Below are 71,468 nucleotides of genomic sequence, written 5' to 3'. Positions count from 1 at the left end.
ATCTTAGGTTAAATTCAATGAATCATCCCTCAAACATTCCTTTTAAACTCGGACAAAACAGAGTTGCTAGTTCTAGGTCCCAAGAAACAAAGAGATCTGCTGTTGAATCTGCCAATTTATCTTGATGGTTGTACAGTCGTCTCAAATAAAACTGTGAAGGACCTCGGCGTTACTCTGGAATCTGGTCTCTCTTTTTTCCATCTTCGTAATATTGCAAAAATCTGAAACGTTTTGTCACAAAATTTTGCAGAAAAGCTCATTGATGCTTCTGTCACTTCTAGATTAGACTACTACAATGCTTTACTCTCCAGCTACCCAGATAAACACTAAATAAACTTCAGTTAGTGCTAAACACGGCTGCTAGGATCTTGAATAGAACCCAAAAATGTGATCATATTATTCCAGTGCTAGCCTCTCTACTGTACAATGACTTCCTGTTAAGGCTAGGGCTGATTTCAAGGTTTTACTGCTAACCTACAAAGCATTACATGGACTTGCTCCTACCTATCTCTCCGATTTGGTCCAGCCGTACATACCTATTCGTATACTATGGTCACAAGACGCAGGCCTCCTTATTATCCCTAGAATTTCTAAGAAAACAGCTGGAGGCAGGGCTTTCTCCTATAGAGCTCAATTTTTAAGGATAGTCTGCCTATCCATGTGAGAGACGCAGACTCGTTCTCGACCTTTAAGTCTCTACTGAAGACTCATCTCTTCAGTAGGTCCTATGATTGAGTGTAGTCTGGCACAGCGGTGCGAAGGTGAACGGCAAGGCACTGAAGCGACGGACCGCCATTGCTGTCTCCCCTCTTTCCACTGGGATTCTCTGCCGCTGAACATATTACGGGGGCTGAGTCACTGGCTTACTAGTGCTCTTCCATGCCGTCCTTAGGAGGGGTGCGTCACTTGAGTGGGTTGAGTTACTGACGTGATCTTCCTGTCCGGTATCTTCGTGGGCTATACTCAGCCTTGTCTCAGGAAAGTAAGTCGGTGGTCTGTTGATATCCCTCGAGTGGTGTGGGGGCTGTGCTTTGGCAAAGTGGGTAGGATTATATCCTGCCTACGGGAGGGGTCGAGGGACACTGTGGCCCCGTCCGACGATACCCCCGGACAGGGCCACAGTGTCCCTCGACCCCTCCCGTCTCAGCTTCCTGTATCTATGCTGCAATGGCCTATGTGAGGGGGGCAAGGGTCAGTCTGTTATATCTGGTGTAATTATCCTGTCTAATCTGGTGTCCTTTGTAAATTGAAGTATGCTCCCTCTAATTCTCTCCCTCACTCTCCCTTTCTCCCTCTCCTCCCGGAGGACTTGAGCCCTAGGACCATGCCTCAGGACTACCTGGCCTGATGACTCCTGGCTGTCCCCAGTTAACCTGGTCGTGCTGCTGCTCCAGTTTCAATTGTTCTGACTGTGGCTCTGGAACCCTGACCTGTTCACCGGACGTGCTACCTGCTGTTTTCGACTCTCCATCTCTCGCTCTCTCTCGCTCTCTCTACCGCACATGCTGTCTTGACCTCTGAATGCTCGGCTATGAAAAGCCAACTGACATTTATTCCTGAGGTACTGACCTATTGCACTCTCAACAACCACTGTGATTATTACTTGACCCTGCTGGTGATCTATGAACGTTTCAACATCTTGAAGAACAAGCTGGCCTAAATGGTCATATACTCTTATAATCTCCACTCGGCACAGCCAGAATTTTTAAAACATTTTTATTGAACCTTTATTTAACAAGGCCAGTCAGTTAAGAATAAATTCTTATTTACAATGCCGGCCTACACCGGCCAAACCCAGACAACGCTGGGCCAAATTTCCACCGTCCTATGGGACTTCCAATCACAGCCAGTTGTGATACAGCCTGGATTTGAACCAGGGTGTCTGTAGTGACGCCTCTAGCACTGAGATGTAGTGCATTAGACCATTGCGCCACTTAGGAGCCCAAGAAGAGGACTGGCCACCCCTCAGAGCCTGGTTCCTCTCTAGGTGCCTTCCTAGGTTCCTGCATTTCTAGGGAGTTTTTCCTAGCCATCATGCTTCTACATCTGCATTGCTTGCTGTTTAGGGTTTTAGGCTGGTTATGACATCTGCTGATGTAAAAAGGGCTTTATAAATACATTTGATTTGATTTGAAACACACACCGAGGATAGAAGAGGTAGGTAGGAAGAGGTGTCTAGAGTGCATTCGGAAAGTATTCAGACCCCTTGATTTTTTCCACATTTTGTTACGTTACAGCCTTATTTTGAAATGTTTTTTTTCCTTCATCAATCTACACACAATACCCTATTACAAAGCAAAAACAGGTTTTGAAATTTTTGCAAATGTATAAAAAATACAAAACTGAAATATCACATTTACATAAGTATTCAGACCCTTTACTCAGTACTATGTTGAAGCACCTTTGGCAGCGATTGCAGCCTCAAGTCTTCTTGGGTATGACGCTACAAGCTTGGCACTTGGGCCACTCAAGGACATTCAGAGACTTGTCCTGAAGCCATTGCTGCGTTGTCTTGGCTGTGGGCTTAGGGTTGTTGTCCTGTTGGAAGGTGAACCTTCGCCCCAGTCTGAGGTCCTGAGCGCTCTGGAGCAGGTTTTCATCAAGGATCGCTCTGTACTTTGCTCCATTCATCTTTACCTCGTTCCTGACTAGTCTACCAGTCCCTACCACTGAAAAACATTCCCACAGCATGATGCTACCCCCAGGCTTCACCATAGGGATGGTGCTAGGTGTCCTCCAGAAGTGACGTTTGGCATTCAGGCCAAAGAATTCAATATTGGTTTCATCAGAGATGGTTGTTCTTCTGGAAGGTCCTCCTATCTCCACAGAGCAACTCTCGAGCTCTGTCAGTGACCATTGGGTTCTTGGTTACCTACCTGACCAAGGCACTTCTCCCCCGATTGCTCCGTTTGGCCGGGCGGCCAGCTCTAGTAAGAGTATTGGTGGTTCCAAACTTCGTCCATTTAAGAATGATGGAGGCAACTGTGTTCTTGGAGAACTTCAAAGCTGGAGACAATTTTTGGTACCCTTCCCCAGATCTGTACCTCGACACAATCCTGTCTCAGAGCTCTACGGACAATTCCTTTGACCTTATGTCTTGGTTTTTGCTCTGACATGCACTGTCAACTGTGGGACCTTATATCGACAGGTGTGGGCCTTTCCAAATCATGTCTAGTCAATTGAATTTACCACAGGTGGACTCCAATCACGTTATAGAAACATCACAAGGATGATCAATGGAAACAGAATAAACCTGAGCTCAATTACGAGTCTCATAGCAAAGGGTCTGAATACTTATGTATTGTGTGTAAATTGATGAAGAAAAACATTTATTTAATAAATTTTAGAATAAGGCTGTAACGTAACAAAATATGGAAAAAGTCAAGTTGTCTGAATACTTTCCGAATACACTGTATATCCCTGTAATAGTTTGTCCCCATAGTTCTTACTGTTTACCCACTGAAGCCAAGTAAGTTACAGTCTTCAATTGCCATTTAACCTGAATGGTATTCAAATGTAATTTTAACTATGTATAGTCATTGCTAGAATACAAAACCCATTTCACATGTAGGCAAGTAGGAATCATGTATGTAGAGCACATGCCATTAGGTGTGACTCAACAGTAAGAATGAAATTATTATGCAACCTTACTATCAATTGTCCCTATAGTTATCCAATATGGCATTTAATTTCACGAAGTATTGCTTTTGTCCCACTTGAGAGACCCAAGCTGGCGCTGTAAAAGTTTTGTGCAGCACCCCCACCAACTGGAAATATAGTAGAATTACACCTATTTCCCTGAGTCAAATAATACTTTAAATTATTTTTCTATACTGAACAAAAATATCAACGCAACATGCAACAGTATCTAATATTTTACCTAGTTACAGTTCATATGAGGAAATCAGTCAATTGAAATAAATAAATTTGGCCCCAATCTATAGATTTCACATGACTGGGAATACACATATGCATCTATTGGTCACAGATATCTTTAAAAAATGTGTCCTAACAATGGGCCTCAGGATCTCATCACGGTATTTCTGTGCATTCAAATTGCCATTGATAAAATGAAATTGTGTTCGTTGTCCTTAGCTTATGCCTTTGTCAGCAAACCACTCATCCACACGACGCCATACACATGGTATGCGGTTGTGAGACCGGTTGGATACACTGCCAAATTCTCTAAAATGACGTTGGAGACTTTGGAGGCTTATGGTAGAGAAATGAACATTCAGTTCTCTGGCAACAGCTCTGGTGGACTTTCCTGCACAAATTTGTTTACATCCCTATTAGTGAGCATTTATCTTTTTCCAAGATAATCTATCCACCTGACTGGTGTGGCATATCAAGAGGCCGATTAAACCGCATGATCATTACACAGGTGCACCTTGTGCTGGGGACAATAAAAGGCCACTCTAAAATGTGCAGTTTTGTCACACAACACAATGCCACAGATGTCTAAATTTTGAGGGACGTGCAATTGGCATGCTGACTGCAGGAATGTCCACCAGAGCTGTTCATTTCTCTAAAATAACGTTGTTTTTGAGAATGTGGTAGTATGTCCAACAGGCCTCACAACCACAGACCACGTGTAACCACACCAGCCCAGGACCCCTTCATCCGGCTTCTTCACCAACGTGATCATCTGAGACCAGCCACCCGGATAGCTGATGAAACTATGAGTTTGCACAACCAAAGAATTTCTGCACAAACCATCAGAAACCGTTTCAGGGAAGCTCATCTGCATGCTCGTTGTCCTCACCAGGGTCTAGACCTGACTGCAGTTTGGCGTCGTAACCGACTTCAATGGGCAAATGCTCACCTTCGATGGCCACTGGAACGCTGGAGAAGTGTGTTCTTCACGGATGAATTGCGGTTTCAACTGTACCGGGCAGATGGCAGACAGCCTGTGTGGCGTTGTGTTGTCGAGCGGTTTGCTGCTGTCAGTGTTGCATAAACTACGGACAATGAACACAATTGCATTTTATCAATGGCAATTTGAATGTACAGAGATATTGTGACGTGTTTCAGCAGGATAATGCACGGCCCCGTGTCGCAAGGATCTGTACACAATTCCTGGAAGTTGAAAATGTCCCACTTCTTTCATGGCCTGCATACTCACCAGACATGTCACCCTTTAAGCATGTTTGGGATGCTCTGGATCGACGTGTACGACAGAGTGCTCCAGTTCCCGCCAATATCCAGCAACTTCGCACAGCCATTGAAGAGGAATGGGACAACATTCCAAAGGCCATAACCAACAGCCTGATGAACTCTATGTGAAGGAGATGTGTTGAGCAGCATGAGACAAATGGTGGTCACACCAGATACTGACAGTTTGTTTTCATCCACGCCCCTAACTTTTTTTTAGATGCATATCTGTATTCCCAGTTATGTGAAATCCATGGATTAGGGCCTAATGAATTTATTTCAATTTCCTTATATGAACTGTAATTCAGTCAAATCTATGAAATTGTTGCATGCTGTGTTTATATTTTTGTTCAGTGTATTTGTATGATGAAAAATACCATTATGTAGTAGCTCTATTCACGGGTGCCATTTGAGTTCTTGCATTGGAATTATAATGAATTCTGCTATTATCACGCAATACCACAATAAACATAAAATATCAAACAATTATTTTGACCAAGAAGTGACAGGTTCAATGCCACGAAATCTCGCTGCGCTCTATCAGCCCCATGGACAGCGCCCTACACACCAAAGCAAGATTTTGATAAAAAACCAACCAGCTAGATTTGGTTTCAATCTTACCTTTTCAAAAGAGTTGCAGCTTCCTGGATGCTATGTGGTACTTCCTGAGTAATCAATCATTCCATTCTCTCCAAAATATTCTTGTAAGATCCCCCTCAAATGCCAGTTGGATTAATTGAGCTTTCCTCAGGTGTAGCATGCTTCTTCTGTGCTGGCTGAACACGTTTATAAAAGTGGAAAATTAGTTTTACGGGCTACTAACCAACTGTGCTATTTCACATTGTTTGTAACTTATTTTGTACATAATGTTGCTGCTACCATCTCTTACGACTGAAAGGAGCTTCTTGATATCAGAAGAGCGATTACTCACCTCGAACTGGATGAAGATTTTTTCTTTACTGAGTCCGACGCGAAGGATATACTACTTCTCCGAGACCAGGCCCAAACCCCCATCATTCGCGTGAGGAAAAGATGGAAATACAGGGGGCAGAGATCAGGGTGCCTTGTGAGAATTAGTTGGTGAGTGTGTAACCCGCCTCTACCATCCGTTCTATTGGCCAACGTGCAATCACTGGAAAATAAACTGGATGTTATCCGCTCGAGACTATCCCACCAACGGGACATTAAAAACTGTAATATCTTATGTTTCACATAGTCAAGGCTGAACGACGACATGGATAATATTCAGTAGGCTGGGTTTTCGTGCATCAGCAGGACAGAACAGCTACGTCTGGTAAGGTGAGGGGTGGGGGGGTGTGTCAGCTGGTGCGCAATGTCTAATATGAAGGAGGTCTTGAGGTATTGCTCGCCTGATGTAGAATACCTCTTGATAAAATGTAGACCACACTATATACCAAGAGAGTTTTCATCTATATTTTTCGTAACCGTCTATTTACCACCACAAACCGATGCTGGCACTAAGACCGCACACAACGAGCTGTATAAGGCCATAAGCAAACAAGAAAATGCTCATCCAGAAGCAGCGCTCCTAGTGGCCGGGGACTTTAATGCAGGCAAACTTCAATCCGTTTTACCTCATTTCTAGGAATGGTACTTTAAAATCATATTTCAACAGGATTCTACTTTATCAGGTACATTTTGATGATATTAATACAATAGTGAAAATATGTTTGTCCTGGCTAGTATATCTTGGGGATCCGTGTTATCAAAGAGTTTCTAAACCTTGCGAAACAGACCAAACCAAGCAAGCCGGGATTTGGGATATGAGAAGTCAATGAGAAAAGTGAAAAATTCTTCCTTAGTTGTTAATTTTATCGAAATCTAAAGGCACAACCTAGATTTGAGACAATATCTTAAATAGTTGATTATGTTATTACTCCAATATCGTGAAAATGACAAACGGAAGTTTTCATTTTTGTCAAAAACAACTTGAAATCGAAGAAGTGCCTTTGATTTGTCGTCCTGCACATGCGCAGTTTGGTGCGAGACGACCGTTAGACTTAATGATATATTTCTGCGCATGAGCTTAGCTAGCCAACGCCACCATGACACTGCCTACAAGTGTGATCAGGGATTTCTATTGGAGAAGCAGTCAAATTTGGTGCGGTCTTGATTTCAACGTTCACGGACATAGATTTTTGGTCTGGTCCGTCTATGATTGGTTCAGATTTGGCTCGGACCAGACCAAAAATCTATGTCCGTGAATGTTGAAATCAACACCGCACCAAATTTGAACCAAACATAGAAGTCTATGTTTGGGTCAAATCAAGGCTGGTCCAGACCGGACCAAAAACCAACATCAGTGGACGTGGAAATCAAGGCCGGTCTGGACTGCACCAAAAAAAGACTGCTGGTCTGGACAGGCTACCGTATAGCCTACCGTGTCGGCCTGCAATGGAATTTGATGACTGCCCATCCATGTGTTAGGCCCACCATTTGTAAAACAGGCCGTTGCATTGGCTTTACTAGTCCTTATTCCTGTGACTAATCAATTTGGCAATTGAAGCTCTGAATATTAGGCCGCTTAGATGGTGACAGACAGGGGCACTGGTGTGCATCGTGGTGCTGAATGAAATTGCTGGCTTGGAGGCGCTAGTTAGCTAACGTTAGTTAGCAATGTCAGCTACAATGTTGCTCAGTAACGTTAGCAAGCAAAAGTGCCCTGATGAAGATTAATCATAGAATACTTATAGATTCTCACAACACAGCTTAGATACAATCGACAACAAAAGGCATAACTACAGCAGCCAACAAACAGAAAATGAACTATACACTTTCTTTGTTTAGCTACCATCATGAACAAACAGTAACTGGTGGCTTCTGTATTCGAGAAGGGTGCAACTGCAGCCTGCAATTCGGGGCGTTCCTGCATGTGGGTATTTCTGCATCTCCAGGAACCCCTCTTTATACTTCTATTAGTACATTTTTAAGTTATGACTCCGGTACATAGGCGAGAGGCAGGTGCGCTCCAGTACTGTAGTTGGTGGTAATGAACCATAACGTTGGATGCCAACTGCCGATAAACCCCACAGAAGACGAGGCGGGGTTGACAACGGTAGCCGGCTATAGCTACAACACACCGGTAGACAGTGTCCTTCGCCCCACCTGTTGGGCACTTTCCCCCCGCAGTTCTGTAACAGCGGTACACTATTGCTGCATTCAGCTGGCAGTCGGCGTGGTCACCGTAGATATACAGTGCCTTCAGAAAGTATATGTGCATTTTCAAAGGATAAAGCTAAGAACATTAACAACTTCATAATTAAAAACACTACAACAATATGGAAGAAAATTAAACGTATTCTACAAGAACCAATATCAGTGCCTAAAAACACAACCTCATGGAACAATCCTTGGACAGCTTTTCAGAATTCACAGATAAATAGGTCCACATGGAAAACTAAAGGCATAGAAACCGTAAATGACTTGGTAACAGGTAATACATTTATTTCCATGATAGAATTAAAAAGTAATTTTGGACTGACCAATGTAGATAGTTTAAAATACTGTACATGCAACTTAAAAGTTACATATCACAAAATGTCATTTTTAAATGTTTTGGACATCAGAGCAACCTTGAGGGAATCTTACTTGAGTGAGAAAATGATATTGTCACACCCTAATCTGTTTCACCTGTTCCTGTGATTGTCTTTACCCCCTCCAGGTGTCGCTTATTTTCCCCAGTGTATTTATCCCTGTGTTTCCTGTCTCTCTGTGCCAGTTCGTCTTGTATGTTTAGTCAAATCAACCAGTGTGTTTTTCCCCGTACTCCTTTTGCTATTCTCCTTTTTCTAGTCCTCCTGGTTTTGACCCTTGCTTGTTTCTGGACTCTGTACCCACCTGCCTGACCATTCTGCCTGCCTTGACCATGAGCCTGTCTGGCACTCTGTACCTCCTGGACTCTGATCTGGTTTTGACCTTTTTCCCTGTCCACGACCATTCTCTTGCCTACCCCTTTGGATTATTAAACATTGTAAGACTCCAACTGGGAGTCTTGTCTACATCTGGGTCTTGCCTTGTGCCTTGATAGATATGATATAAAAAATATATAAACTATTGGAACCAAGACTTCAAAAGAACTGATGTTGGCACAATATGGAGGAGAAGTTGAAGCTTAACTAATGAAATTACAGTTAATAAAAATGTACACTTAATCCAGTATAAACTAATGTATAGAATTTATTATACAAGAGACAAAAGCCAAAAATTCTACAACACAACGGCAGAGTTATATCTTAAGTATCAAAATAATAATGACTCAATAATCCATGCTTTCTGGGAATGCTAGAAAGTCCAGAAGTTGTGGGTGGAGCTAGAAAGTTGCCTGTCAGAATATTACAATGTAAATGTACTTTTAATCTGTCTCTCTGCATATTTCAAGACATGGTGTCACGAACTTCTATGGGAGAGAGAGAGGACCAAGGCGCAGCGTGTGAAAAATACATCTTCTCTTTATTAGAAGAAGAACGAAACAAAACAACAAACGTGAAGCTAATCAAAGACTAAGTGCAAACATGCAACATAGACACAGACAATTACCCACGAAACCCCAATGCCTATGACTGCCTTAAATATGGCTCTCAATCAGAGACAATGAACCACAGCTGCCTCTAATTGAGAACCAATCTAGGCAGCCATAGACATAACTAGACAACTACACTAGACACTACAAAAACACATACATTCCCCATGTCACACCCTGACCTAACTAAAAAACATAAAGAAAACAAAGAACACTAAGGCCAGGGCGTGACACATGGCATATGGAGGTGTAGTGAGATACCCAATGGGCTGGACGATTCTCTTCTCATCACTCAACTTGAAAAAAACGTGTACTAAAAACATGGAACTCAATCAATCCGCAATCACTAACACAATGGAAAAATCGCATGGGCGACCGAGAAAAACAAATGTATACAATTAAGGCCAAGTGGCAAACAATAATGTACTTACTAAGGATGGGGGTGTGAGCATGTGGGTCTGGACAGATGAGATGTAGTCATTGTTTATGTGCGTCTGTAAGTTGTTGTTTATATGTATAAGTTTGTATATGGAGATTTTTAAAAACCGTATTCATACCCCTTGACTTATTCCACATTTTGTTGAGCTACAGCCTGAATTCAAAATTGATTAAAAAAAAATATCTTACCCAGCTACACACAATAACCCATAATGACAAAGTGAAAACATGTTTTTAGAAATGTTTGCACATTTATTGAAAATGAAATACATAAATATGCATTTACATAAGTATTCACACAATAAATGTTAGAATCAACTTTGGCAGTAATTACAGCTGTGAGTCTTTCTGGCTAAGTCTCTAAGAGCTTTGCACACCTGGATTGTACTATATTTGCCCATTATTCTTTAAAAAGTTATTCAAGATCAAATTGGTTGTTGATCATAGATACAACCATTTTTAAGTATTGCCATTGATTATCAAGCAGATTTTAATCAAAACTGTAACCACTCAGGAAAATTCATTGTCTTCTTGGTAAGCAACTCCAGTGTAGATTTGGCCTTGTGTTTTAGGTTAATGTCCTGCTGAAAGGTGAATTAATATCCTAGTGTCTGGTGGAAAGCACACTGAAACAGGTTATCCTCTAGGATTTTGCCTGTGCTTAGCTCCATTCCGTTTCCTTTTTATCCTGAAGTCCTTAATGATTACAAGCATACTCATAACATGATGAAGCCACCATATGCTTGAAAATATGGAGAGTGGTACTCAGTAATGTGTTGTATTGGATTTGCCCCACATATAACAATTTATTTTCACATATGCCACATTTTTTGCAGTATTACTTTAGTGCCTTGTTGCAAACATGTTTGAATATTTGTATTCTGTATAGGGGTCCTTTTTTTTCCAGTCTGTCATTTATGTTAGTATTGTGGAGTAACTACAATATTGTTGATCCATCCACATTTCTCTACTATCACAGGAATTAAACTCTGTAACTATTTTAAAGTCTCAATTGGTGAAATTCCTGAGCGGTTTCCTTCCTCTCTGGTAGGAAGGGTGCCTGTACCTTTGTATCTTTGTAGTGACTGGGTGCATTGATACACCATCCAAAGTGTATTTAGTAACTTCAACATGCTCAAAGGGATATATATATATATTTTTTACCCATCTACCAATAGGTGCCCTTCTTTGAGAGGCATTGGAAAACCTTCCTGGTCTTTGGGGTTGAATCTGTGTTTGAAATTCACTGCTATACTGAGGGACCTTACAGATAATTGTATGTGTGGGGTACAGAGATGAAGTAGTCATTCAAAAATCATGTTAAACACTATTATTGCACAGAGTCCATGCAACTTATTATGTGACGTGTTAAGCAAATGTTCACTCCTGAACTTATTTAGGCTTGCCATGACAAAGGGGTTGAATACTTATTGACTCAAGACATTTTAGCTTTTCATATTTAATTCATTTGTACAAATTTTGAAAACATATTTTCACTTCGACATTATGGGGTATTGTGTGTAGGCCACTGACAAAAAAATATATATTTTAATCCATGTAACACAAATGTGGAAAAGGTCAAGGGTAGGGTGACCACATTTAAAATACCCAACAGAATGATTTTGTGGGACATTCGCGGGACAGTGTAGCCTACATGAATACAACATGTTGGCAGCATCGTATGCCAATCATTTCATCTCAATAATTTTCATGGGAATATGCATTTAGTCTAATATGGCCATTTACTTAGGCTACTTTTGTAGCTCTTCATCAGAAGCACACATTTTGTAAGTAGTTACACCTAACTGCCGTCTCCAAGTTTAGCTGGAATTTAGCTCGAAAGGATTTTGATAAAAATTGGTTGCTTATGATATTGGCCTATGTCTCCTCTTGCGCTGCGCAGAATATAAGATCTAAAAAAAAATTTGAGAAGTGTTTAACGTCACCAGTAGATATATTTTCATAAGCGCAACGTGACTATAATAGACCAGACTGAAATACGGGACAAATCGACCTTGTTTTCCTAAATTAGTGGTGCTTGAATTTGTTGATAAAATGCGGGACATTATTGTTAAGTTACGGGACCCGGAACTAAGGGCCAAAATGCGGGACTGTCACGGACATGTGGTCACCCTAGCACTCAAGGTCTGTAAATACTTTCTGAAGGCACTGTATGTATGGTGGTCAGAATCTGCATAGATAGACCAACATAGAAGTTCAAAGTACAGTATGCTGATTGACATTTACAATGTTCATTCTATTGCAAGTTGTTATCTCTAGTTATCTAGGCGCTATCTTTGGTAATTTGATTTTGGCCCTAATAAACTCATGAAACCAACTGGCGAATGTTTTTTTCCCTCCAGCTCAGCAGGTGGCGGTGTGTACTATTTTGTACAGGAAATCCACGCGCCTAGCAGTAGAGGAAACTCTCAACCCAAACAAATCATCGTGTGACGTGGCTAGTCGCAAAAGCCCTTGCAAGATAAAGAATAAAATCAAGATTATGACTTTTGGGATACAATTGCTAGGTTTGTAACGTCAATAGTTTGTAGCCTTTATTTAAACAATGTAACTTATTTCGTAGACTTTTATCTGTCACCTTTCTAGAAGAAATTATAGCAATATTGGATTAAAAACAAGCTAGTAAGCTAACTAGCTAGAATAAAGTGCAGTGTCTAGCGGAACTGACAGCGTTTTAACTACTTAAGTCAGTTAAGAACACATTCTTATTTACAACGATGGGGCAAGAGGGACAGATCTTTACCTTGTCAGGTCGGGGATTCGATCTAACAACCTTTCGGTTACTGGCCCAATGCGCTAACCACTAGGCTACCTGCCTACCTGTACTTTTCAGTGCAACTGCAGTTACATTGAAGTATAACTGCAGTTCAACTGTAGTACTTTGCAGTTATTCTGCAATTACTGCGTCCAAAATACCACAGTCAACAACTACTTTTATTGCAGATTCAAAACTGCCATTCATTTTTTGTAAGGGCTCTGGATGGAGGGTGTGACGCGATTGCGAAGCCTCGCAGAGGACAAATTGCACTCCATACCGCATCGCTTTGCGCCTCCAAAATGTTGTAACAACGCGGAGGGCTCCATATAGCTCCTTATTGACATGATTGATTGACTGTAGGTGGGGGCGGAAGGTCCTGTATAAACACAAACTCACTTCCTTGACAACGGGACAAGCGGGTTATTATTCCCCATCGGTTATCAGTGCACTTTTGACGGCCAACTAGCTGAAAAAGTTTGAGAGGGATAAACCCTCATTAGATTTTTAGCTAATCTCGCTCTGCTAGCGTTAGTTGTTGATCTTGTTGTTTTTGATGTGCATGGGCAACTGAGGGAAAGAGCCTTCCTTTTAATGGTTGTTTGGACTGTGATGTTCCCAAATGTAAGAGGACTCCCGTGGTATTTACACCGAACAAAAATATAAATGCAACATGCAATAATTTCTAAGATTTTACTGAATTATAGTTCATATCAGGAAATTAGACAACTGAAATAAATACATTAGGCCCTAATCTATTGATTTCACATTACTGGGAATACGGATAGGCATCTGTTGGTCACAGGTACCTTAAAAAAAAGGTAAAAGTGTAACGGATGTGAAATGGCTAGCTAGTTAGCGGGTACGCGCTAATAGCATTTCAATCGGTTACGTCACTTGCTCTGAGACCTGAAGTAGGGTTTCCCCTTGCAGCCGTGGCTTTGTGGAGCGATGGGTAACGACGCTTCGTGGGCGACCGTTGTTGATGTGTGCAGAAGGTCCCTGGTTCGCGCCCGTGTCGGGGCGAGGGGACGGTTTAAAGTTATACTGTTACATTGATGCTGTTGACCCGGATCACTGGTTGCTGCGGAAAAGGAGGAGGTTGAAAGGGGGGTGAGTGTAACGGATGTGAAATGGCTAGCTAGTTAGCGGGTACGCGCTAATAGCATTTCAATCGGTTACGTCACTTCAGCTCTGAGACCTGAAGTAGGTTTTCCCCTTGCTCTGCAAGGGCTGTGGCTTTTGTGGAGCGATGGGTAACGATGCTTCGTGGGTGACTGTTGTTGATGTGTGCAGAGGGTCCCTGGTTCGCGCGAGGGGACGGTTTAAAGTTATACTGTTACAAAGGCGTGGATCAGAAAACCAGTCAGTATCTGGTGACCACCATTTGCCTCATGTAGCGCTAGATCTCCTTGGCGTAGAGTTGATCAGGCTTTTAATTGTGGCTTGTGGAATGTTGTCCCACTCCTCTTCAATGGCTGTGCGAAATTGCTGGATATTGGCGGAATTTGGAACATGCTATCGTACTGGTCGATCCAGAGCATCCCAAACATTGTCAATGGGTGACATGTCTGGTGAGTATGCAGGCTAGGGAGGAATTGGGACATTTTCAGATTCCAGGAATTGTGTACAGATCCTTGCGACTATCATGCTGAAACATGAGGTGATGGAGGCAGATGAATGGCACGGCAATGGGCCTGAGGATCTTGTCACTGTATCTTTGTGCATTCAAATTGCCATCTGCCTGGTACAGTTGAAACCGGGATTCATTCGTGAAGATCACACTTCTCCAGCGTGCCAGTGGCCATCGAAGGTGAGCATTTTCCCACTGAAGTCAGTTATGACGCCGAACTGCGGTCAGGTCAAGACCCTGGTGAAGACGACGAGCATGCAGATGAGCTTCGCTGAGATGGTTTCTGACAGTTTGTGCAGAAATTCTTTGGTTGTGCAAACCCACAGTTTATTCAGCTGTCCGGGTGGCTGGGCTCAGACGATCCCGCAGGGGAAGAAGCCGCATATGGAGGTCCTGGGCTGGGTTGTCTGTAGTTGTGAGGCCGGTTTGACATGCTGACAAATTCTCTAAAACGATGTTGGAGGCGGCATATGGTAGACAAATGAACATTACATTTTCTGGCAACAGCTTGACATTCCTGCAGGCAGCATACCAATTGCTCATTCCTCAAAACTTGAGACATCTGTGGCATTGTGTTGTGTGACAAAACTGAAAATGTAAGAGTGGCTTTTTATTGTCCCCAGCACAAGGTGCACTTGTGTAATGACCATGCAGTTTAATCAGTTTATTGATATGTCACTCCTGTCAGGTTGATTGATTATTTTGGCAAAGGACATATGCTCACTAACAGGGATGTAAACAAATATGTGCACAACATTTGAGAGAAATAAGCTTTTTTTGTTGTTGAGAGAAATAAGCTTTAAACATTTCTGGGATCTTTTATGTCAGGTCATAGAACATGGGACCAACACTTTAAGTGTTGCATTTATATTTTTGTTCATTCTACATATTTAAAAAATTTGTTCAGGTGTATTTTGTCACTTTTGGCGAACGTGTTCTAATGCTCTAAAGTCACGCTGTTGCTACTGCCTGTAAACACACAGTCCAGTTCAAAGTGAATGATGGCAGGCCCGTGTGGCAAATTGCTTTTTTGCATATAGGCCAACTGTAGCCACGCTCAAGGTCCTAAACGATATCATAACCGCCATCGATAAAAGACAATACTGTTCAGCCGTCTTCATCGACCTGGCCAAGGCTTTCGACTATGTCAATCACCGCATTCTTATCGGCAGACTCAACAGCCTTGGTTTCTTAAATGACTGCCTCGTCTGATTCACCAACTACTTCTCAGATAGAGTTCAGTGTGTCAAATCGGAGGGCCTGTTGTCCGGACCTCTGGCAGTCTCTATGGGGGTGCCACAGGGTTCAACTCTCGGGGCGACTCTTTTCTCTGTATACATCAATGATGTCGCTCTTGCTGCTGGTGATTCTCTGATCCACCTCTACACAGACGACACCATTCGGTATACTTCTGGCTCTTCTTTGGACACTGTGTTAACAAACCTCCAGACGAGCTTCAATGCCATACAACACTCCTTCCGTGGCCTCCAACTGCTCTTAAATGCAAGTAAAACTAATGCATGCTCTTCAACCGATTGCCGCCCGCCCGTCTAGCATCACTACTCTGGACTGTTCTGACTTAGAATATGTGGACAACTACAAATAGCTAGGTGTCTGGTTAGACTGTAAGCTCTCCTTCCAGACTCACATTAAGCATCTGCAGGCCAAAATTAAATCTAGAATCGGCTTCCTATTTCGCAACAAAGCATCCTTCACTCATGCTGCCAAACATATCCTCATAAAACTGACTATCCTACCGATCCTTGACTTCGGCGATGTCATTTACAAAATAGCCTCCAACACTCTACTCAGCAAATTGGATGTAGTCTATCACATTGCCATCCGTTTTGTCACCAAAGCCCCATATACTACCCACCACTGCGACCTGTACGCTCTCGTTGGCTGGCCCTTGCTTCATATTCGTCGCCAAACCCACTGTCTCCAGGTCATCTATAAGTCTTTGCTAGGTAAAGCCCCACCTTATCTCAGCTCACCGGTCACCATAGCAGCACCCACTCGTAGCACGCGCTCCAGCAGGTATATTTCACTGGTCATCCCCAAAGCCAACTCCTCCTTTGGCCGCCTTTCCTTCCAGTTCTCTGCTGCCAATGACTTGAACGAATTGCAAAAATCACTGAAGCTGGAGTCTTATATCTCCCTCACTAACTTTAAACATCATCAGCTGTCAGAGCAGCTCACAGATCACTGCACCTATACATAGCCCATCTGTAAATAGCCCACCCAACTATCTCATTCCCATATTGTTATTTATTTTTTGCTCCTTTGCACCTCACTATCTCTACTTGCACATTCATCTTCTGCACATCTATCACGCCAGTGTTTAATTGCTAAATTGTAATTATTTCACCACTATGGCCTATTTATTGCCTTACCTCCCTAATCTTACTACATTTGCACACCTGTATGTAGACTTTTCTATTGTGTTATTGACTGTACGTTTGTTTATCCTATGTGTAATTCTGTGTTGTTTGTGTCGCACTGCTTTGCTTTATCTTGGCCAGGTCGCAGTTGTAAATGAGAACTTGTTGTCAACTGGCCTAAATAAAGGTGAAATAAAAAATAAATATTTTAAAAAAACTCTGATTGGCTATGCAGCACCGGTCTGCGTGGACTCTGGTCCTGGACAGGACAGATGTTTTTAATTTTATTAGGTTTTATATACTGCAGTGTCTATTAATTGTCCAAACGCACGGCTGCTTTCCCACTCTATATTGCTATATAATTTTCACAAATGCCTTACTATAGTAATTACCAAACATTCTATGAATTTATGAGAACGTGAAAATTACCACATCTAAGTGCTCGCTTGTCAGAAAATGTAAAAAAAAAAAATACAAGTAATATTCCTCCAGGGAATGTATAATTACTTCCACTTGAATGTGTTTTATGTAACACTGCCTACCTTGCCAGCTTACGTTTGGCTCAGACAACTGTTATCTTAGTTTCTGAGTATCAGTCCCTAATCTGTCATTTAGCTAATCTAGCTAGCTAGGTAGACTAAATCTGCAAGAAAAGCCTATGCCTTGTCAATATTGCACGAGACCTCTACCTCCAGCTTAATGATTGGAAAGAATGTCCTTTTTAAACCTGTTTTTAGTTGCCATTGTACATTGCACATGAAGTTCTTATTTTATTTTCATCAAATAACAACAGGTATGTGTTAATATGTCGGACAGCGAAGCCCCAGGTGACACTGCTGGGAGTTCTGAGTTCGCAGAGCCATTCGCAGAGACAGAGGCCCCACTGCAGCAACCCATGCCTGTGACATTAACAGACAGTGCTCAACAGACACCAGACAGCTCTCCACAGATACCACCTGGAGACAGCACAGATAACTCCACAGATGTCGCCCCGACCAGGAAGGAAAGGAAGACCAGGAAAAGACCAGAGCCAAAACCTCCAGTTGAAGTCCAGGAGACTCAGGAGGAGAAACCCAAAGTAGAAGAAGAGCCAGCCATGGTAAGACATGATGTGATACAGCTGGGTGAAAGATTCAATAAGCTTAACTTCTAACCTTAAAAGACCAATCAGCAGTTGAAACAATAACAAAGCGTGCTCCCGCCACTGTTTTGGTAAAAAGCTGAGGGATGGGTCTGGAGAAATTTTTACTCTCAAATTCATAGACAGAGCTATGGATGCAGGGACGGACCATCCATGATATCAAAATTATAGTTTTAACCATGTTTTGAGGCTATATAGTGTTTGTTAATATTTACTACCGTTCAAAAGTGTGGGGTCACTTAGAAATGTCCTTGTTTTTGAAAGAAATGCCAATTTTTTGTCCATTAAAATAACCTCAAATTGGTCAGAAATACAGTGTAGACATTGTTAATGTTGTAAATGACTATTGTTGCTGGAAACGACTGATTGTTAATGGAATATCTACATAGCCGTACAGAGGCCCATTATCAGCAACCATCACTCCTGTGTTCCAATGGCACGTAGTGTTAGCTAATCCAAGTTTATCATTTTAAAAGGCTAATTGATCATTTGTGGGTTCAATTACAGGCTCAAAATGGCCAGAAACAAAGTGACCCCAAACTTTTGAATGGTAGTGTATATCTAAAAAAACTGATGTAGCAACTGCTGATTGTCCCTTTTAAGGTCTGGATATGGTTTAGGTTTTATTATAGCCGTATAGGCTAGAAACGGTAGAGTCCGGTACAAACATTTTCTTTCTCCATCTCTCGCTCTCCTCCAGGCACCCAGTGAGTTGACAGTAGCCCGGGGAGGATGGGGCTACTGGGGGAGCTGGGGAAAGTCCATCATGTCAACGGCCTCGGCCACTGTGGCCACTGTAGGTGAGGAGATCCAAAAAATGGATGTACATATTTTAATGTCAGAGTTTTTGGTTTGTCTCTGTCTGAGTAATAGTCAGTTTGTTTTATCATTATGGTGTCATGTTAAACAATATGTCTGCTCTTTCAGTCAGCATAGGTAAACTTTCAAAGATCTAAAAATACATTTATTCCTTTCTTTTCATTCTGAGGCCAAGGGATCACCCAGGCTATTGAGAAGGCAGAGACTTCACTGGGAATCCCCAGCTCCACAGAGCTGTCTGCACCAATTAGAGAGGAGGACAAACAAGAAGGTAATGATAGCACACGCTGGTCATCAACATTATCAACACGCGTCATCACTCTGGATTTAGCATCAGCCGTGATAAGCCTTAGTATATTTAGGATGCGTTTGTTGTGGAGATGTAGAGTGCTTCACTGTTGTAACTGCACATTAGGTTGATGTCTGACATGTATATTACTTCTAGGTGAACCCAGTAATGAGACTGATAAAGGGGAAGGAGATGGAGCATCAGCCATGGGAAGCGCCATGGGAATGTTCTCAACCCTCAGCAGTGTTGTTCAAAGCACTGTAAGAAACAATGCTTCTCTGATTTTTTTACGATATCTCTCATAATATGTTGTTTATGGGCAAAAGTGACTTGGTTACTGACTTAAATATCTATATTCCAGGGGAAAACAGTCCTAACAGGGGGTTTGGATGCCTTGGAGTTCATAGGCAAGAAGACCATGGATGTCATAGCAGAGGGAGATCCAGGTTTCAAGAAAACAAAGGGTCTGATGATCAAGACTAACACTCTTTCTCAGGTGAATGGATGTAGAGAAGCCACCTCCAGTGTTGTGCTTACACTTTATTTGCGTTCGAAAGCTTTCTGACCAAGATTGAATAAGGTTTTTGCTTTTGCTGAAGGTCTTACGGGAGGCCAAGGAGCGTGAGGAGCATCAAACAGCCGAGGAGGTTTCCTCAGACACGGAAAAGAAGGCCCATTACGGAATGCTGTTCGATGAATTCCAGGGCCTAGCCCACTTGGAAGCTCTGGAGATTCTCTCCAGGGAGAGTGAGTCAAAGGTAATACTGAGCAAGTTCCACATTTTGTACCTTGTACAAAGAAACAAGTAAACAGCCTCTCTAAACATTATTGATTGATCACAGCACACAGCCTTCCGTTGAAATGAATACAACATGTTATTTAGCTGTATTTTTGCTCACTTGTAAATGGAGAACCTACAGCCATTGCAACCTCTTGAAATATAAAAACAGGTCCATGGCACTTTAAAATCCTCCTGGCTCCTTTTAGTACAGGGGCTAGCAACAGGCGGCCGGCAGGCAAGTGATTTTCTTTGAGAGGGTAGATAAAAAAAAGACTAAAATCACCAAGAATTCAGCTAAAAATGAGTTTAATTTAGGAAATCTGTTCCCAAGTATTCCCACAAATAAAGTAAAAATATACATATGTGATCATGTCTCATTGTGTCTGTCTCAAGGTATGAAATTATTGTTAGTTTTTAAATACAATCTCTTTTTGGGCCTAGTTGTAGTCAATTTTCAGTGTACCAATTAGTATATTATTTTCCGGCCCCCCGACCATTCGGCCCGACAAAAATCAGCCCACGGGCTGAATCTAGTTGCCTACCCGTTTTAGTAGATGTTATTTATGACTGAATCAGTTGTATGTTGTGTGGTGTAGGTGAAGTCTGTTCTAACCACTCTGTCTGGAGAGGAGCTGGCCCAACTCAAAGAGGACCTGAAGCTCATCAAGGAACCCTTCTCTCTGGTAGAGTTTGACGACGAGGAGGTGGAAGAAAAGAAAGGTAGCCTACCGTCACAGAACAGTCACATAAAGTCTATTATCACAATGTTACATTTACAGTCTTTTAGTACTCAAACTGACAATTTTAGCAAGTAAATCTTGCTGGGGCAAACTCAACCAATTTTTTTTTAGATGCATGCCAACAAAGCCACTACACAACATTAAACAATACATTAAACAGCACTATAACAGTGACAAACAGTGCCCACAAACTGTTAGGGGCTACATAAAGCTGTCACAACAGCAGAGCTTTCCTTTCAGCACCATAGAGTGAATCCATACCACCGCTACACCTGGCTTTCAGTGGAGCCTAGTCTGGCAGGAAAACAGTTCCATCATCCTCATTTACTGTCTTTATAAACCATAGCTGATATGGCTGACTTGCTTAAATAAATATGGTTTCCACTGACTCTTTGTGGATTTGTGTAACTCAATAAGAACCGCATTTTCCTTCAATAATAACAAATGTTTTTACTTTTGAACCATACACAAACATTATCCAATGTATGTTCAGTAAATTCATAATGTTTGTTCTTCTATTATTAACACTTAGCTCTAAGTATAAGCAAGTGCAAGCAAACGAGGTAGGCCTTCATTCTGCAGTTTCGAAATGGACACAGACAGAAATTCAGATGTTAGTTTAGATAAATTCAGCAAGATGTTCAGGCCTTAACTCTACTCTTCTTTAAGTCACCACACACAGAGAGAGAGAGAGAGCAACACGGTAAGCCTAACATTTGATGTATTTTATTAGGCCTATGTCAAAATCAAATCAAATCAAATTTTATTTGTCACATACACATGGTTAGCAGATGTTAATGTGAGTGTAGCGAAATGCTTGTGCTTCTAGTTCCGACAATGCAGTAATAACCAACAAGTAATCTAACCTAACAATTCCACAACTACTACCTTATACACACAAGTGTAAAGGGATAAAGAATATGTACATAAAGATATGTGTGGTCTAAAAAGGAAGGAAAATACAATCACGAGGATCCACTTACCACTATACCGACGCACAGACAGCGCATTGCGCAAACAAAACAACCCTCGCAATATCAACTGGAATTACATGGGTCTATTACTGAACTTTTTGTTGAAAATAAATATATATTTGAATGGGAAGAAACTGTCACTGGCAAACATGATTACAGACCACAACATAATTGCATAATTTCAACATTGCCTGAAAATTATGAATAAGATACTAATGAGATATACCTATATAAGCAATATAACAGTTGAGATGTACAAACTATGGCATAAGGGAACGATGAGCTGATAAGAGGCAAGCCGTAATTTCGATAAAGACATTAATGAGCGAGCGAGCTGTCCTTCTTCTGGGCAAACTTTGCCATCAAAGTCTGGCATTCTCTGGATTTATGGTGCTTTCAAGACAACTGGGAACTCAGGGAAAAAAACTAGAACAAATCATGACGCCAGTGATCTTTAGGTTGGAGCTCTAGAAAGAGAACCGAGTGTCCGACTTGGAATTCCAAGTAGGATGACCATTATAAATGTATTTTTATCAGTCAGAGCTTGTTTTTTTCAAAGTTCCCAGTTGTCTTGAACGCTCGGGAGTCTGAAATTTCCAGGTTCCCAGTTGTTTTGAACGCGGCAGAAGTTATGCTGGATTGAGTGTATAGCCAATGTATTCAACCTTTTCTGGGACATGGTGTTGCGCGTGAATATTTATCCTTTTAAAACTTCTTGTCAATAGGGGGAGCTGTTAGCACTATTCTTTTCTTGGTGTTCCCAAATTAAACTGCCTCGTACTCAATTCTTGCTCGTACAATATGCATATTATTATTACTATTGGATAGAAAACACTCTCTAGTTTCTAAAACCGTTTGAATTATATCTGTGGGTGAAACAGAACTCGACTTAGAGCAATTTTCCTATGTGTATGTCAGAATGCAGAATTTTGCTGGCTGTTCTGAGACCTGTGTATTAATTTGCCTGTCCTCTATTGGTTGAGATGCACTGCATACGCCTTCCCTGGTTGTTAGCGAATAGGGAGACTTGAAATGGAGTTTCTACGCAGAGCCGAAAGTCTATAAATTGATTGGAATCGATGTGTCCACCCTTTTGGATCTTCGCGCTGACGCAGAGAGGGTCTTGGCATGTCGTTTTAGAAGCTCTGGTTTTAACTCCTAGATATATCCGGCTCTGTTTTTATTCGATATAGGCTTTAAAGACATCATAATCTTGTTATTTTAAACCGATTTATATCAGTTTATGTCAGTATATTGCGATTTTCGGGCATTTCATTTTCTGACGTTGTATTGAGTTGGGTATCTCTCTCTCGCATGCCATTGTGTACTGCTAATTGCAACGTGGAAGGAAACATTCTCCAACCCAGCAACGATTCTTTTGGACAAAGGACACCTTTCCCAAGATTCTGATGGGAGTTCAGCTAATAGTAAGAACTATTTATGCTGATAATTCGTTGTTCTGTTGAAAAAGTAAAATGCATAAGACGCCATTATTTGCCGTGTAGCCTTGCGTTATCGCACCCTGTATTGCACCCTGTATTGCACAGTAAGGTTAATTTTAAAAATGTAATTCAGCGATTGCATTAAGAACTAATTTGTCTTTCAATTGCTGTCCAACCTGTGTTTTTTTAGTCAAGTTTATGAATAGTTTTCGATAAGAATAGGTGTCTTTCCAAGATGGCGCCGGACAGATTGCTTGAGTATTTGGACACTATTTTCATTGTATAAGCACGATTTGTGCCGCTAAATATGCACATTTTCGAACAAACTCTATATGCATTGTGTAATATGATGTTACAGGACTGTCATCTGAAGAATTCTGAGAAGGTTAGTGAAAATTAATATATTTTGGTGGTGAATACGTTATCGCTATGTTTGGCTGGAATCAATGCTGTTGTGTGGTTTGCTACTGTGCTAAGCTAATATAACGCTATATTGTGTTTTCGCTGTAAAACACTTAGAAAATCTGAAATATTGTCTGGATTCACAAGATCTGTGTCTTTCAATTGCTGTACGCTGTGTATTTTTAAGAAATGTTTTATGATGAGTAATTAGGTAATACACGTTGCTCTCTGTAGTTATTCTAGTCGAGTTGTGATGGTGGCTGCAATGGTAAACTATGATTTATACCTGAAATATGCACATTTTTCTAACAAAACATATGCTATACAATAAATATGTTATCAGACTGTCATCTGATGAATTTGTTTCTTGGTTAGTGGCTATTTATATCTTTATTTGGTCGAATTTGTGATAGCTACTGATGGAGTAAAAAACTGGTGGAGTAAAAAAAATGGTGTCTTTTGCTAACGTGGTTAGCTAATAGATTTACATATTGTGTCTTCCCTGTAAAACATTTTAAAAATCAGAAATGATGGCTTGATTACCAAGATGTGTATCTTTCATCTGGTGTCTTGGACTTGTGATTTAATGATATTTAGATGCTACTATTTACTTGTGACGCTATGCTAGCCTATGCTAGTCAGCTTTTTTACTGGTGGGGGTGCTCCCGGACCCGGGTTTCTGAGGAAGTAGAGGTTTTAAGCTCGGAAAAGAGACCCTTTCAGACAGATGTTTTAAATCCTTAAACACAGACTTGGACCACACACTCTCTCCACCAAATAGCAGGCAGGGGAAACAAAATAGTGATTGCTTAGCAACGCTTGCAGTTAGCCACTGATTTCTTCGAAACTACTCATTGTTGAATTTGCGATTTCCGACTTGTTGTGTAATGTTTATGGCCGATGAGCACCGATACGTTTTATCTATAATTTCTCTTCACATGACATAAATTGAAAAGGATTTGTCAGTAGATTGTTTACATGATTCATGATGACTGCTTATCTAGCTAGCTAGCTAAGATTTTGAAGGTATGATGTTAACATGATCAGTCCAATCAAAGCTATGGTGGATATAATGTGATTTGAAGTCATTTTATCTGTGGCCAATGACCTTGAGCCTTCTTGGAAGGGAACCTCTATTGTACATCTGTCACGTTCCTGACCTGTTTTCTCTTGTTTTGTAGTTGTTTATTGGTCAGGGCGTGAGTTTTGGGTGGGCAGTCTATGTTTTCTATTTCTATGTTGGGATTTTGTGTTCGGCCTGGTATGATTCTCAATCAGAGACAGGTGTCTATCGTTGTCCCTGATTGAGAATCATACTAAGGCAGCCTGGGTTTCACTTGTGTTTTGTGGGTGTTTGTTCCTGTGTCAGCGTTTGGGCCACACAGGACTGTTTCGGGTTTGTCACGTTTGTTGTTTTGTATGTTGAAGTGTTTTGTTGTTTTGTCATTAAATAATGAACACTTATCCCTCCGCATCTTGGTCCGATCCATGCTCCTCCTCGTCCGAGGAGGAGAACGACATTGACAGCCGTTACAACATCTATGGCAGCACCCAAGGGGGCTTGAACTGCCAAGCTCTCCCTGTAGATTCTGCAGTGTCCCCATGAGTGACCAAACACTAAGCCAATCACAGTGCAACTAGAGAACATTACCAATGCCTTCGCTCTGTGCTTTCGCTGGCTGCCCCTCCACCACTGAAAGCACTGAGTTAGTCTGAAACACCTGCTTTTGGAGCTGCCTTACTCAAGAAAGAGAGTATGTGGCTTTATTAACTCAATTATTATAGTTGTTTACATTGTTTGAAAACTGATATGTAACACGAATGAATGCCAAAATAGCATGCAAAACAGGCAATATACAGTACCAGTCAAAAGTTTGGACACACCTACTCATTCCAGGGTTTTTCTTTATTTTGACTATTTTCTACATTGTAGAATAATAGTGAAGACATCAAAACTATGAAATAACACATATGGAATAATGTAGTAACCAAAAAAGTGTTAAACAAATCAAAATATATGTTTTATTTGAGATTCTTCAAAGCAGCCACCCTTTGCCTTGATGATAGCTTTGCACACTCTTGGCATTCTCTCAACCAGCTTCATGAGGTAGTCACCTGGAATGCATTTCAATTAACAGCTGAGCCTTGTTAAAAGTTAATTTGTGGAATTTATTTCCTTAATACATTTGAATCAGTTGTGTTGTGACAAGGTAGGTGTAACGATCTTCGTTGGGAGAAAGAGAGGAGGACCAATGCGCAGCGTGGTACGTGTTCATTTTCTTTAATAACGAACGAACACAGAAACAAAACAATAAACGATACGTGAAATACAAACCGAAACAGTTCCGTGTGGAACAAACACTGACACGGAAAATAACCACCCACACAACCCAGGTGGAAAAAGGCTACCTAAGTATGATTCTCAATCAGAGACAACTAACGACACCTGCCTCTGATTGAGAATCATACCAGGCCAAACCAAAAAAACAACATAGAAAAACGCACATAGATAATCCACCCAACTCACGCCCTGACCACACTAAAACAAAGAAATAACAAAAGAACTAGGGTCAGAACGTGACAGTAGGGGTGGTATACAGGAGATAGCCCTATTTAGTAAAAGACTAAGTCCATATTATGGAAAGAACAGCTCAAATTAGCAAAGAGAAACGACAATCCATCATTACTTTAAGACAGGAAGGTCAGTCAATCTGGAACATTTCAAGAACTTTGAAAGCTTCTTCAAGTGCAGTCGCAAAAACCATCAAGTACTATGATGAAACTGGCTTTCATGAGGACCGCCACAGGAAAGGAAGACCCAGAGTTACCTCTGCTGCAGAGGACAAGTTCATTAGATTGCAGCCCAAATAAATGCTTCACAGTTTAGAAAATAGTAAAAATAAAGAAAAACCCTTGAATGAGTAGATGTGTCCAAACGTTTGACTAGTACTGTATATATTTTGCTAAACAGGTAGGGCTCAAAACAGGTGGGTCTCTGCCCTACCTGCCCAGAATAATGGGTCGCCACTGTACTCACAACAGAAACAAAATACTTTTGATCTATGATTTTTTTTCTTCTGTGGGTGATAATTCAACTGATAAACATCAGAATTTTTATCTTGTTTTAGGGAAAGATGGCAGTATGTTTTTGTGATAAATACAATGAGCAAAAGCAATACATTTTGTTTATTCATATTTATTTTCAGATGAAGATGGCGCTGAGTTTCTGAGGGAATTAACAGAGGCCCTTGATGGACTACACATACCCACAACAGCTGACAAACTTGGCAAGGTTGGCACAATACATTTCTGTTTTGATTGAATTTCAGTGATCCAGTGATCTTACGGTCTCATGCTAGCAGTACAATAATATAGCAGTGTTTGTTGCCATCTTCCGAGTTTTGGCAGGATTGCGTTTTGAAAGGACTGAGCACTACTCGACTTTGCTTTTTCGGCATGGTAGATCACTAATCTCTAACCTATTTTTTCTCTGCAAACACTCATCAGGTGAGTAAGAATGCATGTGACCAGATTGCCCAAATGACCAAACCCATAAAGGAAGAAGAAAGGAATGAAGAGGAAGTGGCAAAAACCTATACTGTTGAGGTATGGAAAATTATTATCTGACATCGTGACTATTGGAATGGAGCTTCTGTTGTAACTACTGATGTGAGTGTTGTTGATTCCTCTCAGAATGTCCACTCGTCAGCCATCAAAAGCCTGGCTGAGCTAACAGCCAGATCCATAGAGCAGTTCCACAAAGTGGCCGAGATGATCCTACTCTGTACCAGCCAGAAGGTCACCACTTTGGAGCAGGCCAAAATCCTCTCGCAGTAAGTTCCTACACACCATCAGCCATCTACAGAGTGTTATATTACTAGTCATAGATATAGCTCTGGTTCACACATCCCTAACCTTCAGACATAACATGTGTGTATTGATACCCTTATTGTTGTCATATTCCAGAATGTGATTGTGCTCTAACTCAACATTTTGTTCTCCCCTTACAGAATAACAATTGTTTTGTGTAAAGAGATATCACTACTTTCCAAGAAGTTCACCTCCTGTTTAACTACAATAGGGGTAAGATAGTGATTCTATACAAACTATATCACAAATTATATTTAGCCTGTCACTAAGCTTACACTCTTGGAAGCCACATTCACAGAACTCAGCTTCAGATGTTAGTATTCATGGTCTTGCACAACAACTTTTCATCATGAAACTTAATTGTACTGCCTCACTATGAAAATGTATAAACTGTCTTTTGAGTTTCACAAATACTGCTTTCGCATAGGATTTAAGGTATTTTGCCTGTAAACAAAACAGATAGGGCAATGTTTATATGACTCTTATGCATACGCCTTTTATGCCGGCATGCCGGGGACAAGTGGTAGTTGTGGTGGGTAGGCGTCTATTTTAATAGCGTATTTTGAGTTTAATTAGGCCTATGGTACGGGTCTGTGAAGCCATGACTGCGCCATTCAAATGAAATCAATAATTTGTTATTTTGTTGATTAAACAGACAAGACAAACCTACCCGATTACAGTCAACAAACATATACACTGAGTATAAAAAACATTAAGAACACCTGCTCTTTCCATTACATAGACTGATCAGGTGAAGGCTATGATTCCTTATTGTTGTCACTTGTTAAATCCACTTCAGTCCGTGTAGATGGGGGGGCCTTGAGACAATTGAGATGTGGATTGTGTATGTGTGCCATTCAGAGGGTGAATGGGAAAGACAAAATATTTAAGTGCCTTTGAACAGTAGTAGGTGCCAGGCGCAACGGTTTGTGTCAAGAACTGCAACCAAAGGACATCCAGCCAACTTGTGGGAAGCATTGGAGTCAACATGGGCCAGCCTCCCTGTGGAACGCTTTTGACACCTTGTAGAGCCCATGCCCCAACGAATTGAGGCTGTTCTTAGGGCAAAAGTGGGAGGGGGGGAGACAACTCAATATTAGGAAGGTGTTCCTAATGTTAGGTATACTCAGTGTATACTATAGTAAGAATATAACAGAATAAAAAACAAATAATATCTTTCCCACACAACTTGTCACAGAAAATGTTTCTGATCAGTGATAGATTCATTTTTTATTTAACTAGGCAAGTCAGTTAAGAACAAATTCTTATTTTCAATGACGGCCTAGGAACAGTGGATTAACTGCCTTGTTCAGGGGCAGAACGACAGATTTTTACCTTGTCAGCTCGGGGATTCAGTCTTGCAACCTTTCGGTTACTAGTCCAACGCTCTAACCACTAGGTTACCTGCCGCCCCAAGATGAGCAAACTAATAGATAGATGAGCTATACCGCCTCCAAATAGCCTGTACAGATGGAAATTCAGTGAAATAAAATCACATTGATTGATTATCAGACATAATTTTTACATTTACATTTTAGTAATTTAGTATACACTCTTATTCAGAGCAATTTTCAGGAACAATTAGGGATGAGAAGTCAGTGAAGTCACAGGTTTTTGGCCGGGAGTAGGCCTAGGCTACTAAGCGACTGCTAGCAAAATAATCCACTTGTTAAACTACATAACATGGCAACATTTTCTAATAAATAAGCCAACTTGACAAGATGATCATGAGCAGCACTCACAGCAATTTAGCTAACATTTTCCCAGACTAATTGTAGCTTAACCAATATCCAAACGGTGATTCAGTGAAAACAAAAATCTTACACTGATAAATGTATCAAGATGATTCGCTTGTCTCAAAGCAGTGCGATGTCGCTGTCCCAATCAAAATCATGCTGAAATGATAATCTAGTTGACCACACACAACGGGGTCTCAGATAATTACAAATTATTCACACTCCATTTAGTATGATATGGTATGTATTAATTTGTGGATGTCGTCACCCATTTTGTTTGATATATTACGAATTACAATGTGTATTATATGTTACAAATTTGCTAAACGTACAGTATGTTACAAATTCTAGCTAGGTGGCTTGGTGGCTAACATTAGCTAGCTGGCTAACGTTAGCTAGGCTGAGGGTTAAGGTTAGGATTAAGTTTAGGAGTTAGGTTAAAGGGTTAAGGGGAGGGTTAGCTAACCTGCTAAGTAGTTGCAAAGTAGCTTAAAGTAGTATGTAGTTGAAAAGTTGCTAATTAGCTAAAATGCTAAAGTTGTCCGTGATGAGATTTGAACTCGCAACCTTTGGGTTGCAAGATGTTCACATTATACTCACACCCATCCACCCTGACCACCACCGTACTTTTGTTTTTGCCTTAAGTAACCTTCTTTCTAATGTAACCATACCAAATGTAACATCAATCAAATTTATTTATAAAGCCCTGTTTACATCAATCGATGTCACAAAGTGCAATACAGAAACCCAGCCTAAAACTCCAAACAGCAAGCAATGCAGATGTAGAAGCAAGGTGGCTAGGAAAAACTCCCTAGAAAGGCAGGAACCTAGTAAGAAACCTAGAAAGGAATCAGGCTCCGAGGGGTGGCCAGTCCTGTTCTGGCTGTGCATATCATACTAATCTAAGCACCATCACACCTCCTCCTCCATGCTTCACGGTTGGAACCACACATGCGGAGATCATCCATTACCTGCTCTGCGTCTCACAAAGAAAAGCTGGTTGGAACCAAAAATGTCAAATTTGGACTCATCAGACCAAAGGACTTATTTCCACCGGTCTAATGTCCATTGCTCGTGTTTCTTGTCCCAAGCAAGTCTCTTCTTATTATTGGTGTCCTTTAGTAGTGGTTTCTTTGCAGAAATTCGACCATGAAGGCCTGATTCACACAGTCTACCCTGAACAGTTGATGTTGAGATGTGTCTGTTACTTTAACTCTTTGAAGCATTTATTTGGGCTGAAATCTGAGGCTGGTAACTCTAATGAACTTATCCTCTGCAGCAGAGGTAACTCTGGGTCTTCCTTTCCTGTGGTGGTCCCCATGAAAGCCAGATTCATCATAACACTTGATGGTTTTTGCGACTGCACTTGAAGAAACTTTCAAAGTTCTTGAGATTTTCCAAATTGACTGACCTTCATGTCTTGAAGTAATGATGGACTGTCATTTATCTTTGCTTATTTGAGCTGTTCTTGCCATAAAATGGACTTGGTCTTTTACCAAATAGGGATATCTCCTGTATACCACCCCTACCTTGTCACAACACAACTGATTGGCTCAAAAGAATTAAGAAGGAAAGAAATTCCACACTTTTAACAAGGCACACCTATTAATTGAAATGCATTCCAGGTGACTACCTAATGAAGCTGGTTGAGAGAATGCCAAGACTGTGCAAAGCTGTCATCAAGGCTAAATGTGTCTTCTTTGAAGAATCTCAAATATAAAATATATTTTGATTTGTTTAACACCTTCTTTTGGTTACTACATGATTCCATATGTGTTATTTCATAGTTTTGATGTCTTCACTATTATTCTACAATGTAGAAAATAGTCAAAATAAAGAAAAACCCTGGAATGAGTAGGTGTGTCCAAACTTTTGACTGGTATTGTATGTATTTATGTTAAAAAAATGACCACAATGGAAATAAGTCCCAGACTTTATTGTCCAAACAATATTTTTGTATATATGTACTATTTTAACTGACAAATAAGTCAATCAATGAATCAATCCAAACTGTGCAGCGGCCAATTGATGAACGGAAAGAGACATCTGTTACAAAACACCAAAAAGGTTTAATGACATTCTGAGATGTCTTCATACTGGGTAAGCCTGCTGGGTAGTGAGGGATGTATTTTCTCTTTGTTGAGATTGACAGTCTATTTATTTTGGTGTTGAAAACACAAACCATGATTTTGAAGTGCCCAAAGTCTGTATGCTTTGTTTATTGGTTGTGTAGTGCATTGGCACAGAAACCTGTTTGTGGAAAATAAGTTTCAAATATTTTATACAGTGCATTTGGAAAGTTTTCAGACCCCTTGACTTTTTTCACATTTTGTTACGTTACATTCTTATTCTAAAATTCCCCTCATCAATCTACAGACAATACTCCATAATGATAAAGAAAAAACAGGTTTTTCAAAATGTTTGCTAATTTATTATTAATAAAAAAAACTTTACTCAGTACTTTGTTGAAGCACCTTTGGCAGCAATTACAGTCTCGAGTCTTCTTGGGTATGACGCTACAAGCTTGTCACACCTGTATTTGGAGAGTTTCTCCCATTCTTCTCTGCAGGTCCTCTCAAGCTCTGTCAGGTTGGATGGGGAGCGTCGCGGCACAACTATTTTCAGGTCTCTCCAGAGATATTTGATTAGGTTCAAGTCCGGTCTCAGGCTGGGTCACTCAAGGACATTCAGAGACTTGTCCCGAAGCCACTCCTGCGTTGTCTTGGCTGTGTTCTTAGGGTTGTTGTTCTGTTCGAAGATGAACCTTCGCCCCAGTCTTTGGTCTTGAGCTCTCTGGAGCAGGTTTTCATCAAGGATCTCTCTGTACTTTACTCTGTTCATCTTTGCCTCGATCCTGACTAATCTCCCTGTCCCTGCTGCAGAAAAACATCCCCACAGCATGATGCTGTCACCACCATGCTTCACCGTAGGGATGGTGCCAGGTTTCCTCCAGACGTGACGCTTGGCATTCAGGCCAAAGAGTCTTTAGGTGCCTTTTGGCAAACTCCAAGCAGGCGTCATGTGCCTCATACTGAGGAGTGGCTTCTGTCTGGCCACTCTACCATAAAGGCCTGGCGGTGGAGTGCTGCAGATATGGTTGTCCTTCTGCAAGGTTCTCCCATCTCCACAGAGTAACTTTAGAGCTCTGTCAGAGTGACCATTGGGTTCTTGGTCACCTCCCTGACCAAGGCCCTTCTCCCTTGATTGCTCAGTTTGGCCGGTTGGTCAGCTCTAGGAAGACACTTGGTTGTTCCAAACTTCTTATATTTAAGATTGATGGAGGCCACTGTGTTCTTGGGGACTTTCAATGCTGCAGACATTTTTTTGTACCCTTCCCCAGATCTGTACCTCGACACAATCTGTCTTGGAGCTCTACGGCCAATTCCTTCGACCTTTGTTTTCGCTCTGACATGCACTCTCAACTGTGGGACCTAATATTGACAGGTCTGTGCCTTTCCAAATCATGTCCGATCAATTGAATTTACCACAGGTGGACTCCAATCAAGTTGTAGAAACATCTCAAGGATGATCAATGGAAACAGGATGCAGCTGAGATCAATTTTGAGTCTCATAGCAAAGGGTCTGAATACTTATGTAAATAAGGTATTTCTGTTTTTAATGTTTAATACATTTACAAACATTTCTGGGGTATTGTGTGTAGATTGCTGAGAATTGTTTAAATATTTAATACATTTTAGAATAAGGCGTAACGTAACAAAATGTGTAAAAAGTCAAGGGGTCTGAATACTTTCTGAAGGCACTGTATAATTATAAATGGCATAAAAAAATCTGATTTCCCCCTAGCTGATCATTTTCTGCACCAGGCTCTGATTGTAGTGTAATGAAACAGGCAGGGAGAGTGAGCTCTTCTGTGATGGTTGACGAACCCTCATCCTCCTGGCCCGTAGCCCTGCGTGGCATTGACTGCATGCTGAAGTGTCTAAGTCGATATCCATGTTTATAAACACAGGTTCTCTACAGTTATTGTTATTTGTGGCCGTAAACATTATTTTGAGATAATTCTATGAGGGGGGAGGGTCATGTGAAAATATTTGTACATTTGGGAAGGGGAGTGCAATTTATTGTTTTATGACACATTGAGTTGGACTATCCACTACCCCCCAGCACTTTTCGATCTATCTCTAACTAGCGTTAATGCAATGAATAGAAGTCTATGGTAACTGCTAGCAAGCTAGTAGTTTTTTCTGTTTTTCTATTTATATCTGTAAATCAACCAATAAAATCAAGCAACACTTGGCCATGATTACAGACACCTGTGTGTGTTCTTTCAAAGTATATAAATTAGTGAACCGCAGTGTTTGTCATTATACACTGATGAAGACAGCTTGTCTGTCGAAAAGTTAATTATAAAATGATTGCATCCGAGCTCTCCTTTTCTTTTTCAAGCATGCTAGTAGATACCATAGACGTTCAGTCATTGTGCTAACACTAGTTAGCATTGGCTCGCAAAACTACCTCTAACTTCCTTCATACTGGATGCAGAGACATAAAAATGGTATCCGTGATTGAGTTCAGCTGACTCTGGGGAAGTAAATAAAGGGCTATATTGCCAAAATCCCTAAGTATCCCTTTAATAGGTGTATAAGATTCCTTGTTCACTGACTATTAAGACTAAAACATTTTGTTTTTCAGTCAAATGAAAAGGGAGATGTCCTCAATCCACTCATAACGGGAGTATTTTTGGAGGTTTGTATCTAATTCATTATCGTACATTGCTGCATATCACATCCTCTTCATTCTGTCTGAAAGCTGAATCATAACAATGTGTGTTTGTGTGTGTGAGAGATTTACAAATGTGGTGCATCGTTTATGTACAGTTGAAGTCAGAAGTTTACATACACCTTAACCAAATACATTTAAACTCAGTTTTTCACAATTCCTGACATTTAATCCTAGTAAAAATTCCATGCCAGTTAGAATCAGGTCAGTTAGAATCAGCACTCTATTTTAAGAATGTGAAATGTCAGAATAATAGTAGAGAGAATGATTTATTTCAGCTTTTATTTCTTTCATCACATTCTCAGTGGGTCAGAAGGTTACATACACTCAATTAGCATTTGGCAGCATTTGCCTTTAAAATTGTTTAACTTGGGTCAAACGTTTTGGGTAACCTTCCACAAGCTTCCCACCATAAGTTGGGGGAACTTTGGCCCATTCCTTCTGACAGAGCTGGTGTAACTGAGTCAGGTTTGTAGGCCTCCTTGCTCGCACACGCTTTTTCAGTTCTGCACACACATTTTCTATAGGATTGAGGTCAGGGCTTTGTGATGGCCACTCCAATACCTTGACTTTGTTGTCCTTAAGCCATTTTGCCACAACTTTGGAAGTATGCTTGGGGTCATTGTCCATTTGGAAGACCCATTTGCGACCAAGCTTTAACTTCCTGACTGATGTCTTGAGATGTTGCTTCAATATATCCACATAATTTTCCTACCTCATGATGCATCTATTTTGTGAAGTGCACCAGTCCCTCCTGCAGCAAAGCACCCCAACAACATGATGCTACCACCCCCATTCTTCACGGTTGGGATGGTGTTCTTCAGCTTGCAAGCTTCCCCCTTTTTCCTCCAAACATAACAATGGTCATTATGGCCAAACAGTTCTATTTTTGTTTCATCAGACCAGAGGACATTTCTCCAAAAAGTACGATCTTTGTCCCCATGTGCAGTTGCAAACCGTAGTCTGGCTTTTTTATGGCGGTTTTGGAGCAGTGGCTTCTTCCTTGCTGAGCGGCCTTTCAGGTTATGTCGATATAGGACTCGTTTTACTGTGGATATAGATACTTTTGTACCTGTTTCCTCCAGCATCTTCACAAGGTCCTTTGCTGTTGTTGTGGGATTGATTTGCACTTTTCGCACCAAAGTACATTCATCTCTAGGAGACAGAATGCGTCTCCTTCCTGAGCGGTATGACGGCTGCGTGGTCCCATGGTGTTTATACTTGCGTACTATTGTTTGTACAGATGAATGTTGTACCTTCAGGCATTTGGAAATTGCTTCCAAGGATGAACCAGACTTGTGGAGGTCTACAATAATTTTTCTGAGGTCTTGGCTGATTTCATTTGATTTTCCCATGATGTTAAGCAAAGAGGCACTGAGTTTTAAGGTAGGCCTTGAAATATATCTACAGGAACATCTCCAATTGACTCAAATGATGTCAATTGGCCTATCAAAAGCTTCTAAAGCCATGACATCATTTTCAGGAATTTTTCAAGCTGTTTAAAGCAACAGTCAACTTAGTGTATGTAAACTTCTGACCCACTGGAATTGTGATACAGTGAATTATAAGTGAAATAATCTGTCTGTAAACAATTGTTGGAAAAATTATTTGTGTCATGCACAAAGTAGATGTCCTAACCAAAACTATGGTTTGTTAACAAGAAATGTGTGGAGTGGTTGAAAAACGAGTTTTAATGACTCCAACCTAAGTGTATGTAAACTTCTGACTTCAAATGTATCTACAGTGGGGCAAAAAAGTATTTAGTCAGCCACCAATTGTGCAAGTTCTCCCACTTAAAAAGATGAGAGAGGCCTGTAATTTTCATCATAGGTACATTTCAACTATGACAGACAAAATGAGAAAAAAAATCCTGAAAATCACATTGTAGGATTTTTAATGAATTTATTTGCAAATTATGGTGAAAAATAAGTATTTGGTCACCTACAAACAAGCGAGATTTCTGGCTCTCACAGACCTGTAACTTCTTCTTTAAGAGGCTCCTCTGTCCTCCACTCGTTACCTGTATTAATGGCACCTGTTTGAACTTGTTATCAGTATAAAAGACACCTGTCCACAACCTCAAACAGTCACACTCCAAACTCCACTATGGCCAAGACCAAAGAGCTGTCAAAGGACACCAGAAACAAAATTGTAGACCTGCACCAGGCTGGGAAGACTGAATCTGCAATAGGTAAGCAGCTTGGTTTGAAGAAATCAACTGTGGGAGCAATTATTAGGAAATGGAAGACATACAAGACCACTGATAATCTCCCTCGATCTGGGGCTCCACGCAAGATCTCACCCCGTGGGGTCAAAATGATCACAAGAACGGTGAGCAAAAATCCCAGAACCACACGGGGGGACCTAGTGAATGACCTGCAGAGAGCTGGGACCAAAGTAACAAAGCCTACCATCAGTAACACACTACGCCGCCAGGGACTCAAATCCTGCAGTGCCAGACGTGTCCCCCTGCTTAAGCCAGTACATGTCCAGGCCCGTCTGAAGTTTGCTAGAGAGCATTTGGATGATCCAGAAGAAGATTGGGAGAATGTCATATGGTCAGATGAAACCAAAATATAACTTTTTGGTAAAAACTCAACTCGTCGTGTTTGGAGGACAAAGAATGCTGAGTTGCATCCAAAGAACACCATACCTACTGTGAAGCATGGGGGTGGAAACATCATGCTTTGGGGCTGTTTTTCTGCAAAGGGACCAGGACGACTGATCCGTGTAAAGGAAAGAATGAATGGGGCCATGTATCGTGAGATTTTGAGTGAAAACCTCCTTCCATCAGCAAGGGCATTGAAGATGAAACGTGGCTGGGTCTTTCAGCATGACAATGATCCCAAACACACCGCCCGGGCAACGAAGGAGTGGCTTCGTAAGAAGCATTTCAAGGTCCTGGAGTGGCCTAGCCAGTCTCCAGATCTCCACCCCATAGAAAATCTTTGGAGGGAGTTGAAAGTCCGTGTTGCCCAGCAACAGCCCCAAAACATCACTGCTCTAGAGGAGATCTGCATGGAGGAATGGGCCAAAATACCAGCAACAGTGTGTGAAAACCTTGTGAAGACTTACAGAAAACGTTTGACCTCTGTCATTGCCAACAAAGGGTATATAACAAAGTATTGAGAAACTTTTGTTATTGACCAAATACTTATTTTCCACCATAATTTGCAAATAAATTCATTAAAAATCCTACAATGTGATTTTCTGGATTTTTTTTTCTCATTTTGTCTGTCATAGTTGAAGTGTACCTATGATGAAAATTACAGGCCTCTCTCATCTTTTTAAGTGGGAGAACTTGCACAATTGGTGGCTGACTAAATAATTTTTTTGCCCCACTGTATGTACTGTATGTATCTCGTCTTCTTTAGGCTTCAAACAGTGCATCGTACATCCAGGATTCCTTCCAGCTCCTCATGCCTGTATTAGAGGTGTCCCACATTCAAAGTAGTGCTGACTATAACCAACAGTGACCACATCTTTCTGCCAGCTGTGCGAACAAGGGACCCTGACAAAAAGCATTGACATGTCATTGCGGTTTTAAAAATACTTCCTCAGCTTTATATTATATTTATTTCGAAGCCTATCTAAAGTGCCACGCCTCAGAAGAAATGTACCTTTGACAAACAGTGTTTACTCGTCATGGAGTATTGTACTGCTGTTGTTGTATAGCACAGTAGATATACCAATGTACACTATTTGAGGAGTCTAGAGCTGACATGTTTGAATGACATTGATGTTTGCATTTCTCATACAAATACTGTGCTTATGTACTGACATTGAGAAATTCTGAATATAGACTTTTCCATGTCTCTGTTTCACAATTACCATGATTCAATGCATTATTCATAACACCAGGACTTCAGGATAACCCCAAGTACTTCAGGTGTCTGTATTGCAAATTAATGTGATATCGCTTTGGCACACATGCCTCCATGTTTATCTTCAGGTGTAATTGTATAACCAGAAAATTAGTAATTGAATGATGACAACTATTGTAATTGTATCTTAGTAGGAAAAGTGATTGTGGTCATCTGTGTCTTGGAACTGTATCAGGTTTTCCTTGGACTTTTGGGGCTATTTTACAGTCAGGTATTTTACGCTTTTCAAATAAAGATAATGTCTTAAACAACATCCTATTAAAGCTTTGCATCGATTATTGTGTGACATTGAATGATCCATCCAGTTGAAGATTTGAGAAAATGTGACACAATTTATAAAGCATTTCATTTGTAAAAACTTTTACAAACCAATTAACTCCTGGATAATTAGGTAATTATTGTGCTGAAACCTTGATATACTGTATATAGGGTCATGACATGAAACCAACCACATTGGCAACTATAAAGTTACACACTATAGATATGTAGCAATTTAAGTTTGTATTTCTCTGGGGGAAAACGGGTGGATAACACTGAGGTGGTTTATGCTCCACAGTCCATACTCTAGCTACTGGTCAGAGCATCATGTGAGACGTGAAGGTGAGTTTTTTCTTTTTACTGCGCCTGCCTAGATGTATTTCTATGACTTCCGATAGAGTAAGGAAGCCAACGTTATGCAGCAACGTTAGCAAGGGCTAGCAGTAGCCCCAACGGAACAAGATCATACGACAGATCAGGTGGATATTGTTATTTGTGCTTTACACGTTTCATAGTAGCTAGCTAATACAATAATGTTTAACTCAAAACAATTACCAAAGTGAGTTGGCTAGCCTGGTGGTTTCCAGCTATGCTGGCAAACTGAGCTAGCTAGGTATCCCAATGTAGCTTGGCTACGTGCTGTTGTAGCTAAATATGTGTAATAGAAGACTGATTCGAGGTAGCGAACATTTTATTTTAGTTAACTTCCAGTGTGGCTCACTAGCTAGCTGCCATTGGCATACTATATTGTTTCCACTGTAACTGGGCTAGTTAACGTCAGCTAATGCTACATGTCATTTGGATGCTAGTTAGCTACTGTATATAGCTTGTTGTCCGTCATTTAATTGTTGCTAGGTAACCTTAGCTAGTTCAGTGTTTATACAATAAACTAATTCATTTGCAGAAAACCAAAATCGGGGTTGTTTTATCCAGCCAAGTTCGTTTGCTCTTAATCTAGCTAGCATCACTCAGGCCAGTCATGTTTTGATTTAGGCGCCCAGCCATGTAGCTACATGTACACCACATTACCAAAAGTATGTGGACAGCTGCTCGTCGAACATCTCATTCCAAAATCATGGGCATTCATATGGAGTTGGTCCCCCCGTTGTTGCTATAACAGCCTTCACTCTTCTGGAAAGGCTTTCCACTAGATGTTGGAACATTTCAGCGTAGACTTGCTTCTATTCAGCCGCAAGACCATAAGTGAGGTAGGGCATTGATGTGAGGCTCGCAGTCGACGTTCCAATTCATTCCAAAGGTGACCGATGGGGTTGAGGTCAGGGCTCTGTGCAGGCCAGTCAAGTTCTTCCATACCGATCTCGACAAACCATTCCTGTATGGACCTCGCTTTGTGCACGGGGGCATTGTCATGCTGAAACAGAAAAGAGCCTTTCCCAAACTGTTGCCACAGTTGGAAGCACAGAATCGTCTAGTATGTCATTGTATGCTGTTGAGTTAAGATTTCCCTTCACTGGAACTAAGGGGCCTAACCCGAACCATGAAAACAGCCCCAGACCATTATTCCTCCTCCACCAAACTTTACAGTTGGCACTATGCATAATGTTCTCCTGGCATCTGCCAAACCCAGATTTGTGAAGCGTGATTCATCACTCCAGAGAAAGCATTTCCACTGCTCTAGAGCCCAATGGCGGTGAGCTTTACACAACTCCAGTCGATGCTTGGCATTGCGCATGGTGATCTTAGGCTTGTGTGTGGCTGCTTGGCCATGGAAACCCATTTCAATAAGTTCCCTACGAACAGTTCTTGTGCTGAAGTTGCAACCAAGGACAGATTTTTACATGCTTCAGCACTCGGCGGTCCTGTTCTGTTTCATCTTCACAATAACAGCATTTACAGTTGTCCGGGCAGCTCTAGCAGGGCAGGAATTTGACGAACTGACTTGTTGGAAAGGTGGCATCCTATGACAGTGACACGTTGAAAGTCACTGAGTTCTTCAGTAAGGCCATTCTACTGCCAATGTTTATCTGTGGAGATTGCATGGCTGTGTGCTTGACTTTTATACACCTGTCAGCAATGGGTGTGGTTGAAATAGCTGAACCCACACATTTTGAAGGGGTGTCTACATACTTTTGTGTGTGTGTATATATATCTTATGTGTTAAGTCTAGCTACTGCACACAAATTTAATAACTATCATTTTGCATTTCAAATGCAGTTAATTGATGATTAGCATAGATAACGTTAAACCTCTTCTTGCTACCCACAGAGTGATTGTTTTTTTTCAACAGACTGTTCCCTGAAAGTGCTGCAGAATTGTCTGGGTTTTCAGTCCTTTCCTCAACCTGCAAAAATGCCAGCTGCACTGGCAGATACCAGTCAGATTATCTGTGAGGTCTGGGCAAGCAATGTGGATGAGGAAATGAGGAAAATCCGACAGATAATTCAAAGCTACAACTTCATTGCCATGGTAATATATCTTGCTAAATGCGCCTTATGCTAACTTTTTCATTGATTCTTAGTAGATCTGTGAAGGTTTTGGTATGTATTGCGTAAACTTTTTTTTGTTGTCATTAATGATGTCCTTGTTCCAACAGGACACAGAATTCCCCGGAGTGGTGGTTCGACCCATTGGCGAGTTTCGCAGTACGGTAGACTACCAGTACCAGCTCTTGAGGTGCAACGTGGACCTTCTGAAAATCATCCAACTGGGACTGTCATTTATGAACGAGGATGGAGACTATCCCCCTGGAACGACGACATGGCAGTTCAATTTCAAATTTAATTTAACGTGGGTCTTAATCCTTGTTATAAAACAGTATAGCCAGTAATGAGATTAATACTATGCCATGCTTATGTTTTTGGGGTAGGATCTGATGCCTCATTAGAGGGCTCTTGAGTAATAGTCTGTTGTTTCACTGTTTGCTCAATTCTGTTCTTTTGTAAACAGAGAGGATATGTACTCCCAGGACTCGATAGACTTACTTCAGAACTCCGGCCTCCAATTCAAAAAGCACGAGGAAGAGGGGATTGACACACTCTACTTTGCTGAGCTCCTGATGACATCTGGTTTAGTGCTGTGTGAAAATGTCAAGTGGCTCTCCTTTCACAGGTAGGGATGTGTTGCGATGTCAGTGGGCCTAGCATTTTTTTCTGGTAAACAGGATAAACTCTGGGCCCTAGTCATGAACACTCCCAACAGTGCCCATTTGCGAAATCAAGTTGTAATGAATCTCCATGCCGTGTTTCTCATTTGCAGCGGGTACGATTTTGGCTACCTGGTGAAGCTGTTAACAGACACTCGGCTACCTGAGGAGGAACATGAGTTCTTCCAGATCCTCAATCTCTTCTTCCCTGCAATCTATGATGTCAAATATCTGATGAAAAGCTGCAAAAACTTGAAGGTAAAGAGACATTCCTGGTAACTTGATTATGTTATGGTATTTGCAAAACCAATGAAAGCACTGTTGGCTGCCAAATGTCTCAACTTTGTTAGCCTGCTGAGCTGAAGCCTAGGCATTAGCTTGATTACCTAATGCAAGTCGTCAAGTCTCCTCCATCACACAAGCATGGCTCATCAAACCACCTCAGTTACAGTCAATGGTGGCCTATAGTGAGGTGTCCACCTTTAAAAAAGATATATTTTATTTCACCAAAATGTGACTGACATGAAATGTCCTTTGACTTCCCCCGAGGCAGAGCATATGTCTCCAGTTAGCTGAATGTCAACTGTGTGTTTGTTCAGGGAGGACTCCAGGAGGTGGCTGACCAGCTGGAACTAAAGAGGATCGGGAGACAACACCAGGCCGGTTCGGATTCGCTGCTCACAGGGATGGCCTTCTTTAGGATGAAAGAGGTACGTATTGTCTGTCTTCCATGACAACTAATAGGTGAAAGGACTGAGATTTAACATAGTACTTATACCTGTCAAGTCTTTTTTTGAAGAGTGGTCAGGAAGGAAAAAATTATTGGGAAGTTTGAGAACTAGTCTCGATGAGGACTGGCATGAAACAAGTTGTCTTCTTTTGCAGCTTTTCTTTGAAGACAACATTGATGACGCAAAGTATTGTGGGCGATTGTATGGATTGGGCTCTGGGTCCACTCAAAATCAGAACGGCATCTCAAGCTCTTCCCAAGAGGAAACCAACAACAAGCACTGATCGACTGCAAGGCCATCAAGTGGAAGCCGCACTTGTTTTAACCCATCCAGTAGATGTTTTTCTCCCACCACTCCCAGAAGACATGAGATTAATTTCTGTATCCAGCTTCACCAGCTGCAAAAAGGACATTGGTTACCAGACTCCCCTCTTGAACCCATTTTGTTCTGTCATAGTTGATTTTACTGCGCATTGTCACATTCAAATTCCCTATTGTACCACTATTGAGCCTTTATCACCTAGGACCAGTATTCAGAAACCTTTGTTTATCAGCATTGCAGTAACAACTCTTTTAAAAGCATGGGACCAGCTCTTGTATTGTACTGCAAATAAGAAGTTTAGCATTTGAAAGTGCTCAACAATTCTCTGCACTCCTGCTTTTCAAAACAAACGTTATTTAAACCCAACTGTAGCTCAAGCCTTGGTATCAATCAGAAAACTAGTTCTTTGTTGGATACATGCTTGTAGGGATCGTTCCATTTTAAAGTAAAACTTCACTGAAGCCGGCATGGGTGCCAGGCTGGTCTGAGTAAATGTGTTAGGGGCACACTGCAGTTCTGTGCAACATTTGCTTTTAATTTGTTCACTGCTCTGTTTAAAAACAGATGGTTTGTGGTTGCTATTGTTTTTACAACATGCATTGTTTGAAACAGTTGTATATTAAAAAAAATCTATTTTCAATGTTTGATGGCATGCCTTATTAAACCGCAACAGAATTGGTTCAATTGGACTACGTAGGCACGCAAAATGAGATGCTAAAATTCCAGGATCATAGCAACATATTCAGGTGCATATGAGTGAAATGGTCACACTGCAGAGCCTTTTATCCATATCGTGCCCATGCTGCTAGAGCCAGACATGCAACCATTTCTTAAATATTTTGCTGTGTGACCTGGAATTTTTATTTAGAGCCTACTAGACATCGGGTCCTATGATCGAGGGATACTCTAACCATGGTAATGTACACGTGTGGGCCTAGGCCCCCAGCAGTGGAATTAACAATGATTGAACAGTTACGTCAGACTAAAATCCTACTTCATCAAATTTATTTGAAGGCTGGTATTCATATACCCATGTATAGTAAATCAGACTTAGCTTAGTGAAAATGTTTATTGATGTGCATTTTACATTGACTTTGTTCAGACTGAAGAAAATAACCATTAAGATAGGAATCGCTGGGAGGCTTTGCGGAGAGAGGTAGTTCCATACTTGCGGATCAAGGCCACTGCTTCATTCTTTAGGTGATCAGGAACAAGAGCAGAACTCTTACTCAAAAAGAGCAGAACTAAGCAGCACTCCAGAACATCTGGGTAAGGATATTTCTGAAAAAAAAAATATATATATTTGAAAAACAATGGCATCAGGAAAGAGTTCAGTAAAAAAGTATGAGGGTGTCTTACTTTGACATGTTCTGGGATGTCAGCCAACTCTTTGTGGTGCTCAGAAACCATGGCAATCAAGCAGGGTAGAGATTCAGTGTCAGCTCTGAAAAACAAAAGATGACTAAAAACTCTGACAATCATAACTAACTTACATCAACTAACAAATTATTGCAGTTGTCTTTATAGTCTAAACAGCTAACTAATGTCCAAAGACACAATGAGAAAAATTATGCTGTACCCTTGTCCTGCATCAGTGGACTCTTGGCTGTCTGTTGGAGTGGAGCCCTGGGCCGAGGTGGGCCTTTCAGTCTGTCCCTCCCCAGGGCTGGCTTTAGTCTCCTGGGTTTGGCTGTGCTGGTGCACCATGGAGGCCAGTCTCTGCTGGATCTCTGCTATAGCCCTCTGTGTGGCCTGGCAGGTTGCGTGGGGCTCAGACAGCAGCACCTGGCAAGCGTTCACGCGCACTCCCATCTTCACGTCTCCATTCTGAGCGCTCACACACCATCCCATCCCATCTCCATTTGGAGTGTCAGTAACGTGGCTGTCTAATCCATTGATGTGGTTCTCGCTGGCTGAGTGCAGTCCATTAGTCATGTCTCTCTGAGCTCCTGCTGTGTTAGTGCTGAGGCTCCACCACATGTGGTAAAGGTCCTGGTAACACACAAACGCCTCCAGGCTCCGAGCTGCAGCCAAGGCCTTCTCATCCGAGGGGTCCACCATCTTTTTGTGTTCTGAGATGGAGTCGATACCTGGCAGAGAAAGAGTAGAATTAATATGAGAATTTCACATTGGTTCAAAGGATGCATTTCTTTCATACATTTGGAAGACGAGGACCATACAGCGTTAGTGTCCACACTTCCAGTGATATTGAGTACTGTAGGCACAGATTGCCCTGTTGTGACCGGTCTGTGCACATTTAAAAAAAGTGCGACTGCAGTTAAAGGGTTGGGCCTTTTGTCCTGGAATGGACTAGTTCACACAGATTAAAAGTATAACAGAATATTTTATCAAATGTGAGGCCTCTTGTGAATGTTATTGATAATCAACTAGGCTTATCATTGTTTTGCCATTCTTGTTATCAACACAATTTTGCTGAGATGGGCTAGTACTTTCCAGTAAATCCTTATAGCTTTCTTTTCAGTTCTCTCTCAGACATGGAAAATAAGAGCATATGGATAAGACATGGGTATAAATAGAAGAATTGCCAAGACTTGAACACAAACAGAACCTCCTGAAGTCAGAGACTCAGACATTTCTCTGTGTTCTCCTGTCGATGATCCCCCTCTACTGATGGTTCAATATATAACATGTAGACTTATAACTCATTTCACTTCACTGCCTCAACTTGCACATGCAGTACAGGAGGGCAGGCATGCAGTGGCCAGAACTGACTTTAATAGTCTGGAGAGGCTTTGAAACAGAAGCTGCAAACAAATAAGGGACCGATATGACCAACATGAAGATGGGCTGTATTACCTAACCACAGCAAGTGGGATCATGTACCAGACCTTCAGTGATATGACCACCACTGGCAGCTGCACACTTGTGGCAAGCGTGCACGAGAACAACATTTACGGGAAGTGCGAGGTAGGCAACCGCTGGTCCAGCCAGCAGGGCAGCAACCCTAGGGTTTGGCAGGGGTAGGCCATCATTGTAAATAAGAATGTTAAAGGACTTTCTTAGTTAAATAAAAGTTTGTTAAATAAAATAAAAACAAACCGCCCAGACGGAGAGGGGAACTGGGCCACTTTTGGAACACCAGAGGGCGCAAGCACCAACAACTTCCAAGAGCCCTGGATATTATGACACCATGGTTGAGGACATGTCAGTGAAGCAGGTCCCTAACAACTTCTACAGAACACTGGAACCTGGTCTCCATCCTGCTCTACCACACAGAGACACTTCCTCACCCTTCAAAGGGGAAACCAACTCTTCAAGTGTTCCCCGGTGAGATACAATGTGGGGTCTTGCAGCAGAGGACCAGCCATTCTTATCTACAACCACAGAGACACACACCAGAGACTTTTATGGACCCAAGCCAAGAAATTAGTTTAAGCCTGGCGTCATCACATTCAGAGCGATCAATAACGAACGAGCAGACATGGCCATCTGCTCTGGGATTAAACCAACTGGCTGCAACTCTGAACACTACGGTATTGGAGGAGGTGGACACTTCCCTGGGGCTGCTCCTACGCTAGGATGTCCATGGACTGGGATGTCCATGGACACGGCACAGGCTGGAGTGCATCTAAGGAGATCTCTGAAGCTGCCATGCCTCTTACACCGTTAAAATCCATAATCCATATTAAAACATGTTATCAATGCATTATATTACAGTAAAACAATGTTTAACTTACTAAACATTCTGTGCCACCAACTGTATAAGATTGGTTTATGGATTTTGTATAAGACTGAAGAGATTGGCTGTTGTATGTAAAAATAAAAATACCTGTTTTAAAATTAGATGTATTGGACATTGCTCTATGGTAGCATTTCTAAATTGAAGGTACTGTACAAATACAGTATATGTGAAAAAAATAATCCATTGTATACATTTTCATTTATATTATTATGTGTGTCAGTGTGTAATCCTTGCCATGGATAATAAAGATGGGTAAACTAAGATGTTGAGTCACCTTGAGGAAACAGCAGCCTGCAGGTCTCTGACATCAGCAAGAAGTGACCCGCCTCATTCCCTCTGGCCACGCCCTGCAACAGCTTCTCTAGGGCCGCCCCCCAGTCACCTAGCAACCAGCTCACTGCACCCAGGGTCAGGTCAAGGGACAGAAGGATCAGAAGCTGGAGGGGGACAAGAGCATTACAATGGGTTCAGATGAATACACAGAGGCACCACTGTCTACAGAGTAGATCTTCCCCTAAATGTCTACAAACTTACATTTGCAGACTAAGATCTGTCAATATCTCTCCATCCCATCAGCAGAATAATTTTACCCCAGCCCAGCCTCTGTCCACTGATGACCTACCTGTTTCATAGGAACGTTAGGTGTCGTCTGAGGATTCTCTATGGCCTTCAGTTGTTGGTGAAGAGCTTTGAGTATCTCTGGGTTGCTGGGGGAGACAGCAAACACCCTCTCCCACACAGCCCTCAGGGTAGCCAGGAAGCCATCTTGATTATTACAGGGAGCAGACCAGGGATGGATGGAGGAACAGGTCCAAGTCACTATGTCTGTCCCTGTTAGACTCACAGTGAGCAGCTCAATAGTGCAGTAATGTAACCGGTGGGCCTATAGCAGAGGGGGACAGTATAGATAAAGCATGAAAATCAACACGCAACTCTTATCTGACCATCATCTATAGCTAATCAATGAGACTATATATAGTATCTTCATCTATAAGCATCGGCCAGTTCAGGGCAACTTACCAATAGGCTCTCATGTGTGTTGAGGAGTTGCTGTGCTCCCAGCCAATCCTGAGAGGACGCCAGGTCTTTGGCACATCTCAGGGAGAGTGAATAGGACAGGTCGCTTTCGCCAGCGATCTTCGCCAGACTGGCGGCCGTCTTCAGTGAGACAGGGTCGTTTTTCTTGGCGATGACTTTGGCTGCGTCGAAGCTGGAGTCCACGGCGAGATAACTGCGTGATAAATACACAGCGAGTTCCTTTAGCATCAAGTCAGCTATTTCGAGGAACCAGCTTTTACTCTACCTGCATTGCACAGTGCACTTTTACACCAAGATGCAGTTTTATTAATGAAAATAGGTAAATGTTTGTCTTAATTACCATTTAGCAGCAGTAGACAAGTGGCCGTCTTTCTCCAGCACGGCTGCCCAGGTGGTGTAGAGCTCCTTGAGCACAGGGTCATCTGGCTGCAGCCTAGCCTTGGCCAGGGCTATGGCCTCCCTGAGAAAGCACAAACATTTCACTCACAGCTTAGAGATTACAATGATCACTCCCATTAATAGGTCAGTCACAGGTAGCACAATCTAAAATCCTAACACTTAGAAGTTACTCTAATGGAGTAACAACACTAACGTTGTTATTCTTTATTTCATCATTTATGTGTAAAATAAACAGATGAACGTGTGTGTGTGTGTGTGTGTGTGTGTGTGTGTGTCTGCTGAATGACCTGTAGAGCTGGTGGGACTTGAGGAGGTCGATGGCCTCGTAGACCTTGTTGATGGAGAGAAGATGGGAGGCAGCCTTGAGGAACTGCTCCTGAAGACACAGCTGCTTCACATAGACCTCCACGGTCTTCAGCCACACCTGGTAACCAGCTGAGAGGGTTTCACAAGTGTTATTACACACCTGCATGTATCCATACATACAGCACTTCACCAAAGAGAAACACATTACCATGTCAAAGAGCAAGAGAACAAAACAATTATACTAATCAAAAACTAACTAAATTGACTAGTTGGTTGTTGAATCAGAACAACTTAATATTCGAAATATGCATTCTAAAATGGAATAAATATTAAAGAAATATAACCATTTCACAATTAAAATTAGTGCCCTTTACCCATAGGTGCAACTGAGAGCAGGTGATCACTCAGCTCTCCTTTCTCAGTGGCCACCTGCAGAGCTCCAGCGATGTCACCTTTCCATAGTCTCAGGTACACCGCAGACTCATAGTGACCTGCCTCCACATGGCCCTCCTCTACAGGATTAAAAGGGACACCACAACATAAGGAGAATGGAAGTGATTTGTCAGTCACCTTTTATCCGCGCACACACAGTGCAGTCGGAAAGTATTCAGTTCCCTTCACTTTATCAACATTTTGTTACGTTACAGCCGTATTCTAAAATGGATTAAAACATTTTAAAAAAATGTAAATCCTCCATCTACACACAACACACCCCATAATGACAAAGCAGAAACAGGTTTAGAAATTTAACATTACAAATAAAAATACAGAAATACCTTATTTACATAAATATTCAGACCCTTTATTCAGTACTTTGTTGAAGAACCTTTGGCAGCGATCACAGCCTTCAGTGTTCTTGGGTATGACGCTACAAGCTTTGTACACCTGTATTTGGGGAGCCCATTTTTCTCTGCAGATCCTGGGGAGCGTCGCTGCACAGCTATTTTCAGGTCTCTCCAGAGATGCTCGATTGGGTTCAAGCCTGGGCTCTGGCTGGGCCACTGAAGGACATTTAGAGACTTGTCCCGAAGCAACTCATGCATTGTCTTGGCTGTGTTAATTTATTTATTTTATTTCACCAGGTAGGCTAGTTGAGAACAAGTTCTCATTTACAACTGCGACCTGGCCAAGATAAAGCAACGCAGTTCGACACATACAACAACAGAGTTACACATGGAATAAACAAACATACAGTCAATTATACAGTAGAAAAAGTATATATACAGTGTGTGCAAATGAGGTAAGATAAGGGAGTTAAGGCAATAAATAGGCCATGGTCGCAAAGTAATTACAATATAGCAATTAAACACTGGAGAGATAGATGCGCAGAAGATTAATGTGCAAATAGAGATACTGGGGTGCAAAGGAGCAAGATAAATAAATAAATACAGTATTGGGATGAGGTATTTGGATGGGATATTTACAGATGGAGTATGTACAGGTGCAGTGACCTGCTCTGACAGCTGATGCTTAAAGCTAGTGAGGGAGATATGAGCCTCCAGCTTCAGTGATTTTTGCAGTTCGTTTCAGTCATTGGCAGCAGAGAACTGGAAGGAAAGGCGGCCAAAAGGAGGAATTGGCTTTGGGGGTGACCAGTGAGATATACCTGCTGGAGCGCGTGCTAAGAGTGGGTGCTGCTATGGTGACCAGTGAGCTGAGATAAGGCGGGGCTTTACCTAGCAAAGACTTGTAGATGACCTGGAGCCAGTGGGTTTGGCGACGAGTTTGAAGCGAGGGCCAGCCAACGAGAGTGTACAGGTTGCAGTGGTGGGTAGTATATGGGGCTTTGGTGACTAAACGGATGTCACTGTGATAGACTGAATCCAATTTGTTGAGTAGACTGTTGGAGGCTATTTTGTAAATTACGTCGCCGAAGTCGAGGATCGTTAGGGTGGTCAGTTTTACGAGGGTATGTTTGGCAGCATCAGTGAAGGATGCTTTGTTGCGAAATAGGAAGCCGATTCTAGATTTAATTTTGGATTGGAGATGCTTAATGTGAGTATGGAAGGAGAGTTTACAGTCTAGCCAGGCACCCAGGTATTTGTAGTTGTCCACATATTCTAAGTCAGAACCGTCCAGGGTAGTGATGCTGGACGGGCGGGCAGGTGGATCAGAGAATCACCAGCAGCAAGAGCGACATCATTGATGTATACAGAGAATCAAATCAAAGTTTATTTGTCACATGCGCCGAACACAACAGGTGTAGACCTTACAGTGAAATGCTTACTTACAGGCTCTAACCAATAGTGCGAAAAAAGGGTGTGTGTAAGTAAGTAAAGAAATAAAACATTAAAAATACATTTGAAAATAAGAGTAGCAAGGCTATATACAGACACCGGTTAGTCAGGCTTATTGAGGTAGTATGTAAATGTAGGTATGGTTAAAGTGACTATGCATATATGATGAACAGAGAGTAGCAGTAGCGTAAAAGGAGGGGTTGGCGGGAGGTGGGACACAATGCAGATAGCCCAGTTAGCCAATGTGCGGAAGCACTGGTTGGTCGGGGCCAATTGAGGTAGTATGTACATGGATGTATGGTTAAAATGACTATGCATATAAGATAAACAGAGAGTAGCAGCAGCATAAAAGAGGGGTTGGGGGGGGGGGGGGGCACAGAATGTAAATAGTCCGGGTAACCATTGGTTACCTGTTCAGAAGTCTTATGGCTTGGGGGTAAAAACTGTTGAGAAGCCTTTTTGTCCTAGACTTGGCACTCCGGTACCGCTTGCCATGCGGTAGTAGAGAGAACAGTCTATGACTGGGGTGGCTGGGGTCTTTGACAATTTATTAGGACCTTCCTCTGACACCGCCTGGTGTAGAGGTCCTGGATGGCAGGCAGCTTTGCCCCAGTGATGTATTGGGCCGTACGCACTACCCTCTGAAGTGCCTTGCGGTCAGAGGCCGAGCGATTGCCGTACCAGGCAGTGATGCAACCGGTCAGGATGCTCTCGATGTTGCAGCTGTAGAACCTTTTGAGGATCTCAGGACCCATGCCAAATCTTTTTAGTTTCCTGAGGGCGGATAAGCTTTGTCGTGCCCTCTTCACGACTGTCTTGGTGTGTTTGGACCATTCTAGTTTGTTGTTGATGTGGACACCAAGGAATTTGAAGCTCACAACCTGCTCCACTACAGCCCTGTCGATGAGAATGGGGACGTGCTCGGTGCTCCTTTTCCTGTAGTCCACAATCATCTCCTTAGTCTTGGTTACGTTGAGGGATAGGTTGTTATTCTGGCACCACCCGGCCAGGTCTCTGACCTCATCCCTATAGGCTGTCTCGTCGTTGTCTGTGATCAGGCCTTCCACTGTTGTGTCATCTACAAACTTAATGATGGTGTTGGACTCGTGCCTGGCCATGCAGTCGTGGGTGAACAGGGAGTACAGGAGGGGACTGAGCACGCACCCCTGGGGAGCTCCAGTGTTGCGGATCAGTGTGGTAGATGTGTTGCTACCTACCCTCACCACCTGGGGGTGACCCGTCAGGAAGTCCAGGATCCAGTTGTAGAGGGAGGTGTTTAGTCCCAGGTTCCTTAGCTTAGTGATGAGCTTTGAGGGTACTGTGGTGTTGAACGCTGAGCTGTAGTCAATGAATAGCATTCTCACATAGGTGTTCCTTTTGTCCAGGTAGAAAAAGGCAGTGTTGAGTGCAATAGAGATTGCATCATCTGTGGATCTGTTGGGGCAGTATGCAAATTGGAGTGGGTCTAGGATTTCTTGGATAATGGTGATGATGTGAGCCATGACCAGCCTTTCAAAGCACTTCATGGCTACAGACGTGAGTGCTACGGGTCTGTAGTCATTTAGGCAGGTTGCCTTTGTGTTCTTGGGCACAGGGACTATGGTGGTCTGCTTGAAGCATGTTGGTATTACAGACTCAAATCAGGGACATGTTGAAAATGTCAGTGAAGACACCTGCCATATGGTCAGCACACGGAGAGTGTGATCCCACAGTCGTCCGGAAGAGCTGATGCTCTCATGCATGCCTCAGTGTTGCTTGCCTCAAAGCGAGCATAGAAGTGATTTAGCTCGTCTGGTAGGCTTGTGTCACTGGGCAGCTCGCGGCTGTGCTTCCCTTTGTAGTCTGTAATAGTTTGCAAGCCCTGCCACATCCGACGAGCGTCGGAGCCGGTGTAGTATGATTCAATCTTAGCCCTGTATTGACGCTTTGCCTGTTTGATTGTTCGTCGCAGGGCATAGCGGGATTTCTTGAAAGCTTCCGGGTTAGAGTCCCACACCTTGAAAGCGGCAGCTCTACCCTTTAGCTCAGTGCGAATGTTGCCTGTAATCCATGGCTTCTGGTTGGGGTATGTACGTACAGTCACTGTGGGGACGACATCCTCAATGCACTTATTGATAAAGCCAGTGACTGATGTGGTGTATTCCTCAATGTCATCAGAAGAATCCCAGAACATGTTCCAGTCTGTGATAGCAAAACTGTCCTGTATTTTAGCATCTGCTTCATCTGACCATTTTTTAATAGACCGAGTCACTGGTGCTTCCTGCTTTAATTTTTGCTTGTAAGCAGGAGGATAGAGTTGTGGTCGGATTTACCAAATGGGAGGGCGAGGGAGAGCTTTGTACGCGTCTCTGTGTGTGGAGTACAGGTGATCTAGAATTTTTTTCCCTCTGGTTGCACATTTAACATGTTGATAGAAATTTGGTAGAACTGATTTTAGTTTCCCTGCATTAAAGTCTCCGGCCACTAGGAGCGCCGCTTCTGGGTGAGTGGTTTCCTGTTTGCTTATTTCCTTATACAACTGACTGAGTGCGGTCTTAGTGCCCGCATCTGATTGTGATGGTAAATAAACAGCCACAAAAAGTATAGCTGAGAACTCTCTAAGCAAGTAGTGTGGCGAGTCGGGCACGAGAATTGAAGCCTGTGGCCCCCCCATTGAGACTGCCAGAGGTCCGGACAACAGGACCTCCGATTTGACACACAACTCTGAGACGTAGTTGGTGAACCAGGCGAGGTAGTCATTTGAGAAACCAAGGCTGTTGAGTCTGCCGATAAGAATCTGGTGATTGACAGAGTCGAAAGCCTTGGCCAGGTCGATGAATATGGCGGTTATGATATCGTTTAGGACCTTGAGCGTGGCTGAGGTGCACCCATGACCAGCTCTGAAAACAGATTGCATAGCGGAGAAGGTACGGTGGGATTCAAAATGGTCGGTGATCTGTTTGTTAACTTGGCTTTCGTAAACCTTAGAAAGGCACGGTAGGATAGATATAGGTCTGTAGCAGTTTGGGTCTAGAGTGTCTCCCCCTTTGAAGAGGGGGATGACCGCGGCAGCTTTCCAATCTTTGGGAATCTCAGACGATACGAAAGAGAGGTTGAACAGGCTAGTAATAGGGGTTGCAACAATTGTCAGATAATTTTAGAAAGAGAGGGTCCAGATTGTCTAGCCTGGCTGATTTGTAGGGGTCCAGATTTTGCCGCTCTTTCAGAACATCAGCTATCTGGATTTGGGTGAAGGATAAATGGGGAGGCTTGGGAGAGTTGCTGTGGGGGGTGCAGGGCAGTTGACCGGGGTAGGGGTAGCCAGGTGGAAAGCATGGCCAGTCGTAGAAAAATCATTATTGAAATTCTCAAATATAGTGGATTTATCAGTGGTGGCAATGTTTCCTAGCCTCAGTGTGCTTAGGGTCGTTGTCCTGTTGGAAAATGAACCTTCACCCCAGTCTGACGTCCTGAGTGCTCTGGAGCAGGTTTTCTTCAAGGATCTCTCTGTACTTTACTCTGTTCATCTTTGCCTCGGTCCTGACTAGTCTCCTAGTCCCTGCTGCTGAAACACATCATGATGCTGCCATCACCATGCTTCATCGTAAGGGTGGTGCCAGGTTTCCTCCAGATATGACGCTTGGCATTCAGGCCAAAGAGTTCAATGTTGGTTTCAACAGACCAGATAATCTTGTTACTCATGGTCTGAGTTTCTTTAGGTGCCTTTTGGCAAACTCCAAGCAGGCTGTCATGTGCCTTTTATTGAGGAGTGCCTTCCGTCTGGCCATTATACCATAAAGTACTGATTGGTGGAGTGCTGCAGAGATGGTTGTCCTTCTGGAATGTTCTCCCTTCTCCACAGAGGACCTCTGGAGCTCTATCAGAGTGACGATCGGGGTTCTTGGTCACCTCCCTGACCAAGGCCCTTATCCCCTGATTGCTCAGTTTGGCCAGACAGTCAGCTCTAGGAAGAGTCATGGTGTTTCCAAACTTCTTCCATTTAAGAATGATGGAGGGCAATGTGTCCTTGGGGACCTTCAACGCTGCAGATATTATTTTGTACCCTACCCCAGGTCTGTGCCTCGACACAATCCTGTCTTGGAGCTCTACCGACAATTCCTTCGACCTGATGGCTTGGTTTTTGCTCTGACATGTACCGTCAACCGTGGGACGTTATACAGACAGGTGTAACGTAACAAAATGTGGAAGGGGTCTGAATATTTTCCGAATGCACTGTATATACACTAAGGTTTTGTAGACAGCCAATTCCACTCATTTGAAAGGGTATTTCAGCTACACCAGTTGTCCACATACTTTTGGTCATGTAGTGTGTGTAATATACATATATATATATATATATACACACAGTACCAGTCATAAGTTTGGACACCTACTCATTCAAGGGTGTTTCTTTATTTTAACTATTTTCTACATTGTAGAATAATAGTGAAGACATCAAAACTATGAAATAACACATATGGAATCAGGTTGTAACCAAAAACAAAAATGAGTTTTAAATCTAAATATATTTTATATTTGAGATTCTAAGTAGCCACCCTTTGCCTTGACAGCTTTGCACACTCTTGGCATTCTCTTAACAAAATTCATGAGGTAGCCACCTGGAATGCATTTCAATTAACAGGTCTGCCTTGTTAAAAGTGCATTTGTGAAATGTATTTCCTTCTTAATGTGTTTGAGCCAATCAGTTGTGTTGTGACATGGTAGGGGTGGTACACAGAACATAGCCCTATTTAGTAAAAGACCAAGTCCACAGTATGGCAATAACAGCTCAAATAAGCAAAGAGAAATGACAATCCATCATTACTTCAAGACATGAAGGTCAGTCAATGCGGAACACTTCAAGAATTTTGTAAGTTTCAAGTGCAGTCGCAAAAACCATCAAGCGCTATGATGAAACTGGCTCATGAGGACTGCCACAGGAAAGGAAGACCCAGAGTTACCTCTGCTCCAGACGATAAGTTCATTAGTTACCAGCCTAAGAAATTGCAGCCCAAATAAATTCTTCACAGAGTTCAAGTAATCTTCACATCAACTGTTCAGAGGAAACTGTGTGAATCAGGCCTTCATGGTCGATCGCTGCAAAGAAACCACTACTAAAGGACACCAATAAGAAGAAGAGACTTGCTTGGGCCAAGAAACACGAGCAATGGAAATTAGATCGGTGGAAATCTGTCCTTTGGTCTGATGAGTCTTTGTGAGACGCAGAGTAGGTGAACGGATGATCTCCGCATGTGTGGTTCCAAATGTGAAGCATGGAAGTGGAGGTGTGATGGTGAGCTTTGCTGGTGACACTGTCTGTGATTTATTTCGATTTCAAGGCACACAACCAGCATGGCTACCACAGCATTCTGCAGTAATATGCCATCGCATCTGGTTTGCGCTTAGTGGGACTATCACTTGTTTTTCAACAGGACAATGACCCAACACTCCCCCAGGCTGTGTAAGGGCTATTTAACCAAGAAGGAGAGTGATGGAGTACTGCATCAGATGACCTGGCTTCCAGTCACCCACCTCAACCCAATTGAGATGGTTTGGGATGAACGCAGAGCGAATGAAAAGCAGCCAACAAGTGCTCAGCATGTGGGAACTCCTTCAAAACTGTTGGAAAAGCATTCAAGGTGAAGCTGGTTGAGAGAATGCCAAAAGTGTGCAAAGCTGTCATCAAGGCAAAGGGTGTCTACTTCGAAGATTCTAAAATAAATTTTGATTTGTTAAAAAAAGAAGTGGGTTACTACATGTTATTTCATAGTTTGATGTCTTCATTCTTATTGTACAATGTAGAGTATAGTAAAAATACAGAAAAACCCTGGAATGAGTAGGTGTCCAAACTTTTGACTGGTACTGTATATACACACATACATGTATACACAGACACATAGAGAAAGCATTATATCACATGTATGTATTATGAAAGTGTTATAATAAGTGTTATTAAAGTGTTAAAAAGTATGTAATCGTTATGAACGTGTAATAACAATCATATAATACAACATAAGATAGTGTACTCACCCTCCTCTTGGAACATCCTGTAGAGGGCATCTCTGTCTGCGAACAGCCCCAGTTGGATGTGATCTCCCAGGCCTGGGACACAGTGGGCTGGAGAAGCTGAGGACAGACAGGGATGGACAAAGACAGGGTCAGAGTCAAACGCTGCTCTATGGAGGACAGAAAAAAATGATGACCACTCTTATCTTTCTGGACCATGTCTCATGAATCTTATGATGCAGACTTAAATAAAGACAAATTCTTGTGCTTTTTTTTATGTTGAGTACTTGTTCATTGTTTTGGTCAGGGTTCCCCAACTGGCGTTTATTTGGCCCCCTAAGTTCTGAGCAAAAAAACCAGACTAAAAACATCAGGAAATCAGCGCCAAGTGATTTTAATTTAAGAAATCTGTTCCTATATATATTCCTACGCATAATAGAGAGACACGTGATCGTATACAAATGTAAGTAAGGTTTGAAATTATTACCTTTTAGTCAAACATAACTGTTTGGGCTTCTTGCGGTCAATTTGCAGTCTACCACCTATTTGTAATTATGTTCCGGCCCCCCGACCCCCACAAAAAATCGTCCCACAGTTGAATCTAGCTGATGATCCCTGATATAGGTCCTCAAAAGGTGTAGCTACTGGGCTACATGTCTAATCTTGTGGTATAATCCAGATAAGGACGGATTGAGTCTCACCCTCAGAGTGCCTGACTGTGGCCAGGTTGAGACAGTCCTGCTGGAGGTCTTCTCTGGGGCGGTGGTCCATGGAGGTACTGAGGGGCAGCATGGAGCGAGGTTTCCTCTTCTTCAGAGACACCTCTGGAGGAAAGACAGACCGCAAGAGGGGTTGGAGTGGATGGAGATGGATACTTGCACTTGTCATTTAATAAAGGGCCCTATGTTTTTCTTGGTTAGTTCACGTGGTTAGGAAAAACTGTGCCCTATGAACAATTTTCTTAGTGTATTTTGATAGGATTCCATAACATACAGTACCTGTTTTCTCCACTTTTTTAATTTCTTTCTTTACAGTGAGTAAGGATTTCCCTCCATTTTGCACTTTCTCCATCACAGGTCTGTCCATCTGATTACTGGATGAAGAGACTAAAATAAAAAGAGTACTATGTGTGAGCTGTATGACATTGTCATTATTTACTGATTGAATATGGCAGATGCAATTGAAGGAGATGACTGAATTGAGACAGACTGAATGTAATAGTAGATTGGACATGACTGCAGTGCTACCTGTCACTGAGGAGATGCTAGTGGTCTCGCTCCCCTCCTCCTCCTCGTTGTCAGATGGTCTTTCTCCTGGTGCTGGGGACGCCCCTTTATTCCCCTCTCCAATTAGAGACAAGCTCTCCTCCGCCTTTGCTCCTCCTTTCCCGGTTGCCTTCTTCTTCTTCTTGGCCTTTAACTTGGCCTTCTGGTCAAGTGTCTTTTTCGCTAAGAAGAGAAAGACATTTTTACCTTTGTATTATCATTAGAAAAATATACAATTCATTGCACTCTAAATGTTATGGATCTTTACAATCAAATATATGAAAATGCTCAAATGTTGACCATTTACACAACCAGCAACTTTCTAAAAAGCAACTTTGTAAATAAAACTAGAAATAACATGTTTTGTTACTTTTGGGGGGCTTGGTGAATTCCTGCTTGGACACAGCCCACTCCTGCACAGTGAAGTCATCTGCTCCCGTCCAGACCAGGTCCGGGTCCACAGGAGACCACTGGACACACAGCAGCCGGCCCCTGTGACCCCTGTAGTTGCACAGCCCCTCCTCCTTCTGCACGTCCCACACCTAGGGACCGTATAGCTTTAATTTGCTATATATGGCACAGGTACAGCCAACTAGCAGTAGCAAACGCTACCTAGCAACAACAACAAAAAAGAAACGATACTTGGAGTCCATGTATCAATATAATAAAATCGGTCAAAATAATATTGCGACATGCAACTGCATCAATTTTTCCCCCATCACTATATAGAACCACATGGAAGAAAACAGTAGGAACTAGTAAAAGGTGTAAAGGCTGGGTCCGTGTAGCTGTCGTTAGGTAAATAACACATTGGGACAGACCTGTGCTGTACCGTCGTAACAGACGGTAACCAGTCTCCCGTCGTGGTGGGGGCTCCAGGCCAGGCCAGTGATCTTGGCTGTGTGACCCGCCAGGCTCCGATACGCCTCGGTCATCACAACGGGAATCTCTGGAGGAGTCTCTGAACACAGACAAAGAAAAACAGTGACCACTTTAAAATACTGTGAAATTAACCAGAAATTGCTAACTCCTGCATAGCAAAAACATCTTCCAAGACCATTAGTTATCATAGCTACCGTTCACAATGGAGACCTCCGCTGGCCTACTGCTGTCTCTACATCCCATATTACCCTCACTGCATCATACCTTGAGATATGCACACTTGTCTTTCACACAGATCAGACAACATATCAATAGAATATTTAAGTTAAACACTCAGATCTCAAAATAAGATTCAGCCCTAGAATACACCCCTGGGGAACTCTCCTCACCTATGACAGTGCGGAGGTCGTGGACATAGACCAAGGCGTTGCTGGACCCAGAGGCCAGGAGGTACTGCAGCTCGGGCAGGGAACTGTGGTCATGGTGCCAGCGCAGCACGTTGATGATCTTATGGTGCTGCTGGATGGTACACAGCAGCTTGAGAGTCGGAGCCTGGTATACCTCTACAGACCTGAAAGAGACAAAGCCAGGAAATATAGTTAGCCCCATATCATTTCAAGAACTTTGTGACCTAGTGTAAATGGATACATAAATAAAATCTACCACATTACAGTAAATCCATCAGTACAGCTGTAGTCTTATTTTAGACAGGCACTCAATCATTCTAGATGACAGTTGGTTCCAGGCAATTGTCCAGGCCTATATACAGTTTAAGGGAATGAGAGGACTCACCCGTCCTCATTGCCGATGGCCACAACTTTACCATCTGGTTTCCAGCTGAGATCTGTGTGGGGTGACAGCTTGTGCTGCAGAAAATAGAACATGACCTTCAAAACCTATTCAAATGACCAACATTATATTCAATTGCACATCGCCACATGCAGTGATTGGGTAAAATACTTAAGGAATTAAGTAGAGGGTCCTGCTGAAAAGGAAATGCATAAATGTAGATAGCCTTTCCATCTCACCTTGATGCTGTTGGTGTCCTTGATGACCCTGTCAATGTCGGTGGCCTCTCCCGCCAGTTTCCAGGGGTCATGCTGTAGGATGATGCCCTCTCCAGCACAGCTATACAGGCTGTAGGACAGACGGTCTCCTGCTCCACCTGGATGACACGCTGACTGTTACACACTGTTCCAGCAACCCCCTTGCCTCGCTTATTCACACACAATCATACTCATCCAGCGTATATTATGGTATATTATCTGATGGTTGCAGAGTCTGACAACACTAATCAGTTAATGATAAACCTCAAGACGTCGCATCTCAATCTCCACATGACATTCTGGAGCCTTTCCAGCAGAAAGTGTCTAAACAAATGAACAGGTCTTTGTTGGTTTAGAAACCATCAGCAGATCTTTCTCACAGGAGCAATTATGTTACCTGCTTCAAAAGACTGAATGACGGATACGGTAATGAAAATGTCATCTGCCGGCAGCTGGTAAAATGTACTTTCCACCATCTTGATTTCCCAATGAATGGCTCAGGGAGAGAGATAATTGTTTTCCCAACTCATTGAATTATGGAGTATATTAAAAAAGTGTCAAGAGATGCATGCTTTCTGCTGACTCATGGCTTTGGCACAACGTCCACTCAGAGAAGTTGCTGGGTCAGAGGGTGCTCAGCATACAGTACACACACTTACACTTATTAAGAGCTTACCAAATGACAGAGGAGGGACTGGGGGTCCCCAGGCTAATGTGTACACAGTCTTTTTGTGATAAGTGCTGGATACCTGAGGCGGCCTGGGAACAACACAATAAAGACCTTTCATTAACATCATAACAGACATGAAATGTCATTATCTTGGTGAGAAGTGTTGATAATCACTAACAGTATGGATTTGATTATACCGCCAAACATACAATATCTCAGATACGAGAGTTAAGAGAAAGTTGTAGATGAAGAGTTTTACTTGTTAGAGAAAGCATCGTAAATGCCAACTTTGCCGTCATCGGTTCCAAAAGCTAAGGATCCTTCTTTTGTTGGATGCCAGGACAACTGCAATGAACAAAGAATTGTCACACACACACGGGCTAGCCAACTTCACTTTTACCATAAACCATTAGTCAATAACTGATATCAATATGCCCTAAGAGTCTCTTACCGCTGTGACTTTGGACTTGATGCCCTGCCAGAAGGTCTTGGTGTCGTACTTGTTCTGGATTGAGAGGGTGCTCCACACGCGGATCATGCCGTCTCCCACCCCCAGGGCCAAGCAGCCCGTACCCACAGGAGAGAAGGTCAGGGTGTACACAAACCCCCCCAGGGTGGGAAGGGTCCAGCAGCAGTCCAACGACGACAGATCCCAACATTTTATCTGGAATAATGATAAGCAAATTTCTTCTTGCCAACATGGATTCTGTAATCACTCTCGGCACATATGCACGCTAAGTACTGCTCATAAACTGCATGTTTGATTGACCACTTACAGGGCCCAATTTCACACCGTACTCAAAGTGTCACTGTTGTCAATAGACACAGTCAGTAAATTGCTCGCTAAAGCTACATCGAGAGGGTTTAACCCCCATCTCACCACTCTGTCCATTGAGGTGCTGAGCAGGAGCTCTCGGTTGTCCTGAACACACACTGAGCTCATGTTGAACACGATCCTGCTGTGGTTCTGGCCCTCTGAGGATGCTCCCAACAGGCTCCACTTCTGCTTGCCTCCCTTGGTGAGGTCCCACAAGATCAGCTCACCCCTTCACATACAGGGGGATGTTAGTACAGTCTGGGCAAAACAAATGATCAAAAGACTTAAGTACAGCGAGTTGCCGACTAAATCATATTTATCACAATTAACTGTACCATCCTCAATTATGTTTTTATAGTTCATACCCAAAGCAGCTTGATACGACTTGCGTTGGCTTCCCCTTGGGCCAGTGCACAGTGAGCCAGAGTCTCTCCTTGACCGCAGGATCCACCCCTGTTCCTCTTCTCTTCAGGAACGGTAGCTTCATGGTCATCACACCTGACAGAGAGAGACATAATCATCTTTAACTCCAAGAAATGGGACCCTCTTAAAGAGCATACTGCACCAACTCTCAATAGTAGTATGATACGCAGATAAAGCTATGGAGGATGCAGGTTGATAACTCAGTTAGGATATCGTCTCACCTTTACCCTTCAGCGTGCTCCAGATTCTTATGGTCTGGTCCTTGCTCCCAGATGCAAGATAACATCCCTTTTCTTTGCCCTCGGTCATCTCATTGGTCGTTTCTGAAAATATAATTTTAATTATACGTAACAAATTAACAAAGTGATTCACATAAAATAATAATAAAACAGTACTAACAAAGAAACAAAAAGACAAGAGAAAGAAAAGCTAATTAAACTCATACATTGAAAGACACTGAAATCCTGATCTCCTCTGGCAGATCATTCCAAAGTCTAGGGGCCCTAAAGGGCAAAAGCTCCCTCTGTTTTCAACCTAGACTTTGGAATGGTCTGCCAGAGGAGATTAGGATTTCAGTGTCTTTTAATGTATGAGTGCCTTGTCAACAGTGCTTTGCCAGAGGATCTCCGGCTGCTTCCTGATTCGCAGGGAGATAAAAGATCTGATATAGGATGAGGCTAAACCAAGCCTTAAACGTGTAGTACAATTTTCTATTATTTTCGAAGTGACTGGTAGCCAGCTAAGAGAAGCTAAAATAGGTGTGATATGGTAATGGCTACACTTCCTAGTGCTTGTTAAAAGCCAAGCTGCATTTTGAACTTACTATAGATGGAGTGATTTCTGACTGAGTTACAGTAATATAGGTGTGAGGAAATAAAGGCATGTATAACTTTCTCGAGATCAGTGACTGAAATAAAATACTTGACTTTAACTATATTTCTTAGATGAGCAGGACTGGACAACCTTCTTCACATGCAGCTCGAGGTTTAGGTCAGGGTAAAAAAAAGACACCAAGGTTTCTGGCCTTAGGCTTTACATTGGTGGACAAAGGGGTAAAATGTATCTTAAAAACATTGATGACTAAAAATAGATAGTTCTCTCATCATGCCACTTGTCACTGACTGAATACATTTAGGATGGCTCGGCACAGCATCTTTCATAACACACCACCTGTGTTGTCGTCTACTCTGCTGTAAAGCACCTCCTCATTGGGTAGTGGAGCCCAGGCCAGGGCGTGGATCTCGTCGTCATGGCCACGGAGACGATGCACCACCTCACCTTTCTTACTGATGTCAATCAGCACAATCATGCCATCTTTGTACCTAAGAGAGATTAAGATACATAACCATATGGGATGTTTTCCTGGGAAGTAATTTGTCGCTGGTATTTGCTGTTCGTGATGCATATCGATGGATGCTGTGAAATGTACTAGGGCTGACCCCAATTATTTAACGGGTCGATTGTTTGGTCGATAGGCTGTTGGTCAAACTAGATTTTTTGTTGTTGTCGAGCAGTAGAAAATATCAATATAAGTGAGTTAATGGCACACGAGACACCTATCTTATTCACGCCCATCTCTGTGACCTAATCCATTGCGGAGGCTGCGGGATGGGACAGTCCAAGAAGGGGAGTGTGGCTGTACAATGCACATCTCTCTCCAGAATGCACTTTCCAGCCATTGTGCACATTCATTGTTTCATAACTTCATTGTGTGAACTGTTTGCGTTTGATTGTTAGTGTATATCAATTCCCCATTACATATATCGCCAGTAGTATATTTACCGTTAATTCCTAATCTACAATGTTTGGTTACGGTAATGTCTGTTAATGCATTCAATATATTATTACTCCAGTCTTTTACTGTTCTCATTGTCAGAGTGGACACATTGTTTGCAGGGCGCACAACCTATGCTACACAAGAAACACATTTTGTTTCATTTCATTCCATTCATGAGTTTTGTAAATTTAGTCAGTCTTTTGCTTGGAGCGCTCCTGTCAATGTTGAGTAAGGACGCGCACCTGATTACGCATAGAAGTAGGCCTATAGGCTACCTGGCCGGTGCGCAAATGTAGGAATATAAATGTGCCCATTTGGGGATCTGAAAATATTTCTGATAGGTTTAATGCACCACCACTAATGAGCTGTCGAGCTTCTTAAAGTAATATTTTCTTCACCACAAACAGCAAGCAAACCAAAAAATATTTTTACATACATTGAGAATGACAATAACTCCTCAATATATTTGATAAATCTTTCCAGCTCTCTCCCTTTCAATAACCACTCAGCATGAAAGGGAAAAAGATATCATACTCTGACCCATTGGAAACTTCATAAAATAGGCCTACCTGATTACTTCTTATCCCTTGCGCAAATTGCCTACAGCTGTGTATGTTCCAAGCTCACTGGTGCGGGAAACTGAGGGCACAGAATAATTTATACAATGTTGCAAGGAGCTTCAGGCCGGAGCCAAGTTAATAGTTGATACAATATTTGAAGTTCGTTGCAGACATGCCATGCCAATGTGACTTATAGGATATTTATTTTTAAACTCAAGATATTTTCTACCTGCAGGCTGGAATATTTTTATTTGTTAGCTTTATAGGCTATTTTTACATAGTTGGCAATGGGAGTTACTTTTTAGGTTTATAATTTTCATAGAATTTTGATTAACCACATGACAATGATGTTGAAATACAAAGACGTTATTATAAATTAAATGAAACTGTTCCATGAAATTGTGCATAAGAAAACCATAACTGGCACACAGATCGATAGAAATTGTAAGATAAATTGGTATTCCACATGAGAAAGTTTGCAGACTCCTCGTGTAGCCTATTGCCGGCAACTTCAGGAGAGTAACGACAGAATTTGGGAAAGCCAGTAGGAGCGGGAGGATGGTTGGAACAGGTTACGTTTTCTTCTTCTTCTGTTTATCTTGATCTCTGGCTCCCCTTTGATTATTTGTGTCTTATTTCATCAAACAGTGAGCTTAAAGCATTAGACAGCTCATTGCATATATTGTTTATTTTATTAAAACACATAGGGTGTATATTTACATGGAAAAATACACGTTTTGAGCAGACGACTTTTGGTCGACCAAGATTTTTTTTAGTCGTGAACAGCCCTAAAATGTACACTTCTCAGCATAAGCAATTATTATGCATGCATGCACCATTAGAGGTTAAATCTCATACCCCACAGCAACATAGTGCCAGTTGTGAGGGGAGCAGGACAGGCAGAAGATATTCCTTGGTTCGGGGAAGAAGCTTTGAGATTCACCAGTGTTGTACTGGTAGCAGACCACAATGCCCTTCTCATCCCCTGACACCACAAGGTTCTTCTCCACGGGGGACCAGTGGAGGGCTGTGATGGTGTTCTGTACACATAATAGACTTAGATACAATACTTTGAAAAACGTTTTCTATGAGAAAATGTATCTTATACCTGGGAGAGAGAGACAAGATGGAATCAACACTATTCTAAAAGGTCTCGGAGTGGAACTAACCTGGTGAGTTTTATGCTCCTTTACCAGGACCTTCTCATTTGTGTCCCAGAATTTAACAGTCCCATCATCAGAAGTACTGGCACAATTATGGCTTTGGCCGGCATGCTGGCAGAATGAGAAGCCAGACACTCTCTCTCTGTGGCCAACCAGTTCACCTGAAAGCAAGACAAATTAGAATTAGCCATGTTGATTTGATACATGTCCACTGACTGACTTCTAGAACACACAATGGCTAACATGAGAATAATAGTGTACTTACCAACAACTGTAGAGGATGATGCTGTAACGTCAACCAAATATATGGTGTTTTTAGCTCCAAACGCCAATATACCCTTGTCATTCGTGTCACTGCATCGCGAAGAGTACCAGTTTGGAGAGGCTGGAAGAAGTCTCTCGTGCATTGTGAAAGGAATGGTCGACATTCAGAATCTAAATTGATATACAGTAAATCAAAATCTATTCACATCACTGGGGTATACAGAACGATTCAAAAGCACATGTCTTATTCAAGTGGAGCGTTCATGCTGCATCATAAACATAACGAAAGCCGTATAATTGACCCAATTGTCGTAAAGAGTACGGAACAAGAGAAGGGTTAAACTATGTCAGTATGCTTGCATTTTTTCCTTCGCATTTGATAAATACATTTTGTCTTATCAGCTCATATTTGTATATTATGCATTTTAATAATTGACTGTATATGAAGATTTTAACAATGGTAAAACGGAACCACACCAAAGACCGTACAGTATGAAGATAGGCTAAACGCGGGCTATGTTCGAATACTTATACTAACTGCACTAACTATACTATTTGTGACGTATTTGAGTATGTAGTATGCTTATTGGTTATAGCATGGATATCGTACTAAATATGCCAACATGAGACGTATTCAAGCAGTGCACACTATTTACGTGCTTTTAGGGCCCATAATGCCAATTCTTCAGAGAAGGGCGTGAAACAACGGTTTCAGATTTCAAGAAAATTGTGGAAAATATGCAGCCGAAGTGTGAACGCTGCGTGTAACACATCCGGTGTCAGGATAAATAAAAAGCAAGGTCTGCTAACTTTCTTTAATTATGTTTAATTACCGCAAACAATGAATGGCAAATGCAATTTTCGTATATACGGGTTCGCTGCATCACCACGCAGGGTAAACAGGGAACTGCAGGAAGTACGTAAACAGCTGTTCTTATACCGTGATGACGTAGTTCCAACGCGTCTGTTGGCCTATCACAGTAGAGGCTGGGCGTGGTTTAGACTTTGCCCCGCCTTTGCTGGCCCTCGGATTTGTCCAAGCCGCTTGGCGCGTTCCTTTTGTCCACATCTGGTTGCTGGGTAGATTATAGATCCGTCTTGTGTCTGTCGATTCTACACTGAAACAGTTCCTAATATGGTATTGTCCAGTATTCTAATCTCCTGGTTGGCCTAGAGAGATGCACCCCTCCCCTCTCCAGACTGTCCACAGCTTTTATGGCCTGTGTTGGTCAGTCCTTACACCTACACACCCCCCCCCCCCCCCCCTCTGTATTGTTTGTGTGTGTGTGTAACAAAACAATATTCATCTTCAAACAGGCTATAGTGCATAAACATAAATCCTAACAGAAGTCCGACGATATCGGATACAATTTCATTGCTGACAATTATGACAAATGTTAAGAAAGGTTGAGCAATGTAATAAAGTATTGACTTTTAAAATAAATTACGTTGGCTGACAACGTGTTAGCTACGCTATCCTTACAAACCGCAGCAGCAGTACTATTGTTGTCTCTACCTTCTTGCCCATTGTGCTGTTGTCTGTGCACAACAATGTTTGTACCCTGTTTTGTGTTGCTACCGTGCTCTCTTGTCGTGACGTTTGTATTGTCCTATATTTTAATTTAATAAATTTTTAATCCCAGCCCCCATCCCCGCAGGAGGCATTTGTCTTTTGGTAGGCCGTCATTGTAAGTAAGAATTTGTTCTCAACTGACTTGCCTAGTTAAATAAAAGAGTTCAACTTGGGGCTCCCGAGTGATGTTAGCTAGCTACCTAACGTTAGTTGGCTAGTACCAATACATCGAACTTGCCAGTATATTAACTATATGTCATTCTTAGCTAAGTGTTATAGTCTTTGTGCGTTCACGATGGTCATTGTTAATTCGAGAGCGCAGAATAACTGATTAATTTACGAACACTCGACACCAGCTGAATATGGCCAGTGTTAGGGTTTATGCACTATAGCCTGCTACCATATTGTATGAAGATGAATATTGTTTGTGTATGTGTGTAAAGACTGAGCAACATAGAGTGACATGCTATAAAAACTGTGGTCAATCTGGAGAGGGGAGGGGTGCATATCTCTAGGCCAACCAGGGAGGGTAGGACACTGGACAATACCATATAAGGAACTGTTTGAGTGTAGCATCTGGGGAGAGGAACAAGACAGATCTAATCTACCCAAAGACCAGATGCGGACACCTGCGAGCACCAAGAGACTGGGACCAGTCTGAGTGCCAGCGATAAGCTGAGCAAAGTTTAAACCACGCTCAGCCTCTACTGTGATAGGCCAATGGACGGGTTGGAAATATGGCTGTCATAGTATAATAACTGTTGTTTGCGCACATTCCAGAGTTCCCTGTTCTACCCTGCGAGGTGTTACAGTGAACCCGTATATACGAAAATTGCATTTACCATTTATCGCTTGAGTTTAATTAAAATACTTAAAGTATATTCGGTGACTCTGAATCACATTTTGTCCTGATACCAGATTTGAATTGACGCAAATCTCTCACACCAGTGTCACCTGTTGTATTTGTTAGGGTTGCGAAAGTTCAACTGAGATAGGAACTGTAGCACACCTGAACTTGGTTAAAATAATTGTTTAATTCAAAAGTTAATAAATGGCAAATACAATTTCCGTATATACGGGTTCAATGTTTCATCACGCAGGATAAGACAGAGAACTGATTTGTTTCTGACAAAGATATTATATTATACTCTGACAGAGGTTAGTTCCCACTTCCGAGCCGGCCTGTCAGAGTAGAGACTGGGCGTGGTTTAGACTTACCCAGCCTATCGTTGAGGCTGTGGCCTCATGGTTAGACAACATGAGTCAGTAATTCAAACTTTAATGCATAAGAATAGTTAGTTAAGCATGTCAAAAAACCTTATAAAAACCCCACAATCCCCCGTTTGACACCTTAAAGGTGTCAACATAAACATTTTTGATTAACATAGACATTTTTTATTTTATTTTTGATTCCCCCGTTTGACACCTAAAAGGTGTCACAACCAATAAACATTTCATCCCTTTTTCCATATACTAGGTGGGCTCGTTACCACCCAGGAACTTAAAACCTTCTTAGGGAGAACAGTGTTATTAATAAACCTCCTTTACAGCAAACCATGGGTCATCCTCAGTCAACCCCCTCTGTTCATTGGTCTCGGCATCCTCCCCACTAGCTGCAAGCAGGGGCATCATGCCAGAGGCTTTGGCAGCGTCTGCAATAGATTTCTTGGCACAAGGTAAAATGCAAGCAGCGCAACACATTAACATAGCAAAATACAATTATTAGGGTCAGAAATCCAGTAACCATCAATACAGTGTACTCACCAAACCAGCCACCCAGCCAGGAGAACAGTCCACCCTCCTCCACACCTGCAAGACCCTTCATCTCCACAGATAACTTTTCCAACCCGCTCAGAGCTTTTGAAATGCTCCCATCAGGACTGGTAGTGTTAGGGACAAACGTGCAACATTGTTCTCCAAACATTTTACAAACACCCCCCTGGTTGGCCAGAATCATGTCTAGTGCTAGTCTATTTTGTCTACTGGTTCGAGAGGTGGCATCCAATTATTCAGCCATCTCTGGAAGTGCAGTGTGGGTATAGTTAACAAATCATTGTTGATTATAGTAGATATTTTTAATGTCTGGAATTCGTGGGGGACCCCTATTGGGACCCCAACAGGTTGGTGTGGATGTTATCTATACCCTCGGACCAAGGAGCGTCACGTTTCTGCCGTCTCCTGGGTTGGTCCCGAGCCTCTGTGTCATGTGCAGCTTCCAGGAGTTGGTTAGCTGTAACCTCAATAATAGTCAATGGTTTTATCAGACTGGCCAAAGCACATGTGCCCTGACAATCTCCTTTCAAAATGGGGTCAACCGCCTGACAGGTCCACACATCCACCATACATCAGCAACACCTCTAGTTAATAGTGACATTAGTGATGCAGTCAGTAGTAGGGAGCCTCACATAGTCTATACCCCTACCTGTACCAGTGTTACAGCTGTAATATCCCCCATATGCCTTAACCCCCAATGGTGTCCTCTGGGGAGGGACTTCTGGGAACACAAGACTCAGAGTTTTACACAGGGTTGAATTTGGCTTAAACTTTCCAATATGCACATCCAACCTTCCCCATTACTTAGGGCAAATGGGTGAGCAGCCAGAATTGGTCTGGCATGTCCACATATGACACAGTCCTTTCTATTAAGTGTTTTATAGGCCAACCACATATTCTCCCTACCCTCTTAACCAGTTTCAGATTGGTCACTATCTGAGATGTCTTTCACATTTATTACCTGTACCAGATTGGAGAGCCTAGGTGATGGCGTGGGACTTGGTCTTGAAGTGGTGGAGGAGGCCGGCTGAACCTGGTCTGTTGGAACTGGTGGTGGTTCTGGCAGTACTGTGATGGTAACATCCCCATCGTATCCCAAACAGACAGCTCAGGACTACAAGCAGTCCTGTAAAGCCCCATCCTCTCCCAGAGAACACATCACCAGCCAGAGATCAAGCAACACTTTCACTTCTATGAACGTACACAGTGATGAAAAGGCGGGGTCAGGGAATTTTCATTAAGGAGTTGACCCCCGAACTCTATTAGCAACGGTTCTTCTCCTTAACTCTGTGATCATTCGGCAGTGTCAGTGTGTCTCACCCTCCAAGTGCGATATGCCCCCAGGTCGAGTGAATCACCTTCTCCTTTAATTCACCTGTAATGCATAAAATCTTGGACATACAGGTTTGGTTAACAAACAGTTTGTCATTTGTTCTATCTGATTATATATTTAACTTCTATGCCTATTTGTTAGCTAGAATTTTAAATTGAAAAAAAAATTAGTTTATTATCCAATAGGCCCCATCCTATCCTAGACCACAATGTACCCATCCCCCTTTTGATACCTGGCTCTGGCCAGGTAACAACATTACCTAAGATTAGTAAAATAGTTTTATGTTCTACATTATCATGAAGGAACGCCCCTTTCATTTTCCACATGTCCAATTGTCCCTTTGGCTTGGGCGTCCATTCATATCTATCATTTACCAATTATCTGTCAAGTGACTTATCTACTTTAAAATGTATAAGTGTTGCTTATATATGTTAACCCCCTTCTGTCCTATCTTATTTCACAGCCTACCTTGCTCATTTCCTGGTCCACCCTCCCCACTCTACTCTCAAACTAGTATCCCAAATGACCACAAATTCATTATTCTCACTACATCCCCCTGTGAGTGATCAAGTCACAGGAAAATGCAATGAAAACAGGTCAAAAGGTTACACCTACATTCGTGTTCCATACCATATCTAGACATACCAAAAGAACCCTTTATCTTAACAAAGTCCCTTGTCTAAATAAAACTCAGAAAGTAAAACTCCTATTCCAATATGAGTGTACTCCTTTAAGATATCTTGTCTCTGGGAACACGGAAAACCCCTTAACCCAAACGTTTACCACAAAAACAAAACCTAATAATTATGATAATACCCTCAAATCATTCGTTTTAAATTTCCCCGATGTTTCATGTACTAATCATACAACTGTGATAAACGTGTACTGTCCCTTTAAAAACTCCCAGCCAGCCATACCAGTAACGTAATCGTGTATTCCACCTAATGACGTTGTTTATTAGTAGCCAATACAATACCAAAAATAACTGTCTTATTCATGCCTCTAGGCAAAACATCTAGTTACTCCAACTCAGTTTAGCAGCAAAACTATCGTATAATTAAAATCAACTTCTCAACTTTCTCCACTCCAAAGTGTAAACTTACCATATACTTCGCTAAATTTATATCGCATGTCAGCCAATCCATAACAATAATAACATTAGTCTGTAAATTTAACCTAAATAAGTTATTAAATGTATTCTCTCTACTCCGAATTGGTTTTAAGTTTTTCTCTGTCACCAGCATTCAAACAGGCTCCCCGTCGACTGGGAGACCGTTGAGTGTGGCAATACTGCCATCTTCTGTCCATTCTCTGCATAGCTTTTCTCCCATCCACCTTTTCAATTTGAGCCATATGAGGTAGTTATTATTATTTATTTATTTTTTGCTTAATTTTATCGTTATTTTGTTCTTATCTATTATTACCCAGTGACTAGTGTGTCTGTGACTAATAATATGAGAATATAGTATGTGGTTAATGTGTAACTTAAGTATATATGATTATGCAATTTATATACATGTCCTTACTTTTCCTTGCATAAAAGCCTGATACAGTACATACAAAGGGATACAATCATAAAGCAACAGACATACAGTGTGACTTATTTCCAACACGTCTTATTCAATCAGTAAACTTATCTTATCTCCAAAACATTGTTGTTCGGTAATATGCGCATATAAACCCAACTTAAAATATTTTGCCGTTTACTTGTTACAGGGAACTTGTCTTACTCAGTGTATTGCCGTCGAGGGTCCACTACACCTAGACTTGTCTTATATCCAATACTTCTGCCTTTCCCTGGACTATGTTGCCGTCCACTTTTAGTCGAGGGTCCACTACACCTAGACTTGTTAATCGACAATTTGTCTTATATCCCACATACCATGTAAATACATAAAAATCCGTGAAGTCGGTATATTGCCGTTCAATTATTAGAACTTGTCTTATTTCCAATATTCCGCCATTCACGGTGGTTATGTGGCCATTGTCCTCAATCACTTCCCTAAAGTCTTATAGACTTTTAATAAAACAACCCTAGCTTAGATACATACACACACACAAACAGGCTTTTAATATCACGTCATACACATACAGTCATTCC

At 42.0% G+C, this 71,468-nt stretch overlaps 3 protein-coding genes across 8 annotated transcripts; 2 read left to right on the top strand and 1 right to left on the bottom strand.

The window, feature by feature from the left end:
• Nucleotides 1-12,553: 12,553 nt before the first annotated feature.
• Nucleotides 12,554-37,998, top strand: LOC120057044 (protein FAM114A2-like). 3 transcript variants are annotated; one of them, XM_039005421.1, is made up of 14 exons: nt 12,554-12,660; nt 17,716-18,021; nt 18,764-18,863; nt 19,052-19,153; nt 19,328-19,431; nt 19,533-19,667; nt 19,771-19,929; nt 20,549-20,672; nt 26,717-26,802; nt 27,018-27,116; nt 27,204-27,343; nt 27,521-27,593; nt 33,770-33,823; nt 37,231-37,998. In XM_039005421.1, the coding sequence occupies exons 2-14, from the start codon at nt 17,728-17,730 to the stop codon at nt 37,330-37,332; spliced, it is 1,572 nt and encodes a 523-aa protein (XP_038861349.1). In that variant the 5' UTR covers nt 12,554-12,660; nt 17,716-17,727; the 3' UTR covers nt 37,333-37,998. The 3 variants fall into 3 exon arrangements, with proteins under 3 accessions (XP_038861349.1, XP_038861351.1, XP_038861350.1); XM_039005422.1 differs by having other exon boundaries at nt 12,555-12,660; nt 17,739-18,021; XM_039005423.1 differs by lacking the exons at nt 33,770-33,823; nt 37,231-37,998 and adding an exon at nt 30,396-30,533.
• A 382-nt stretch (nt 37,999-38,380) lies between these two features.
• Nucleotides 38,381-42,797, top strand: cnot8 (CCR4-NOT transcription complex, subunit 8). 2 transcript variants are annotated; one of them, XM_039004690.1, is made up of 7 exons: nt 38,381-38,477; nt 40,247-40,425; nt 40,553-40,746; nt 40,906-41,067; nt 41,215-41,359; nt 41,701-41,811; nt 41,987-42,797. In XM_039004690.1, the coding sequence occupies exons 2-7, from the start codon at nt 40,309-40,311 to the stop codon at nt 42,113-42,115; spliced, it is 858 nt and encodes a 285-aa protein (XP_038860618.1). In that variant the 5' UTR covers nt 38,381-38,477; nt 40,247-40,308; the 3' UTR covers nt 42,116-42,797. The 2 variants fall into 2 exon arrangements, with proteins under 2 accessions (XP_038860618.1, XP_038860619.1); XM_039004691.1 differs by having other exon boundaries at nt 38,387-38,477; nt 40,225-40,425.
• Nucleotides 42,798-43,208: 411 nt separating this feature from the next.
• On the bottom strand, nt 43,209-65,569 carry gemin5 (gem (nuclear organelle) associated protein 5). Of its 3 annotated transcripts, XM_039005418.1 has the most exons (29): nt 65,522-65,569; nt 64,690-64,859; nt 64,431-64,585; nt 64,120-64,301; nt 62,095-62,246; nt 61,146-61,247; nt 60,867-60,999; nt 60,565-60,730; nt 60,136-60,348; nt 59,944-60,029; nt 59,691-59,773; nt 58,997-59,133; nt 58,761-58,834; nt 58,358-58,539; nt 57,908-58,047; nt 57,457-57,628; nt 57,069-57,269; nt 56,820-56,927; nt 56,523-56,645; nt 55,846-55,941; nt 47,974-48,111; nt 47,581-47,728; nt 47,235-47,354; nt 46,877-47,087; nt 46,479-46,739; nt 46,131-46,293; nt 43,733-44,243; nt 43,513-43,597; nt 43,209-43,434 (listed from the first exon to the last, which is right to left on the bottom strand). In XM_039005418.1, exons 2-29 carry the CDS (start codon nt 64,850-64,852, stop codon nt 43,273-43,275), a joined length of 4,467 nt encoding a protein of 1,488 aa, XP_038861346.1. In that variant the 5' UTR covers nt 64,853-64,859; nt 65,522-65,569; the 3' UTR covers nt 43,209-43,272. The 3 variants fall into 3 exon arrangements, with proteins under 3 accessions (XP_038861346.1, XP_038861345.1, XP_038861347.1); XM_039005417.1 differs by lacking the exon at nt 65,522-65,569 and having other exon boundaries at nt 64,690-65,482; XM_039005419.1 differs by lacking the exons at nt 64,120-64,301; nt 64,690-64,859; nt 65,522-65,569 and having other exon boundaries at nt 64,431-64,514.
• Nucleotides 65,570-71,468: the final 5,899 nt, after the last annotated feature.

Source organism: Salvelinus namaycush, chromosome 12, assembly GCF_016432855.1.
Source record: "Salvelinus namaycush isolate Seneca chromosome 12, SaNama_1.0, whole genome shotgun sequence".
NCBI lineage: Eukaryota > Metazoa > Chordata > Actinopteri > Salmoniformes > Salmonidae > Salvelinus > Salvelinus namaycush.
Note: the sequence above shows the minus strand (reverse complement) of the source record. Positions and strands in the feature narration are given on the sequence as shown.

What these genes read in the sequence shown, in the direction of transcription:
- gemin5 (XM_039005418.1), bottom strand. Translation starts at nt 64,852, where the DNA reads ATGTCGACCATTCCTTTCACAATGCACGAGAGACTTCTTCCAGCCTCT. An exon ending in ATCATCCTCTACAGTTGTTG is followed by an intron (nt 64,586 to 64,689) that starts GTAAGTACACTA and finishes TCTTGCTTTCAG; the next exon opens with GTGAACTGGTTGGCCACAGA. An exon ending in CAGGATGTTCCAAGAGGAGG is followed by an intron (nt 48,112 to 55,845) that starts GTGAGTACACTA and finishes TTAATCCTGTAG; the next exon opens with AGGAGGGCCATGTGGAGGCA.
- cnot8 (XM_039004690.1), top strand. Translation starts at nt 40,309, where the DNA reads ATGCCAGCTGCACTGGCAGATACCAGTCAGATTATCTGTGAGGTCTGG. An exon ending in GCTACAACTTCATTGCCATG is followed by an intron (nt 40,426 to 40,552) that starts GTAATATATCTT and finishes TTGTTCCAACAG; the next exon opens with GACACAGAATTCCCCGGAGT. An exon ending in AAAGCTGCAAAAACTTGAAG is followed by an intron (nt 41,360 to 41,700) that starts GTAAAGAGACAT and finishes GTGTTTGTTCAG; the next exon opens with GGAGGACTCCAGGAGGTGGC.
- LOC120057044 (XM_039005421.1), top strand. Translation starts at nt 17,728, where the DNA reads ATGTCGGACAGCGAAGCCCCAGGTGACACTGCTGGGAGTTCTGAGTTC. An exon ending in TAGAAGAAGAGCCAGCCATG is followed by an intron (nt 18,022 to 18,763) that starts GTAAGACATGAT and finishes GCTCTCCTCCAG; the next exon opens with GCACCCAGTGAGTTGACAGT. An exon ending in CAGCTGACAAACTTGGCAAG is followed by an intron (nt 26,803 to 27,017) that starts GTTGGCACAATA and finishes AACACTCATCAG; the next exon opens with GTGAGTAAGAATGCATGTGA.